A 51,634-nucleotide genomic window follows, 5' to 3' on the forward strand; every position below is an offset into this window, starting at 1 on the left:
AATTTTAAAATATTGGTGTATGTGTTCTTTCCTGTTAATTGTTTACTTCTGTAGTAAAGCCATGTGGATTAATTTCCCAGGGAAGAGTACGGTGTGTGTCAGAACAAAGCATAGGAATAGAGTAGTTACTATATAGGGAAATGTTTACCAGATACAAAGAGGAAATAGAAGGCCTTCCTGTGAACAGTGATGGTATGAAGTTTAGAAAGGAATGAAAAGTAGAAGAAGATAAAGCTCAGTGTTCTCCTCTTCTCTAATCTTCATTCATGGAGTTGGTGAATATGTTAATAAACACCTAAAATACGTTAAGGGAGGCACTGAATGCAAATGGTCCAGTTTCAGATAAGAAATTTGGAATAAAACTGATTTGCAGGCAGCACTGTGCTAACATGGAGCAGCACCTTAGAGTATAAGTGAAGTGTGGCATGTTTAGTTAGAGTATCTGGAACGGCATCTCCTGAATTTCCCTTAACTTCCATATGGTGTCCATGTGAAGCAGGGACCATTATGTGCATTATGCACCTCACTGAAGGCAGCTGAAGAGAGCTGTGAGTGCTGCACTAAACTTGCTAGGTGAGTGCCAAGATGAAAAGGATAACGGTCTTAAAGTCAAGGTCTATTAGCAGGATGGTCAATACTGGACCTTTATTGAAATCATTAGTGAGTTTCAGTAAAGCTACAAAACCTAAGGTAAGGAGCAGGTCAATGACACCAACAGTTTTTTGTTTGTTTGTTTGCTTTATGATATCTTGGACAAAAGACACAACCTGCAGAAAATTCAGCAGTGGTTGCATTTCATGATCCAAGGAAGTATCAAGCAGTAATGACATCGTTTTACATTGATTTTTCCTTTTGGTGTAATGAAATTTTTAGAAGGGAAAGGTTTCAATATAGGAATTCAACCTTGAGTTGATTGAATATATTCATAGCTAGAATGTTTAAGATTAACACAGACTTTCCTTAACTCAAAAGTCATGATTTACCCTTAAACGGGAGATTATTTCATGGTAACCTCTACTTGCTATTACATATACAGATGCTCTCATAACAGTGATCAAGTTGAGAACAGTACTATAATATTTGAACAAAAAAAGGCCCTCTATTTTTAAGATGTAGTTGAATACTTTTAATACTGTTAAAAATAAGAATTTAGTTTATTACAAATTTGCTTTTATATTCACAAATCATTTGTTAAATGTGTTAACCATTTGAAAATGCTTAAATGTATAAATTAATATTTTCATCATGCCATAGCCAAAAATGAGAATTATATGCAGTTATAAGGACCCAACAAACCTAAGAAGCTAGAATGTAATGGCTACAAAAGCTGGTTCTGAAGCCAGACTGTCTGGGCTAATATTCCTATACCATCATTTATTAGTAAGTTACTTAACCTCCCTAGTCCTCAGATTCCTTCTCTATGAAGTAGAAATTATACTAGTACAAATTCCATGAGGATTATTTGAGAAAAAATACAAAAGATTATAACAGTGTTTAACATGTAGAAAGCATCAATTAATTTTCACTATCAATATTAATAAAAGTTCTGAACATAAAAGTTAGCTATAAAATCAGTACACTGTATTGGAATATCATTTTATAAGTATTGGAAATCCCTTTCATTTCATGATATAAATCCAGAAGCTCTAATTTTAAAAATCATAAATTTCATTACTAAAGATATATGAAAACTCATGCTTGACTCAAGGCAACATACAAAAAAAATGTCAACTTGAAGGATGTAATTCATAGACCATATTGACAACATATCCATCACACAATGAATTGATTGTCAAAGTGTATAAAGTTATTCTTCAAATCAAAATCAACCTAACAAAAATGGGTAGTAAAATTAAACATATTGCATTTAATATAAACAAAGTTGGCTCTTCACCTCCTCCTTTTTCTTCTGTTTCCCTGTCCTTCCCTTTTATTTTCTTTCTCATCTTGAATGATTATATCCTACAACTGCTGGTTGAAGCACAGATGCAGACATCTATGCTGGTGTGTATGGGGCCAGGGAGTGGGTATGGCCAATGGGCTAAAACAGAGTGTTTGGTTGTAAGGAGGGTGTTTTTGCAAGGCACAGACCAGCATGGAATGTCAGAATAAGAAAATATGATGATGATGTTCAGATGGGAGAGGAGAGGAGGGTGTCAGCTTGGCAGGAAGTTGGATTCTAAATGTAGTCCTAGTAAAGCTAAGGGCTAATGATGAACGCCAGAGCCTGAGCATAGTGGGGAAGGTGTACACCTGTGGGAGATATCCCAAAATGAGATGTGGAAATGTGTGAGCTGAGGAGGATGTTCCCACATTGGGAGATGGCAGGCTGACATGAAGTGCTGGAACCCAAGTGGGGTGAGGAGTCACCCACTTGGTGGGGGGAGTCCTATACAGATGTCAGAGCCCATCTTGAGTGAGGAGGGAGTCTGCCCTGTAGAAAGGACTTGGCAGTGCTAGACTGGTTATACACAAAGCAATTATCAGACAAAGGATGCTATTGAAGCTAACGGGCACAAGATTTTTCACTGAAAGATAAAGTCACAAATATGAAAGGGGAGAAAATTAGAATGAAGCCTTTGCTGTTGCATTAGACAAGGTTATATTTGTTTGCATTCATGATTTTCAGTACAAGTAGCGAGATATAGAAATTAATGTAGATTTCAATTTGGGTGGCTATCTATATACTGCCTATCTACCTATCTATCATCTATAATCTAACTTATCTCCTTTATTTATCTACCTACTTATCTATATTTCCTAGCTCTGTCCACTGAGATGTTCTGAGAGTGGTTATACTTCAATAGTAATGAGCCACCTAGCACTCAGATTTGGCTTATAAATACTAATCTCACCTAAACACAACCAGAGCTTTTTGAAGAAATGTCTGATTTCAGCTCTAGTCTACAGAAAGTACAAGATGTGCATGGATCATCTTGTGACAAAAAACAAGACTGTGCAAATAATGATGCACACATGACAAACTACAAGGAATCAAAGCTGAGGGCCTTCCACTGGCTAAATCTGGGTCAAGTTGATAATCCAAAAAATAATAGTATTAATTGATTACAAACCACTGAATAAAATAGTAATGGGGAATGGGGTATTTACATGATTATTTTGTTCCAGTTGGAAAAAAACCAAAATATTCTTTACAAAATCAATCTTTCGTTTGTGTTTATCTTTTCATGTCTTACATTTTGAAAAGTTTCTTTAGTTGAACTCTATGCTAGTGTACTCTTCTTTGCCTTCTGACCATCTCTTTCATTCCTTGTATTGGCTAAACTTTTTAAACGTTCATTTCTCTCCACAAATATGTCTTAATCACCAGAGATATTTTGCGATGTTCTTCACAAAATTGCTTTCTTTGTTATAAAATCTGATGTCTTGTGTTATGTATTTATTCTATTTGCCCTCTTAATGGAACTCATCTTGAAAATCTCTTTCAGTGATATTAAATGTTATTGTTCTTGCAACAATCTGGAACCTTTTTCAAAACAATTTCTAAAGCATTTGCTCTTTGCCGTGTTTCTTTGTTCTAACATCAATCTCTTCACTATAGTCTATCTTTGAGTGATCCCCTGTTATCTAGTAATTTCAACCATTTACAAGCTACTATGTTGTGTTAATGGTAGATAAAATTTAATTCCAGAAATGAAATCTCTTATGGAATTAAGTCTTATATGTCTCTGGTTGGATGTTCCACAGCCAGCTCAATTTGGCATGCTACTCTTTCTACTCTGAATCTGTTCCTCCTGTGGTCTCTATTACTATATACACAGAAATGGATGGAGAGAGAGAAAGGGGGAGGGATACACATTCACTCAAGAGCACTTCCTACTTTTTCTTAAACTTTTCTTTGTTTGATATTTTACTCTTATTGTGAATGTGTTTGACATTTGATGACTCCCATATCTATGCCTGCAACCAAAATCTCTTTCCTCAGAGTATTTACAAGCACAGAGTTAGCAAAAATGTATCTCCATCTACGTATGTCTTCATATCTATACTTCAGACCCAATATTAACTTCCATATCACTATTTAATTTTTGACATGCAGAATACAGTTATAACAACTATTTTAAGGTCCATGCCTGCTATTTCTCATAGTATATGTCTTTGCATATGTTTAAATGAGATACATAGTATGTTGTAGGTCAGGATTCTATGTTTATAAGAGAGTCTCACATCTTAGTGTTGTGGAATGTGGTGTGTTGAATGACCATGAGTGTGGGTAGTGTCTGTGGTATGTTTGGATGTCCCAGTCACTTATGAACCATGGCTTTCGTTTCTTTTAAAAAACATGAGAGACTCTGATACTTCATGTACACAACTGAAAAACCTGTGTAAAGCTTCGTATTCCAAGTCCTTAAGAAGTCACTTTCTTTGTTAGAGGCCCTCTTTATGATGGGTTGACTCAGTCCCTATGCTAAATACACATGCTTTGTAGAGCATTCTTTAGGCACACTGCCAAGAAGATGTGAATGGACAATTGTACATGCCTAGATCTCTACATCAATGGATGGAAAGGTACGCATTGTGATTCATCTGGGATCTGCTCTTCAAAGATATACTTACCTCTTTAAAAAGATAATTTTATTTGTTTACATTTACATAGTTTTAAAACAGCACAATAGTTCTAATTTTGCCTGAGGACAAAAATATCAATTAATTTCTGTTTAATTTTGTTTCTGGCATTTATATTTTTGGCCACACAAATAATATGATTTTATTAAAGATGTTGTGTTTTGATTTCATGTTTTCCCAGTAACGTCGGTCATATTACCTCCCTTACCCATTGCCCCCACATCCAAATGTAGTTACTTCACTGCTTGTTTCTGCTTGCAATTTTAAACAAAATATTTAATATAATTATATTCAAACAATCATATATAATCTCTTTCTACTCTTCTTTGTAGGGTAAACACATAAATGCTGATACCATTTCCTCCAATTATGCTATGTTTAAGATATTTACTGAAATGTTGGTATTTATTATTTCCTAATATATTATATGTGTTTTGAAATAGAGATATTTCCAATTTTATTCAAGAAAAATTTTGTTAATGTTTGGTACTATTCTAGCACCAACTGAGAAGTAATGACAATACCCATTTTGTTGACTTTATTACTCTCTCGTATTTTGAAAAATCAACATATCATTTCAAAAGAACACATCAAACGACCTAGAAATTAATTGTGAAAATGAATGGTACCACATGAAGTATTTATTTAAATTACTTGGGGTTTATGTTGGTTATTGAAATATGTTTTATTTCTTCAGGTATAATTAAGAGGAAAAAATGTCCAGGTTTCCAGATGCATGAATATATATATATATATATATATATATATATATATATATATATATTTCCAGATGCCTGAATATATGTGGTTATATATATATATATATATATATATATATATTTCTTTTTGGCCAGGCCACAAGGCATGTGGGATTTTAGTTCCCCTGTGGCCCCTGCAGTGGAAGCACGGAGTCTTAACAACCGGACCTGCAGGGAAGTCCCCAGATAGGTGTGATATTGATGTGGGAAAAGTGCTGAAACTTCTTTCAATCTTAGCCAAAGTAAAAAGACACAACCTAATTAGATAAATAAAGAAATAGAATCTGAGAATGAAATTTTTCTAAATGTTGGGATAAAAAAGAAAATCATGTTCTTTATTTTCATTGTCACTTAATCAATGACTGAAGTCCTTGAAGCCAAAGGAACTCTAGCAGCTCTTACATTCTAATAGCAGTTATCCATTGCCCTAACTCTGAGTAGTTATTCAGATAGATTTGGAAACATTCTAAAGATCAACTCCTTGATGTAAAGATGGCTAGAATTAGTGCTGTCCCTGAAGAGTTAGATACATTATATTCTCCTATCTTAAAATCTGTGTTTTTCTCCCAGTAGAAAATTTAGAAGCTGATCTGATCTGGGTCCCAAGAAATATCTTTATGGAGCTTATAAACGGTAGCTGGTTCCAGCCACCCACTCTCCTTCTAACAGGCATCCCTGGACTGGAAGCTGTACAAATATGGATCTCTGCCCCGCTGTGTGTCATGTACCTAATTGCCCTCCTAGGGAACAGCACCATCCTCTTCATTATCAAAACCACCCCCAGCCTTCATAAGCCTCAGTACATCTTCCTGTCTATGCTGGCAGCCACAGACGTGGGTTTGTCTTTATCAACTCTGCCTACAGTGCTCAATGTCTTCCTCCTGAATCACAAAGAGATTGAGTTCCACTCTTGCCTGACACAGATGTTCTTTATCCATACCTTCTCCTCCATGGAGTCAGCCATCCTGCTGGCCATGGCCTTTGATCAATTTATAGCTATTCGCAATCCACTTCATTACACTGTAGTCTTAACCCCTCCTCGGATTACTGGGATGGGTCTTGCAGCCATGGTTAGGGGTGTGGTGTTGATAGTACCTTTACCAATTCTGCTCGAGCGATTGCCCTTCTGCAAGGATGTCATTCTCTCGCATTGTTACTGCTACCACCCTGATGTTATGAAACTGGCTTGTGGCCCTATCAGAGTCAACATCATCTATGGGTTGTCCCTTGTCCTCTGCTCCTTTGGAGTTGACTCTATGTTCATTGTGATTTCATACATCCTAATTTTGAAAACAGTGCTGGGTATTGCCTCTGAAGATGGTAAGCTCAAGGCACTTAACACTTGTGTTTCCCACATTTTCACTGTCTGTATCTTTTATGTGCCACTCATTGTGCTGGCTCTAATTCATAGGTTTGGTACATTCACATCGCCTCTTCTCCACGTCACCATGGCCAACCTCTTCCTCTTCTTGACCCCTGTCCTTAATCCTTTGGTTTATAGCCTAAAAACCAAACAGATAAGGTCCACAGTGCACAAGGTATTAAAGATCAGGAAAAACTTGCTCAAGTAGTCAAGTATGAGTTATATAAAAAAGCTAAACTGAGGGCTTCCCTGGTGGTGCAGTGGTTAAGAATCTGCCTGCCCATGCAGGGGACACAGGTTCCAACCCTGCTTTGGGAAGATCTCACATGCTGCGGAGCAGCTAAGCCCGTGCACCACAAGCACTAAGCCTGAGCTCTGGAGCCCGTGAGCCACAACTACTGAGCCCATGTGCTGCAACTACTGAAGCCAGAGCACCTAGAGCCCATGCTCTGCAACAGAAGAAGCCACCACAATGAGAAGCCCACGTACCACAACAAAGAGTAGCCCCCCTCCACAACTAGAGAAAGCCAACGCGTAGCAACAAAGACACAACACAACCAAAAATAAAATAAATAATAAAATATATTTTTTTAAATGTTAAAAAAAAAAAAGCTGAACTGATAAAAGCAAAGAGTAGAATGATGGTTGGCAGGGGCTGGGACGTTTAGGAAATAGGGAAATATTGGTCAAAGTGTAGAAACTTCTAGGTATGAATTGAATAAGTTCTGGGGATCTAATGCATGACATGGTGACTATAGTTAACAATACTGTATTATATACTTGAAAATTGCTTAGAGTAGATTTTAAATGTTCCCATCACAAAAAAGAAATGATAATTATGTGACACAATGGAAGTATTAACTAACTCTACTATGATAATAATTTGCAATATATAAGTGTATCAAATAAATACATTGTATAGCTTACACTTACACAATGTTATATGTCATTATAGCTCAGTAAAGCTGGGGGATTTTTTGTTTTGTTTTGTTTTTAAAAAGGAAAAAAAAAAACGAAGCCTCAACAATAGAACGAAAGGCACAATTGGTAGACAGCAGCAGGGTCATAATAAAGAAAGTTGATGTACCTTCTTCAACAAAAAAGGAAGTATTCAAGTAGAAATGCCACATAAAATAAATTATAAAATACACATAAAGTCAATGTCCAAATATGAAGCAAACTAAAATATGTCATGATTTTATATAAAGTGTTGGAGTGCAAGAAAAAAGGATGATCTTACCTGGACTTTGAAAACTTTCTCCCTCAAGTGGCACAGTAATTGTTATATTAGATCCCCATAGAAGAAAATTAATCCCTAGAGAAGATTTAATTCTACTTAAAAGTAATAATGATTTTAAATGTAGACTCAATCTAGAGATGGAGATGGAGCAAAATTCATGGTATAATAGGTTAGGGTTCATAGATACAGTGAGGTAAGGGTCTTGGAGAGAGTCTTGATGGAATGACAATTGTTTGCTAGGCAAGCAAGTATGCCTAGTTAAGTGCTATATTATCCTAAGATAGAAGACTACCTAATTGAGCAATTTATTGTTCTAAGATGGGGAGACCAAAAGGGGGTGCTCTCACTCCCTGCAATGATGGCAGAGCCCAGCTGGGAGAAGAAAGACTTTTCTTTCTTGACAAGGACTTTCTTTCTTGACAATAAAAAGCCATGCACTCCATTTACCATAGCCCTCTTAACTTCCTCTTCCCCTCTGTAAGAGAATTCTCCTCCCCTTGACATTTAGGGACTCTCTCATGTGGCTCACCATAGTTGCAAACCCAAAATTGAAATTCTCTTCTGATGCTTAGTAAACCCATTTTTGCTGGAGAAACAACTGGCTGTCTTTTTGTTTCATATCAAGAATAGTAATCTTTCTACTCCGTTCAGTGATTTAAAGAGGCACATGATAATTAAAATATCAGGCTTTATAAGGATATGTTCAGATTGTTACTATATTCCTTTTATTATGATGAGAGGGTAAGTGCCCCAACACCATGCACACAACCCTGACCAAATACAGAGTTTAAAAGAGTTTGCTTTTTGCTTTTTTCGTATATGCATGTTGTATTAGTCATCTTGGATAAGAGTTTTAATTTTAATTGTGCTTACATATTTCCATTTGAGAACCTGGGAGATCATGTAATATGGGAAAGAGAAGGACTAGGTGCAAAAATTCCTCTTTGGATAAAGTTGGAATTACCTTATGAATCCATTGAACTAGTGTAGATTCTTAGGGGAGGATGGAGCTTTTTAGACATGGCTCCAGTCAAGCACACTCGCCAGCATTTGTCAATCAGCAGAAAATCTAGTTATGATTCTTCATCAAGGGATGCCTTAAGGGAAGCACTGACACACTCTGAATATTTCTGTAAAATGCAAAAAATGAATCAAACTTTCTTATGATTTAGAAACTTGGTTTGTCCTCTAAATTTGAGAAGCAGAAATGTAAAAACTTGTACATGCATATACATGTGTCTCTCTTCCATACATGTATCTCTTCCCTATGAGTAAGACAGGCAAAAACCCAAATTCTAGAGAGGCTTTTGTTTGTTTTTCATTTGTTTGTCTGTTTGTTTTTTGTGAGGTTTTTTGAGAGACAAGCTCTTGATATATGTTTAAGGAAGATGGTTTGTGATGATCCAAATGTTTCCTCTGTATTTTTTTTAATGGAATTTATGACGAAAATGTGATCTCTCCGCATTCTCCAGATTGCTTTAGCACATGAGAATTGGACCTACAATTGGAACTCAAGGAGTTGTAATTAGAGTCAGTGGTTATATACTGTTTTGTTTATAGCACCTTTATGGTGAAAGCAGGATCCTTTGTCCGTTCAAAAGCAGACATAAAAACCTATCAACTCCTATCTTCATTTACTGTTGCAAAAAGAGTCTGTGTTTGTTTAAGTGTTACCTAAAAATGTTTGCTTAACCTTTTGAAAATACAGAAAACCATGAATTGTGCAATTTAAAAATGGTATTATGGCTTTAGAATTACATATTTACTCTGTAATTAATTAATAAATGTTTATAAAATTTTGAAGAATGCTTAAAACTGTATATTTATGATTGAAACTAAAATAAACTAAACTATCTATAAAAAGGTGGATATTGATACCAAGTGTGATAATAATTCTGTTAGAAATGGGACGATTTTGAGAGATTCATATACTTTTAAATGCTCTAGACTTTTAATAAACCTGTTATGTTTTTTCATAATTGCCCATCTAAAATTTTAGTTACATTATTTTTAATAATTTAAATTTTCCATAAATGTACATTAAAAATCTTAGGTTAAAAGTTTGTGAGCCTAATTTATAAAGTTCCAGCTTTTCTGATAATAATATCACATAACTATTATCACACAACAAGTAACACTTTTATAGTGCTTGATATATGCCAAGAAATTCTCAAATACAAAACAAATCTGTACGTATTTTAAAGGATTATTGCAAAGGGAGGAAAGATTGATTGATCAGTGGAGACAAAACAGTTCAGCAAACATTTATGAGATTTTAAAAATGGGAATTTAAATGGTCTGTGTCTGGTCACGTCACAGGTAAGAAAGAGGGCATCCCTGAAGCTTATCTATGTCATGTGGGGAAGGGTCATTCCTTGCAGTAAACAGCTTCCTGGACTATAATAGTTAGGGAATTTTCAACCTTTGTTGTGTGAAAATGAATAATGGGAAACCTCACAAAAATGCAGCTGGAAGGCCAAAAGGAGAAGTTTTCATGCAGACCATTTATGTCAATACAGACCTGACAGGAAGAGACATATCTTGTGTATCTGGCAGGCAGTGACAGTAATGTATTGTTAGCAGGAGGAAGAAAGATTTTCTCCTTGCCTGGCAATAGCTCAGTCAATGAAAGATTGTCACGACTCAGCCAATGAAAAGCCACTCTACTTCAAATTCCCAGTTTCCTCCAATGGACGTTTTTGTTTATAACAGGGCTCCCCTCTCCTGCCCCCAACTTCCCCTTTTCTATAAAAGAATTTCCTCTCTTTCACTTTATGGAAGTTGCATGTTGTTTGTCATAGTTTCCTGTACCGAACTGCAATTCTTTACTGCTTCTGGATAAACTTGTTTTGCTGGTAAATAGCTGGCTGTGTTATTGTTTTAGGTTAACAGCTGTGTTCCATGGTTAGAGAGCTCTGATAACATTCACGTTGCCAAATGTACTGTATTCTTTGCATGCATTAATGCATTACTACTCACAAATACCCATTTTATAGATCAGCAAACAAAGGCACAGTAAGTTTAAATAATTCGTTAAAGGACACCAAAGTGGTCAAGTCCAGTGGAGCTTTGACCACGGGCAGTCTGGCTGCGGAATTTAGGCTTTTAATCATTGCACTCAGTGACTCTCTAAACTCAGTCAAAAAACTTGGATTTACATTTTTAACTTTAAACTACAAACATGTATGAACACGGACAATTCATCTCTCTGCTCAGTGTCTCATATGTATAAAGTAAGAAATCTACAGTGATAATCTATAATCCTGTTTTGTTGTAACATTCTATGTGTGTATGTCTCTAAAGGAAAACTCATCGATAACCGAGTCGGCGTATTTTGTCTGTTTGTTTTAGGGGGATCTTCTTTCTACAATCTTGAATTCTTTAATTTATCCAAAACCAAACTAACTAGCATGCTTTAAATTTTCTGTCAAAGTTGATCTGGCTCAGCTTGCATTGTCTCAAATGTGTGACAGTGTTTTTCACATTGAATATGACTGAGGTTGACATTTTGAAAGCAGGTGCTTGAAAAACATATTTTTACCTAAAAACAATAAATTCTAATGTCTTGTCCTCACACCATTCCATTCACACTTACACACATACACACACTCAGAAACAACACTAAATCTTAACTGTGGATCCAGCTGCTTCCATTATCTGTTCACAGGAATGTTGTTGCTAACAATACCTGTGTACAAAGAAAATGAAAAGACACTCTTCTGGCCTGTTTTTTTCACTTTTAGCTTCTCAATTTTATTCTCTGAGGATTTCTGTGATCTCCTAAGACATCATAAGACCTGGCCAATCCTCAAGGGAGGCAGAACAGCCAAAGGACTGTGTAACTAAGCTTTTCCACCTGGAAAATGCTCCAGCAGTGCCAAAATACTAGAGCACGTGGATAAATGCTCCAACTATTATCCAGAGTCAGGGCGGATGCTAGCTACGCTTTCCTAGGTGTCTTAGCCCCAAATGTGACCTAGGTAGGACTTTTCTGACTAAACTTTAAGTATGAAGACCTGAAAGCAGTAAGGTATTACAACTCAGGGGAGGTTCACGGGATATGGGCATAGGTTGGTCAAAGCTGGAAGGGAAAACACTCTTATGGTGGCTGAATTTAAGGTAAAGGAACCACTGAGATTGCTTGGCCCCTGCTACTGCCCTCCTCTCTTGTTTATCATGTTAGCCTTTACTTTCCACACCCTCCCACACCCTGAAGTACTGCTCTGAAGCTGATAACCTTCCTACTCTGCTTTCTTTTATTTTTATCATCTCCATTTCCACAAGCTCCCCATTATCCATTTTTTTCTTTCTCGAATATTTTTTTCTTTCCCAGTGCTAATTCCTTACCATGGCAGGGACTGAGTTAAACCGTTTTACCAAATTACCTAAACTTTAAATGTAATACAGATTATTTACAATAGTACTATATACCCTCTCTTGTGAAAGGGCGACAAACTCTCACATTCTTTACTTTGTAGGGATATTTGAGGATAACATACTGGATGAAAGTTACTAGGTAGTTTAGTCTTATTGCTCCTTGTGCCTGGTCCATGGAGGTGTTTCACCACTTCCAACAACCAGTAAAGTCCTCCCTGTCTCCCCGACACAGGAATCGTTCAGAGAGATCCACGCTCCCCAGCTCTAAGATGACCTGCAAAAAATAAGATTCTATACTTAAGTGTCTCCCTATTGTCAGGCTCCCCCAGGGCAAATATGTGACACACTGTGTATTTTCTGAAAGTATACTTTAGGAGAGAAAGCAAGCCCTCCTATGTGTGCGTGTCATGCAGCAGGACAAATGACGGAGTTGGGAAATTGAACAATGCAGCTGGTCTCCTGTATTCTGCAATGGAAGGTCTTTACAGAATTAGGGCTTTGAAAGGAAGATGTTCTCGCTTTCCAAATCCCCCTTTCTTCCTAAGCCCGATCCACCTTCCTTCTTTCTCACAGCTCCCTACTTGCAATAGTGCACTCTCTGCTTGTCTGTTTAAAGTCTTGCTTTAATGGCAGTGTGATAGGTTCCAGATGATTCATTTTACAGAGCAGAATACTGAGGAACAGAAACGCTTAGGCTACTGGTGTAAGATCACAGGTCTAATATATTGAACAGGTGGTGGTAGCAGGAGTCTAATTTGGGGATTTCTGATTCCAGAGCTTAAGCTCTTAAACCCCATTTCATTTTTTTTTTTCAATTCCCATTATCTTGCAAAAATCTAGTATTGTTTTTTGCTGTAACTTATATTTTATAGTTTATATTTTTCCACTACCCATTTCTCACTGTCCACTCACTCCGAGAAGTTGCTTCTCGCACTTGATTTCTGGTGTTCTAGTCCAAAACCACTATTACCAACAACCTTTTGAATCATCAGCTACAGCATGGGGGATTTCTCAGCTCTTCAGCTTAAATTATAGAATATTTTCTTCCAATGACAACTGAAACCCTTTCATTTTTTGATTTCTTGGATAGTTGCTATTCAGTTCTCTTTTTTTCTTAACTCAGTACTATTAATTATTACTTAATTACTGTTGCTCTTTTCCATCCTCCAAGTTCCTGAAAAGGACATCTACTAAGCATCATCAGACCCAATTCTCTTGACTAACCTTTCTATTCTAGATATAATCTATTCCGAATTATAGTGTTGGAGCTCAGGAAAGGTCTTCCCAAAATACGCTGTAATGGTATGTTGATTATTTTGAATTAAAGTTGCTTGAGAAACAACCAGTGTAATAAGAACTTCCTCTCTGCGCTCCTGAAAGCAGGAAATAAGTCTCTGATGTGAAAGATGCTCTCCTTGCTCCCAGAGGCAGAGAGATATCCTAGCACCAGAGACAGGGAATTCAGGGCAAGAACAGTATGTAAACAAAACTTGTTTACTTTCTTACTAATTTACTACCTCAGACTGAAACTCTGTTTAGATTCTTCAGAAATTAAGCCCCCAAGGCTAAGTTGCTTTGTCCTGTTAGTTTCTCTCAAATGTATTGTTTCTTTTTAAAAAGTATAAAAGCTGCCTGCAGTGGCTACTTCTTGGGTCCCATATCTATGAGACCTCCATACTTACGAAATTAATTTTTCCCTGTTAATCTGTTATGTGACAATTTAATTATTAGAATAGCCAAAAGAACCCAGGGGGCAAGGGGGAAACTTCCCTCTCCTCGACCATAGCTATGACCTCTATGTGAGTGATGTCCCCTTTTCCATATCTAAATTCTACCTCTATGCCCAATCCAGTCCTTCGAACTCTCAACAAGACATGAGAGATAATGCTAGAAAACAAATTACAATGTTTTCAAAGTGGATTTTTTTATCCCAACTGTCTCTTTCAAAAAGTTTAGTTCTTGCTATGAACTAGCTGAAATGTCGTCTCATGTCATTCTCTAAGCCAAGAAACCAGGCTCAAAATTTTGGTGTAAAATGAGAGGTGGGGGACTTCTTCCCCTTTATCTTGTTAATTGAATCCTGTTTGTTGTTGTTGTTGTTGTTTTGTTTTGTTTTTCCCTCCACTTAAAAACACCCTTGTCTGTGTCTCTCTGGTGGATGAAACACTCTTGTGTAGGTTCTCACCACTTGACCTCTTAGTGGCTGTAAAAGTAGCCAAGAAGTTTGTGCTGAATCCATCTGTCTTTAGTAATAATGAGTCTGTATGCTAATACTCAGTAAAACCCTAATGATACCATGTCCCCTTTACCCCTGACCTTATGGATTCTAACAAGACTCTATACTATCTATTCCATCTTATTTTACTTTCCCTCTCTTTTACAAGTCTTCATTGCATTCAGAAGCATATTCCTAGTGCCTTTCCCTAATAAGTCTTAGTCTGATGTCCACACTTTTGCTGTCTTTTTTTGGTCATTTTTGCTTTTGTCTATACCTTTGCTGTTATGAGTCAGTCACCCTGGAATTAGTCGTGATTTCACTTGTTCCAATGAAAGTTTTTCATCGCCCAGTTATGAGCTCATATTCCATTCTCTCCTTAACTTCTTCTATGACTCTTCAAGTCCACATTTACTACCCTTTCACTGTATGCGTACCTGTATATTAATTCTTTATAATTTAACAAGAGGGCCATTGAAAGAGCAGAGTAATAGGACAGAAAATTTAGGTTCTAATATTGACTGATTCAAAGTCATGTGACCCTGGGTATTTGTTTATAACCCTTCTAAGCCTGCTAAGGCTTAGTGTGTTTTGGTTTTAGTTTTGCTTTTTGTTTTTGTTTTGGCTTTAAACAATGTCTGGCTTCCTCTTTGTTGGAGTGAAATCATAATCAAATGAAATACCGTTTGAAGAAAAAATACAGATTAAAGTTCTGTAAATAACATAGTGAGAGGTCATTACATAGTGTCTTTCCTCGTCCATAGTTTTGAATTGATGCTTCTTCCACCAAATTTATCATACTCTACAAGGAATTTTAGAGAAGGGATCATAAGTTTCATATCATCTGTACCACCTAGAGATCCTATCAAAATTTATGGTACAAATTAAGTGCTCAATAAATATTCAGTAACTCTCTGTGTTACTCAGCCTTCTGTTGTTCTGTCTCTTGTACTTACTTGAAAGAGTTTTGGTCACAAACGGTTGCTAATCCTTATTTCTCCTTTATCAATTTTGTTTATATCAGTCTTCTTATGTTGTTTCTTTTGTTTATACAGTCTGTTTCTGTCTTTTTTAATAAGCAAGAAGCTTTGTGTCCCGAGAAGTAGTCATGGATATTTGTATGATTGGATAATATTCGATTCAAGTACAGAAAAGAAGATAATGGAGTAGATGAAACCCATGAGCTACATTAAACATAGATATTAAATAAAATATTCCTTTTTGAGATTTAGGTAGGATGCATGGTATTTTTTAAGTACTATTATGAAGAACAAACAAATAGCTTATAAGGCATAGACAACAGTAATAAGTTATAGTAAATGTAGATACTGGGTAAGTTGTAGGACATGTTAGGGCATGTTAAATACAGAATACATGAAATAAGTGATAGAACAAACAAAAGTATTATTTATAGATAAAGAGAAATAGAAAAAAAATCATAAGATATGATAATGCCATGTCTAGATTGACAGTTGTGTTATACCTAAATCAATCACCCATTAAAGACACGCATTGTGGCTTTGTTCTGGTCCCCCATGTTCTCAGCACAAGAAATATGGGCAAAATTTGTACATGGTGGGCAGCCTTATTCGTAAAAAATTAGAGCTGTGGCCATGCACACATGATGCTTACTGCATGTCTAATAGAGTAAGCGTGAGTGTTGCCTTCCGGTACCTTCCACCTGCTGGGTCCCTTTGCCCAAACCTCGTCTCTTGTCTTCCTAACACCATCAGCAGAGGGACAAGACATATGAATATTGCATAATCTAGCATTCAGATACTGTGGGCCTTCCTCCCCACTTGTACACTATTTTAAGTGTGTTAATCAAACTCCTCTTTCCTCCTACTTCCCACTGCATGTTTTAAATTGACTAAATTAATCATGTGATTTGTGAATCTTCATTTGTTCTATGAGACCTTTCTGTTTATAATCCTTTGGCATGGTTTATCTGGCAGTGCTTAGAGGCTACCATTGCATCAACGAATATACCTACAAAACAGTTAAAAATCACCAAAAAATACCTATATAGGCTTTTTGAATTAAATTGAATTCAACTCTATTCAATTTTCTCTGCATGCAACAGAATTTAGCTTCCTCTGCCTCTAAATTCTCTCTTCAACCATTGAATGAACCTGAATTAACTTTACTGCTTGACTTTCCTACACATGTTCTCCTTTTCAGGTTTCACCATCATGTCTATGTTCAATGGCAGCCACCACCAGCCACCCTTCTTCCTTCTGTCAGGAATCCCAGGGCTGGAGGCAGCTCATATTTGGATCTCCATCCCATTAAGCATCATGTATGTGATTGCCATCCTGGGGAACAGCACCATCATTCACATAATACACAAGAATCCCAGCCTTCATGAGCCTCAGTATGTATTCTTGTCTGTGTTAGCGGCCACTGACACAGGCATGTCAGTTTCTACACTACCCACTGTTCTCAGTGTCTTTCTTCTCAACCACCGAGAGATTGAGTTCCATGGTTGCCTGGCCCAGATGTTCTTCATCCACACCTTCTCTTCCATGGAGTCAGCCATCCTGCTGGCCATGGCCTTTGACCGCTTTGTGGCCATATGCAATCCACTGCACTACACTGTAGTCCTGACCCCCTCCCACATTACTCAGATGGGATTGGCTGCAGTGGCTCGAGGGGTGGCACTGATGGCCCCCTTGCCCATCCTGCTCCAACAGCTTCACTTCTGTAAGAACATTGTTCTATCCCACTCATTCTGCTTCCACCCTGATGTGATGAAGCTAGCGTGTGGGTCTATTCATGTGAACATTATCTATGGGCTGGCGTTGGTTCTCTGCTCCTTTGGGGTTGACTCTGTCTTTATTGTTCTGTCTTATGCTCTAATCTTGAAGACAGTTCTGGGCATTGCTTCCAGGGAGGGATGCCTTAAAGCACTCAACACTTGTATCTCTCATATTCTCACTGTCCTCATTTTCTATGTCCCACTTATTGCCTTAGCCCTGATCCACAGGATAGGCAGGTACCACTCCCCTCTCCCCCACGTCACCATGTCCAGCATTTCCCTTTTTCTCACACCTGTCCTTAACCCATTGGTTTATAGCATGAAAACAAAACAGATTAGAAGTGCACTATGTAGGCTGTGTAAATTGAAGATAAGATAGAACACAGTAGAAGTGTTTTCAGGAACTGATTGAAAGGTACCAGGGATATTGAAAAAAAGAAAGGAAAAGATGATATTCTTTTCCTGTATATTGAAGTACTTCCTTTGGTACATCTCTATATGGTTTTACTACAATCTTCTGGAAATAGGAGATTCCCTTTCAGTTTTAAATTTTAGATCAGGAAATACATTTCTAAAGGTTCTTGCACCATCACTTTGTGTTTCACATCCCTAGAGTTCACACCACTTACCCAGGAGCCCCATTTCAATTGAAATAGTTTGACAAATACTTTTTGTACTAGAATCCCTCATATATAGTTGTATGGCTCACATTTGGTTAAAAAATAAGATATTTACATTATTATACAGGCAGTTATTATCTTTGGTGAGTTTGAGATATTATAGAGGTAAGTATTCCAAATGAGAGGCAAGAGGTTTTATTTTTATATTTTTTATTAAAATTTGTTTGTATTTTATGATTTTTTTTCATGAAGCCACACTAATCTAATCTTTATCTGACATAAAAATACAGTGAGAGATTAAAGCAAAAAATATAACAAAGCACTGTGCCTAAAATTTGCCATATATGTAACGTATACTTAATTTTCTCAAGTTGTATTAAACTGGATTTCACATTTATTTGAGGGTAAGTATGTAGCAATTAAACTAAAACCAGGACTCTGTAATTTATCTGCTATGTATCCAGGGAACATAGTGACTCTCAATGTGCCTCAATGTTCCCATCTGTGAAAAGGAGTTAATAATGGTATTTACTTTCTAAGGATACTGTAAGAAGAAATGTGTTATGTTACACATAACTTATGTAATATATTTACCACAATGTCTCATATATAGTAAATTCTCAATAAATATTAACCATTATATCCCAAGTCAAAAATATGATAGAGGACAAGGGCCAAGCCAAGATTTAAAGATAAATGTGAAAGGATAAAGTCTTTGTTGCTCAGATGGTGATATCAAAGGTGACCAGAGAATAATATAGCTGTTCTGCAGTTCAAAGACATATTTAGAGGTCCATTTTAATATTTTTAAATATAAAATGTATGTATTTATAAACATTTACAAGGGTTCAGACTAGGTTGCCTATTTTGTAATTGTGTATATCATATGTTTATCTGCTCAATATTGTCACTGCAGATCAGAGACAGACATTATATTATTTATATATGCTAATGATGCCTCAAAATTAACTATCACAGAGTAGAGCCAGACATTATTATTTCATTCATTTTTAATCAATTATGTGGACATTAATTCATGAACCTATTAATTCAATAGTCATGTATAATTGTTCTTATTTATCACCTTTTGTCCTTTGTTTCTTACACTTTCTCATGTTCCTCCTTATTTTACATCTTTACATAGCTATTCTTGGCATCCACTATATGTCACACATTAGGGGACAGATCAATCAGACAAAATGCCATCATTTAGGTAATTACTACCTGCTGAGTGAGACAAGACAGGAATGAATTTGTCATACTTTAAGACAACTAAATAAAGGGTCCAGTTCACCTTATAGTAGACAGAACATGCCATTAAGTTGCTTCATTATTTAATTTAAAACTAAAGCAATTTATAAGTAAACTGAAATGTCAGAATAGAGCACAGATTCAATGAAAGGATCTCACGGACCCAAGTTTTAGCACTCAATGTTGTCATGTCCCTTTTTCTTTCAGAAGCAGTCTCTCATATCTGCTTTTATCTTGTTTTGTACTCATTTTTTTTTCCCTAATGTAGATTGTCATTAGCTTTCACATAACCAGAGAAGATGTTGACCAGAAGTGTTCTGGTGTCCCTCCAGTGTCCAGATAGAAAGGGGAATCTTTCACACTTGCTCTAGTGTAAAATGGAAGGGGGAGGATTTTCTTCTTCAGTTTTTAATCCTTTCATCTGAAAGGTCAGGGGAGGGATTTATTAGAATATTGATGCTATTGGGCTGGCCCAAACTGTACAGAGAGGTAAGAAGTTCCTCAGAGAAAATTTGTCTGCTGTCTTCAAAAAATGGAACAATTGCTGAGAAAAAGTCCCCACTTCTCTACCATCATGCTTAAGAGTGTCCAAGTTAAAAGACTTTTGACTGGAAAGACTTAATAAAGAAAAATATTAAATCAGATTTTAAACAATGTAGAAACATGTTAAGAATCAGAATTTCATTTTATGTTTTGAGGGTACTCACTATATTTCTCAAATGACTTCTCAGCGAGAGCAAAGACCGTACATTTATTTGTTTATTTTTTTACTCCCTCTATTCTGTTAATAGCTAACAGATTTCTTCTAAGTGAATGCTTTTGAAGTTGAGATAGATTTAAAGCTTCCATGGTCTTTCTTTCATGATCTTTGCAGTCTTGCAGGGAGAGGTTCCTAATAAACCCAGCCTTCACTGGCTTACTTTCCTCCAACTTCATATAACAATTCAAACCAAGTCTCCAATTCACTACTTATATTTAGTTACATGGTCTGCTGCTGCTCCATGATGTCCTAATGTAAGCTATATGAATATTGTGGTTATGCCTTCTATATGACTCTGATGCCTACTAAACGTGCCAGACAAACATGAAAGATATTTTGATTGGTTACTTGAGCTATCATTTAGAAATGTATTTAAAATTTCCTTAAAGTAGTTTGAAACTCTTGCCAAAGCTATTACATGTTTATTTGTTGTGATTGGCAATGAACTTTCTTTTTTACTTGTTTCCTATACGAATCCAGCAGGACAAGTCTTCATTTGTTTGATTCTAACTTCAAGAGTTGACCCCAAGAGAACAAACTAATTTATTTTGCATCTTGGGAAGTTAGAGAAAGGAGATGCATCCTTATTTCAGAATCCAAGATGTAACCCTATCTATTCTCAGTATGGAATGGGAAACATGACAAAATCCAAATAAAGTATGAATTCTGAAGGAAGTAAGATGAGTAAGAATAACCATTTCTCAGATTCTTATATAGTACTTCTTTTCAGACAGCTCCTTTATTTTTTGTTAATAAACAGCATATTCAGATATCAACCAGCATTCCAACTATAAGAAACTGTCAGAAATATTAAACATATAGTTATAAATTTATCATCAATTTAAAATTTTATAATGCCTCTACTTAAACAACATGGACAATTAAGAATCAGGTGACATCTTATTTTCTCAATAAAATCATCCCCTCATTGATCTTTTAAAGTCCAGAGTTAGACACTTCAATTTATCAGCTGGGACTATGTGATTTCATCCAACTCATACACCAAACACATGGAGCTTGAGTTTCTATCGTCATTTCTCCTTACCACTACCAAACAATTACCACCCATGATCACAGTTATCACTTATTTAAATCCTTCTGCCTCTCTTTCCCTCCACAGTTAGATTAGGTTCTTCTTGATGGGAAGACCTATGTATTTTCCTTTTTTGAATTCACAGTGCCTAACGTACTATTTGGCGCATAGCAGATCCTGAACAGCATTTTTAAATTGGTTGTCTCTTCTGATATAGAGAAAATCTCATTCTCCAGCAATGACACGTTGCACCCCAAATCGCTTGTGCAGAGCAGCCTGGATCTGCCGGGACTTGAGACTATAGACAAGAGGGTTGAGCAGTGGTGTCACGAGGAGGTAGGCATTACTCATGGTGGTGTATAGAACTGGGGAAGTGTTCTGGGTGTAATGATGCAGCACTGCCAAGCTGACGAGGGGCAGGTAAAACACAAACACTGTGCACAGGTGACAGGCACAGGTATGCAGTGACTTCCAGTTTCTGTCTTGAGGCCCCAGCTTCATAACAGTGCCCAGGATCTTCATGTAGGAAGCGAAGATGAAGACAGCATCCACTACAAATGTGCAGAGTACAGACACCAATCCATAGACACTGCTGAAAGTGACATGCCCACAGGCCAAGTTCAGCATGTCTGGGTAGTAGCAGTACGAGTGTGAGAGGATGTTGGCCACATAGAAAGGAAAGGTCCTGAGCAAAAAAGGCAGAGGGGCCAGCAGAGTGGCACCTCGTATGAGAGCAGCTCCACTCAGGCAAGCAACAGTAGAGTGGGTCAGGATCCTACTGTAGTTTAGTGGAGAACAGATACCTACTAAGCGATCGAAAGCCATGGCCACCAGGACACCTGATTCTACTGACGAGAGGGTGTGAATGAAGAACATTTGGGTTAAGCAGACATCCAGGCCAATGTGGTGGACATCAAACCAGAAGATAGCCAAGACACTAGGCATTGTAGACAATGAAAGGCCGAGGTCAGTAACGGCGAGCATGGCCAAAAAATAGAACTGAGGTTCGTGAAGATTCTGTTCTGCTCTGACTAGGATGAGCAGAAGAGCATTTCCCACTAGGGCTAGGAGGTACAGGAGACAGAAGGGAATGGAGATCCATGTATGGGCAGCCTCCAGACCAGGAATACCAATGAAGGAGAAGGTGGGCCAATTAGAAGCAGTGTGATTAAAAGCCAACATGGTGAGATGTAGGTAGGATTGAAATCCAAGATGCTTCCAGCCCTATAAAAGAGAAATCATGTGTCAGGAAACCTTATTAAAAGCAAACAGACTGTTCCTACACAGAGTTATAAAATTAAGATATGGAGAACTCAAAATGGAGTTTATGACCTAATTATTTTTCTTGATATATATATATACATATATGTGTGTGTTGATATAAATACATATATATATGCTGTTTAACTAGAGGCTATTGTTATTAAATCTTACCATTGTTCTTCATCTTAGTCACTGTTGCTTTAAAACAAACTCTACTAATTTTTTATCTGAAAGCTCTACCTCTAGTGTTTCGCCTTCAATACATTGTTCATACATTTTTCATAGTGACCTTTTAAAACGTCGATATGACTAGATTATACTCCTTTAGGTATTTTCCCATAAGAAACAAAAAAAACTTAATTTCTTTTGCTACCTTATCATGAGGCACAAAACTTGTATGATCTGGACACGCGTATTTCTCTAAGCATATCACTAATACTAAATGACCTCCCTACACTCTGTATTTGCTGCAATAATTCTGAAGATACTTGGAGCTCTAGTCTTACACATTATCATTCTATTTCTATATACCTTTGCTCAAGACAAGCCATGTGACTGGAACATTTGATCCTCCCTTTCTCTTACATACCTAGTGAATTTCTATTTAGTCTTGAAAAATTAATCTCAGGTACTACGTCTTCTAGAAAGTATTTCTGCCCTATCAATTAATCTGCAAGTACTCGAGATCACAACCTCTGTTTCTCTAGTGAGATTTTTTTTCTGAAAAAAATCGTATGTATTATGGTAAGTGATTTTTTGTAAGTCAATGACAACTAAGAATGATTGAGGCAAGTTGTTTGATTTCAATAACTCCCAGCTTTCTTTTCAATAGATTTGTAATAATGATGCTATATTAAATGTTGCTGTGAGGATTAATTGTATAAGACAGAGCAAAATCATACAGCATGCTGCCAAGTTAATCAATCAGCATTTGTTTCTGAGCTTTCAAAGTATTCAGTTCAAAACACATATATGCATAAGTAAACTGTAGACATTATAAAATAAAATCACATATTAATTTCACAAGAAAACACCAATTGGTAATAAGTATGAAGATATTTCTATAAAACAAAAATATTTCATAGTGTTTGTATAGTGTAGATTTTGAATTAAAACTATAAATAAGCTTTATTAAAAATCAAAGTAGGGACTTCCTAGGTGGTGCAGTGGTTGGGAGTTCACCTGTCAATGCAGGGGACACAGGTTCGATTCCTGCTCCAGGAAGATCCCACATGCTGCAGAGCAGCTAAGCCCGTGTGCCACAAATATTGAGCCTGTGCTCTGGAGCCCATGAGCCACAACTATTGAGCCCATGTGCCACAACTACTAAAGCCCATGCACCTAGAGCCTGTGCTCCGTAACAAGAGAAGCCATGGCAATGAGGAACCCACGCACCACAATGCAGGGTGGCTCCCGCTCGCTGCAACCAGAGAAAGCCCGTGTGCAGCAGCGGAGACCCAATGCAGCCAATAAATAAATAAATAAATAAATGTATTAAAAAAATCAAAGTATATGAAATCAATTCTATATATGAATGAGATTATACACACATGTATGTCTATCAAATATCTTTCCTGTATTATTCACGTTTTTGAAAGCATTATAAAAAAGCAACATTATAGTTTATCAAGCCAATGTTCCAGGTCAATAAATGGCTGCTTCATCATGTGTTGGATAAAGGAAAGAAGCAGCAGAGGCAGCAAGAGTGGCAGAAAAAGACAGTGATACAAAGGGAAAGAAACTGGAGAAAAGAATGGAGAGAGGGTGGAAGGAAGGGAGGTTGGAAAGAAGAAAGGATGGAAAATTTTAGAAAAAATAATTAAGGAAAAGTTGATTCTTGTCCCAGTGGTGAAACCAGTACATATTTCCTGGATCCTAGTACTTAAATTGCTGTAAGTAAAAAAACGCAGAACTTCATATTATGTATAAAATAGTATACATCTAAATAATATATGAATATTGAGTGCTTTATATATATGCGTGTGTGTGTATATGTGTGTGTATCTTTTCTCCTCAAAGCCCAACCAGTAGCTATGTTCTTATACAAAATATTAAAAAGGTGTCACCTCGATTTATTAAAGATTCTACCTCATACAAGCGTAAATGAGAAATGTCCCTGGTAGAGGTAGGTTAAAATAATGCATCTTGTTATAAAAACATCCTGCATTTACACATAAGCACATACATAAGCACACTCATTGACATACATATGTTATGCATGCACCTTTGTTATCAGCATAAAATCTTGCTTTACCACAACTTCAACTTCAAACAACAAATAGAATATAATCCCTTTGATTCCAGCTTATTAGCCATGCTTTATTTATTTTATTATTATTTTATTTGTTTGTTTTGGTCAAGTAAAAGACCTAGCTCTAAACCCATCCTTCTGAGAACTTCTGAAAGGAAGATTCTATTTGCCCTGCTTCCCCTTTGAATTTATATTATGTTATATCATGTTGTTAAGTTATGTTTTGCTATACCTCCTTGTACTAACTATGCAATTTTTAACAAGAACCTTGCTTGTGTCAGGTACTATTCTAAGCATTAGAGAGTCAAAAATGTGTGAGAAATAAAGCAGCATTATGGAAGAAACAACTATTATTATTTAAAAATTGGCTTTATCATTTTTTCCTTATACAATCCAGAGGGTAATTTAACCTTTCTGAGAACTAATATTCTTTGCTTTCAAAATACATGTAATCATACCTATCTTAATGGGTATTTAGAAAGATTAAACATAAAACAGAAAAGAGCTTATTATAATACCGACAGAATTGAAAAGCAAAGTTTACATCAAAGTTATTGTAATGTATCAAGGTCTGATTTAGAGGTATATGCCAAATTTACATCTATATCTAGATCACTCTATATATTTTAACTCGGGAATCTACAGGAAGGCTTTTCTGTTAAGTTGGAATTTAAGGAGAAGTCTGAAGAAGCATCGGAGGAAAGACAGATATACTTTCTACGTAAAAGATCAACATCTACAAAATTACAGTGACTTTAAAATTCTTTGTATCAGAAATATTGTGGCTTCTTAGTATTATTAATACAGGGTTGAAGCTGCATATCAATGTCTCAAAATACTAGCAGAAGAGTTCTTCACCCAGGTCAATTCTTTGTTTTTTTTAACCTGGAAACTTAAGTTTGGTTTGGAATGACTATTTTTCTAAAACATAAATTTGAATATCCTGGAACTTGTAAAAAAGATGACAAACATCACTAATAGGCACAAGCTTAATTTAGACGGAAAAAAACTCTTTTGTTTAATGGCGTCAGGTGGAGAGGGTGAGGAAAAACCTCCCAAATTTGCAAAAGCATTTGATGTTCTTCATGGTTCAGCACCTAAAAATGAACATGCTGATTTAGTTAAATCGAATGTATGTTTGCAAATTATTTTTATGAGACATTGGCTTTAGGACTCCGGGGAAAGCTATCAAAATAAGAAACACAGTTCTTGAAATTTGGAAATCTAAAAATCTAGCTTATGTAAATATATATGCACATATAGCATTAACAAATATTCTTTAAATTGGTCATGACCACAATAATTATTACTTAGGAGAAAACAAAAATAAAATTAAAACCAATCTTTTAACTTCAAAATATATTGATTATCAAACAAAGGATTCACCAAACGATTTAATCCCACACATCCTAATTCAAAAACACTAGCTATTTCTGTTGGTCCCTTTACCCTGGAAAGCTGGTTATTATTGTACTAATTTACTTGAAGGAACATTCTCAAGTTTACAATTGTAGCTGATATTACTTATCTCTGAAGTATTTTACTTACTGTGCAATGAATGACTTTTTCACTTTCAGATGTACCTGTTGGCAGGACTCCCTGTAAGGCACAGAACTCCACAGCTCAGTGTGGAGAAGCAGAGGCTTACCTCAAGGACTTGGCTGTTTAGTGGTGCTTTACAAACCAGGATAGGGTCTCCTAGGTACTTAGAAAGCTTTGCTGAAATTTAAAAAGCCCTGGGAATTCCCAACTATCACAGCCAAGCACTTAAATTTATTTTCACCCCAAGGGATCTTTGAGAAACAAGAGAGCATATCTTAAATATTGTACATATTAGAGCATCCTTCTGTACTGGAAAAATCAAAAGCTCTCATTTTATTGGGAACCACTGGGTCTGAACCATTTCTTTCTTCATTGTATGAAAAACAAATTGGAACAAAACCATATAAATAGAACTATATTTAGATGATATTGATGGTTTCGGAAACATTAAGTTATTTAGTAGATAAAATAATTGCCTAAAGAATATACAATGGGGAAAAAAACATTCTCTTCAGCAAGTGGTGTTGGGAAAGTTGGACAGCTGCATGCAAAGCAATGACATTACAACACACCCTCACACCATACACAAAAATAAACTCAAAATGGCTTAAAGACTTAAATATAAGACATGACACTATAAAACTCTTAGAAAAGAACATAGGTAAAGCATTTTCTGACATAAATTGCACCAATCTTCAATTTAGGTCAGTCTCCCAAGGCAATAGAAGTACAAGTAAAAATGAACAAATGGGACCTGATCACACTTATAAGCTTTTGCATAACAAAGGAAACTATAAACAAAATGAAAAGACAACCTACAGAAAGGAAGAAAACCTTTGCAAATGATACGTCTAACATGGGCTTAACTTCCAAAATATAAAAACAGCTCATACAGTACAATAACAACAACAAAAATTCTAACAACCCAATTGAAAAGTGGGCAGAAGACCTAAATAGACATCTCTCCAAAGAAGACATACAGGTGGCCAATAGGCACATGAAAAGATGCTCAACATCACTAATTGTTAGAGAAATACAAATCGAAAATACAATGAGGTACCACCTCATACCATTCAGAATGGCCGTCATTAAAAAGTCTACAAATAATAAATGCTGGAGAAGGTGTGGAGAAAAAGGAACCCTCTTACAGTGCAGCCACTATGGAAAACAGTATGGAGGTTCCTCAAAAAAATAAAAATAGAGTTGCCATATGCTCCAGCAATCCCACTCCTGGGACAAAACTATAATTCAAAAAGATACATGCACCCCTATGTTCATAGTAGCATTATTTACAATATTCAAGACATGGAAACAACCTAAATGTCCATTGACTGATGGGACAAAGAAGATGTGGTGTATATATATATACACAATGAAATACTACTCAGCCATAAAAAAAACCCAAAATAATACCATTTGCAGAAACATGGATGGACCTAGAGATTATCATGCTAAACTAAGTCAAAAAGAGAATGACAAACACCATATGATGTCACTTATATATGGAACCTAAAATATGACACAAATGAATATATCTATGAAACAGAAACAGACTCAGAGTCGTAGAGAACAGATTTGTGGCTGCCAAGGGGAAGAGGGTGTGGGGGAGGGAAGGACTGGGACTTTGGGATTAGGAGATGCAAACTATTATATATAGGATGGATAAACAACAAGGTCCTACTGTATAGCACGGGCAACTATATTCAATATCCTGTGATAAACCATAATGGGAAAGAATATGAAAAAGAATTTATATATATTTCTATCCGAATCACTTGGGTGTACAGCAGAAATTAACACAACTATAAATCAACTATACTTCAATAAAATAAAAAATAAAAACTGCCTAAAAAGCATGTAATAGAAACATGTACAGCACACTGTCAAAACTTAAAATGTACAGAATTGTTTCATGTAAGTTTGGGGCAAAGATGCCAATTCTTCTCCCCAGAGGTTACAAAACTGTCTAAATTTATCTTCCTGAATAGATAATAAAATATATTAAAGTAATTTAGTACAGGACATAAGACTGTATCCTTCTATACCTTGTTTTTTTTTTCTTTCAAGATTTATCATAAATATATGTTCCTGACAGTATACTTAATAGTGCATAATAGGAGTGTAATTCAATGCATTAACTATTTCCCTGAATTTTAGATTGCTTCTACTTCACCAATATGAATAATTATGCCATCTTGTACATATAATTTTGTACACTTCTGTGTGTGTGTTTCTAAAAAAGAAAATGCTTAAGTTAAATTGCTGGAACAAAGTATATCCATTTAATCCCTGTCAAATTTCCTTTCAAAAATGTTAAATAAGTTTACATGCACAGAAGTACATTTATCTGCTTTTTCTTCACATTTGTCAATTATATTTCTTAAATTTTTAACTATAGATTAAAAAACTGTATTATTATTCCCTTAATTCATATTGTTCTATTGATTAGTGAAGGTAAGAATCTTTTTGATGTATTGCTGGACTTTTGTACATTTTCTGTTGTAAATTGCTTAACCAGGCATTTCAAAACATTCAAATGGATACTTTTAGAGTCAGTCTTAGCTCAGGTCTACCTTTATATTATAAAACAGAGGCAAGTCAATCGTTTTACATAAAATGAGTCCATGTACATACTTGATTGGGGAACATTATTAAATCGAAACTTCTAAACCAGTACCCCCTTTACAATAGCCCTTAAAACCATTTTATATCTTGATATCCTTGTCCTGATTCTGCCTCCATTGTGACAAAATATTTGCATTTAAGATTATCTGGGGAATACTGTATGATAAAACTCAGTTATTATCTTTTTTTGAGAGCAGCTTATCAATATATAACAAATATAGTAAATCTCAGCATTTTTAGGTGCATAATTCTGACCCTTAAGAAATACGTACACTTTCACATAATCATCACTAAGCTCAAATATACATATTTTAATCACACCCAAAATGCCTCATGTGCTGCTTTGAGGAATCCATTCCCCCACAGACTCTAGACATTGGAAACCACTTTTATTTCTGTCTCTACAGTGTTGGCATTTTCAGAAGATCATAAAAATGGGATACCGTATAGAGCTATTGTATTTTTATTTCTTTACTTAGCATTATGCTCTTAAAATTCATCCATGTTGTTGCACGTGTAGGAAATTCACTGATTTTTTTTCTGCAAATAATATTACAATATTAGCTGCACCAAGATTTGTTTATTCATTCACCATTGATGGATATTTGTGTTGTTTTGAGTTTGGGGCAATTACAAATATTTGGGTAACAGGTGTATCAATGGACATGATTTTATTTCAGTTGGTTTAATATCTATGAGTAGGGATGCTATGTCTAACATATCATTTTGCATTCTCATCATCAATATATGTGTGAGAGCTATTCCAAGTTATTTTAAGATTTTATTTTAGACACTCTAAAAGCTGAGTAGGGGCATAGAAGTATCAATTTTAATTTGCATCCTCTTAATGACTAATGCTAGTGAATATCTTTTTATATCATATTTTCTCTTGGCATCTTTGCTACTAAGCAAAGGGTTTATTGCCCATATAGAAGCCAACGCTACAGCACCAGCTGTGGAGAAAAGAAAAAAACTTTATTGAGAGGTCAATCCAAGAGGAGAAATGAGACAAGACTCTATCTGGGGTCAAATTCTTAGGAGTTAGAGGAGGAGGCTTGGTGTGCAGAAGTACTGGTTGGGCAGGTTTCCATTGGAGGGCTTTGAAATTTGGCCATTTATAATAAGGTATGGTAAAGAGGTTTCAGCATGGGATCTTTCTGGACAATGGAATCTTTGCTGTTGAAAGGATTCCAGTGTTTCTATTCAGCTATGTCTGGGTTCTTGGGTTCCTTGAGGGGAGAAACCTTGGTTTCAGGAGTTGTTTGAGGTCAAAATTTTCCCTTCTAAAAAAGAATGAAATAATGTCATTTGCAGCAACATGGATGGACCTGGAGATTATCATACAAAGCGAAGTAAATCAGATAGAGAAAGACAAATATATGATATTGTTTATACATGGAATCTAAAAAAATGATACAAATTAACTTATTTACAAAACAGAAATACTCACAGACATAGAAAATAAACATATGGTTACCAAAGGGGAAGGGGGCTAATTAGGAGTGTGGAATTAAAATATTCACACTACTATATATAAAACAGACAACTGACAATGACCTACTGTATAGCACAGGGAACTCTACTCAATATCTCGTAATAACCTATAATGGAAGAGGATTTAAAAAAAGTATATATATTTACATATATGTATGTATGACTGAATCACTTTGCTGTACATCTGAAACTAACACAACATTGTAAATTGACTATATTTCAATACAATTTTTTTAAATTAAAAAATCACCTCTGCTCATCCTTTGGCTGCATGACAAGGTTTTATTCTGTTGTCTCTGAGAAACAATTCAGTATCTTGTTAAAGACAGGAGAGGGCCAGTTTGGGGCCAGTTCTGGAGTTACAACTTTTCTTTGGTAAAGTGTTGAATTTTTTAACCATTTTAATGGTATCTATGTTCTAATTATTGAGTTGTAAGATTGTATTATATATTCTGGCTATGTCTTTTTAGAAATATGTCTTGTGCAAATACTTTGTATAGGTCTATGAATTATTTCATTTTCTTAACTATATCATTTTAAAAAGTACTTATAATTTTGTACAAGTAAAATTTATGATTTTCTTTTTATTTTGTATGTGAGCAATCTGTTATTCTTAATTTTTACTTGCCTAGAGGAGCATATTAAGCATTGGAATAAATTTATTTTCAAGAATTTAATGAAATAATTGGTGGTGTTATTTATTACTTTACATCTTTATCTTCTTGTGCAAGAATTTTCTCGAACAAAAGAAAGTTCACACAAGTATCTTCAGTTAACAATCTGTATGCAATCTATTATGTATGGATCTAGGTGTACTCAAATTTGTTTATCATTTCGCTAATAGGATAAGAGTTTTTACATTTAGTAGGGCTGGAGTTAGATGCTGTATATTGTCTAGTCCAACTCTGAGATTCTATATATTTTTAGTTATTCTCAATGGCCCCTGAGAAATTAACTTTATTGATGAATTCTGTAATGCTATTTCGCACAGTCATTGTTCATTGCTATGTATCAAGTACAGACAGTCATAATACATTAATACACACAGCTGTTCAATAACATTTTGAATAGTGTATTCCTGGATTTGTAAGTATCAATATAACATTTAATGTCCTCGCTGAACTAGGCCTTATTAAACCTAATAAATCAGCAAAAAAATAAAATATAAGAATAAGAAATACTCCTTTCTCTGAAAGTGATCAAACTCTATAAAAATTTGAACACCTCATCTAACAATCTGTCCTCACATATTAGGAATCACTTACATGCAGACATCTTCATTTTGTTCCCAGTTCCTTATTTAACTTATACCTTTTCCAAAGGTCATGGGTCCTCAACAATTTTGAGTAGAAAGGAAATTACCTATTTCTTTTAATCCATGTCACAAAGAAAATTCAATAAGTTAAGATAGTATTAATAGAATGCATATTTCAATATGGCTACCTTCAATTAAGCAAACAAAAAACAACAAAAACACCCTGAGAAACAGCAAGCTACTTCTCATCTTTGGATAATATATTTCTCTGAGGTACTTTATTTTGCCTACATTAGTAGTTTCAATTCCATAGTATTATTATGGCTATAGAAAGCCTGAGCTTGAGAAGAACCAATGGATAAAAAATCAACCTACATTTTCACTGAAGTGATTTCCCTATGATTGTTACTCCTCCACAGAAGAGAAAAATAAATACTTTGCAATCAGGGAGGAGATATTTTACCAATAAAAGTCAGACCTATACAAATTATAACATCGATGTTATTTTAAAGTATATTTTGATAGAGGGAGAAAATGCTCTAGATCACGAATGACCTCTGAATCCTAGACTGCCTATATATTAATTGTCTGACATGGGGTAAATGAATTTATTTTAATTTATGTTTCTTCAAGGATAATAATTTTCTGGGTTGATGTGAGGAGAAAACATGAGTTTATTTGTAAAAAAGTAAACAATAAAAGACACATGAAAGTGCTTTTTACATTCCCAAGCATGATTCATCATAAGGAGAGTCTACTGCTATAGTTACAATATTGCTAGCTGAATTCATGGAAACTTGACCACTCTTGTGAATGTCATTGAATCTGTGGGTTTTGCTAGCCTGAAAGACCATGTCCATATTTTTATTTTAAACAACATAACAACAACAACAAGGATCCCCTGGATATTCAATTACATGTTTGTGTTTGTGTAAAGGGGATGGTGTGTGTATGGGTAGGGTGTGGGATAATGACAGGAAAGCATAAGTCTAAGGTAATTTTTACATGTATTAAATTGGGTTTCATATCTTGAAACATATAGTATAAATTGAACAAACCGATGCCTGTGATGCAATTAACTTTTAAGAAATCTCAAAATACATCACAGAAGATATGAATAACTCCCAAATGTAGGTATTACATTAAAAAATAACTTCAGCGTGAACTGGGGTGACACTGAAACTTAATGATTTTCAATTCAAATTATTCAAAAACCTACCCAGTACTTGGACCACTCATGGAGCATTCATTGGAATCAATGAAAAGCAGACTTTAAATCAAGAAGGGGACTTCCCAGGAGATTACTATCCTCAGGAGATAGCTGCATCAGTAATAAATTCAAACTAGGTCACAGGGATTCTTGCTTTTGAATATGGAAGAGAAAGCTGTCCCTGCAGGACATTAGCAAACATCCTGCCTTGAGATGTCAGGTAAGATAGAAAACACTGTTTACCTGGATTTGGAAAAAAAAAACCCAAAAAACTAAGATTAAAGATATTTTGGATAAATTAGGGAAACTCTAGCCTGGAATTCTACAAGGAATTACAGAGGTCTGAAGGTGTTTCTTTCTGTGAGAATATCCCTATTTTTTTTCCCTCAAGAACCTAAGATATTTGGATAATGCTATTGAACCAAATAAAAGGAAGGAGGTATATTGTGGTCTTGAACGGGAGAAGTACAGAACTATCTAGGCCTGTGCTGACATTGACCATGGTGTTCAGCTTCATCCCTGAGCACAAACACCTTCTGAGACCAGAATATAGACTCTGAAAATACTTAAAAACCCATGGATAAAAAGAGGCATTGAGAAGGTCTCTGGCACCAGATCTTTAACACTGAAAGTTGTGATGAATGGCCTGAGCAGAATATGGTCCTATCCAACAAAGGGTGAGTTTCCTAGATTCTCTCTCATCCTTTCTATTTTTTACAACAAAATTCAGCATTTAAAAAAAAAAGAAGAAAAAGCTAACAAAGATTCTGAGGCTAATTCCAATTTTCTTGTTTTTTTTTTTTTTTCAATTTTCTTATTTTTTAGAGATAATGTATAGAATTGTAGTGGATGACTCATTACTTCTGAAAGTCTCATATAAATTGACTCAGGCTGAGATTTTTGAAAAATTGACTAGCCTGCCAGGTAAAGCAAGGACAAATGGACAGGATTCTTATTTTCTCATCCTCGATACCAAGGCAAGGCAGTGAGACTTAAAAAAAAAGATTTTGTTTTGTTTTTTTCTAAGGATCTTACATTCACCAAAGATTAGACTTCTGGGGAAATTTTAGTAGGAGCAGCTGGGAAATACTCAGGCCACCACAGCGAAGGTCTGTACACTCCATGCAGGGAATAGAGATTTTGAAATGTTTATCCCTACAAAGTCTCAGGAACAATATGAAGAATGATATTAGTGAGCGAGAATAGTTGAGAATTGGGACAATTCATATATGCAAATATTTGTAAGGCTTATCATTTGCAGGGAACAAGAGTATGTATGCAACATCTATTTAATTTCATAAATACAGAATATGGTGAGGGATGGACTCAGAAAAAATGTGGACTTTGCTGTCTGTGGGAAGGAGACTCAGTGTGGCCACAACTGATTTTACCTGGATAAATAAGTTTGTGTAACATAGACCATGAAAATGGTCTCATCTCTGACATATGGTATATTATGTTTAAGTATTAAACAGACTTCTGACCTCATCAATAAATATCGCTAATTGTGCTTTATTATATCTTTGCTATAATCTTAAATAAAGTTTAAAGCCAGGCATATAGAAAAAAAAATAATTATTATTGCATTTTTGGATAAATAAGCATACTCATGTTGAATTAGATCAACAAAATAGGCATTGTATAATGTTTTTGTTATTGTTACTAAAAATGGACTATTTGCTAACACAAATATACAGTAACTGTGTAAAATGTCCCTAGATCTTATTAATTAAAATGGAAAAATTTTAGACCTCTAATAAAAAAAAAGATGAATGTGATTTAAAAAATATAATCTGTTAAAGATTTTAGCTTTTTTAAACAAATAATTGTTACTTAATATATTAGATTATCATTTTTTATGTTCAGTTGACAAAAATATGTTTATATTTAACAATAAATTATCATGTAACAGTGATTCATAATTTATGTAATGAAATAATTTTTAAAACTTTCAATTAATTGCAAAATAATTTTTGTAATATATGACAAATATTTAAGAAAAATGAAATGAAAATACAATAATCTCATTATTGTACCTTAATAACAATAATTATTATTAAATTCAAGAAGCAAATTATTGGGACTTCCTAGGCGCTGCAGTGGTTAAGAATCCGCTTGCCAATGCAGGGTACATGGGTCCAATCCCTGCTCGAGGAAGATCCCACATTCTGTGGAGCAACTAAGCCCGTACACCACACCCATTGAGCCTGCGCTTTAGAGACCGTGAGCCACAACTATTGAGCTCATGTGCTGCAACTACTGAAGCCCACGTTCCTAGAGCCCGTGCTCCATAACAAGAGAAGCCACTGAAATGAGGAGTCCGCATGCCACAACTAGACAAAGCCCGTGTGCAGCAATGAAGACTCAACACAGCCAATATATAAATAAATAATTTTTTTTAAAAAAGAAGCAAATTATTATGTCAAATTAATGCAAAACTTTGCAAAGGTTTGCTTTAAATTTCTACACTGATCTCATTGAAGAAAAAATGGGAAATAAAATGTGTCCATGAACTTCAGTTTGATTAGCACTGTCTAATATGTATCATGGTTGACCAAGGCAGTGAGAAATACCCTAGAATGATATACTACTAAATATGTTATAATCACAATACAGGTATGATTTTGCATGAATTTTTAAAATAAATTTATTTAAATGATATTTTTGGCTTATCATTTTAAAATATTATACCAATTAAATGACAGGTAAATTAAATATCAAGTGTATTTTTTTCTTATCTTTTCTTCAATAAATTACAATATCTGTGGAAACTGATCAAAAAAAGAAGATCCTGTTTTCTAGTCCAAAGGCTCAAATGCTCTAGATTGGAAAACGGCATTTACTTTCATATTAGACACATACCAGGATCAGCTTAAAATAAGAAGTATTGTGCACAGTCAATTAAATGTTCAAGCCAACTTTTAACGTCAATGTCTGAGAAAATGCATTTCATTCTAGGAAAGGTATGCAGCTCTGGCCTCATGTTTCCTGTCAATAGCACCAACTCCATATTCTCCACCTTCCTGGTGACAGGCATACCTGGGCTGGAAGCTGTGCACATCTGGATCTCCATACCTTTCTGTGACATGTTCTTTATAACCTTGGTGGGCAATGTGACCATCATGACAGTTATCTGGAAGGAACATGCCCTCCATGTGCCTATGTACCTCTTCCTGGCCAGGCTAGCTGCTTCCGATCTGGGTCTGTCTCTCTTCACCTTCCCCTCAATGCTGAGGATCTTCTGGGTGGATGCTCGAGAACTCACCTTTTCTGCTTGCTTCACCCAAATGTTTTTTATTCACACTTTCCAGGATTTTGAGTCTGCTATTATACTGGCGATGGCCTTTGACCGCTATGTGGCCATTTCTCGTCCATTGCACTACTCTTCCATTCTCACCAGCAGTGTGATTGCCAGGATAGGGCTGGCCATTGTAGTGTGAGCCATGATTGCACAAGTGCCCCTTCCGATCCTTTTGAGGAGGCTGTGCTTCTGTCACTCCAATGTACTTTCTCATTCCTACTGCTTGCATCCTGATATCTTAAAGCTCTCCTGCTCCAACACTAAGATTAATAGCATTTTTGGACTCTTTATGGTGCTTTCCAACATGGGCGTGGATTTTCTCCTTATTATCCTTTCTTACATGTTGATTCTGAAAACTGTGCTGAACATTTCATCCCAGGGTGGCTGCCTCAAAACGCTCAACACCTGTATGTCCCACCTCTGTGCTGTGGTCCTCTTCTTCACACCCATGATCTGCCTCTCTATACTTTACCAATTTGGCCCCAGACTTCCTCAAAACATCTATGTACTCATGGCCAACATGCATTTTCTCATTCCTCCTGTGATGAACCCCATTGTCTATGTGGTGAAAACTAAGCAGATATGAGATAAAATCTTAAAACTCTTCATCAAAAAGGACGTGAAGAATCCTGAGCAACATTTATAACAAATTATGGGAAATAAATATAAGTAAATGGTCACTATTCTAACTCTTTCAACTGAAATGGCTTTTCTTCATCACTATATACATAAGTAAAAGACCTGAATATGTTTTATTTTCTCATCTTACACAGGCCATGATTTTCCATTTCAGCTCTAGCCTTTGATTAAATTCATCATGAAAATTTTCTGTGTCCAATTACTTTCTGGATTGATAACTACTTTCACTTCAAATTTTGGAAGTTGTTTACAGTTTGTTGTGTTATTCTTCAGTAATCTAAAAAATCTAAAATTTTTTCATTATTTGTTGTCCCCTGCTTAATCATCACTATAATAACAGTTCCATTAAATAAATCAGGATTTAAGTCAAGATTTTCTACACATATGAAATTCTCTCTTCCTTGAGTTTTCACTATTGAGCATGCTAAATAAGTTTGAGTCATCTTATAAAGCAACATTAATTAATTAGAGCAGGTAAGTAGAAGCTTAGTACATTCCTAGTGTAGTTAGGTGAGGTGAAGTTGTGATGATTAATTCTGGTGGGGACACATCAAAATGGCAAGGTAAAATTTATAACACAAGAACTCAAAGAATAGAAAATTGTTTCTAAAATACTAATAAAGTCAATTAATTGTTTTACAGTCTGCATCTTCAGATGTAATAGTGACAGCCTTGACCTGATCTTATGGGGAGCCAGTATATTTTGCAAATGTTAAGTTAAACAATAAAAATAAATGAAGATTATTAAATTATTTCTGCCCAAATTGACTTCTGTTAACCTCAAGGCAGAAATCATCCTTTTCCATACTAGATAGCTCCTGTAACACTTTAAAAGCAACGATGTCTCTGGCTAAACTAAATATAACAGCATGCTTCTTTGCTTAAAATGTTCTTATCATTGAAACAGTGGTCTCCATTTTCATCGACATGCAACTATCATCATAGAATATAATAAACACTCTGTATCTTCCAATGTTTTGATTTCCCTAGATGACATAAAAAAACAATTGTGTTCATTATTATTTGCTTGTATTTATCATAACCATTCTGTTTCCTATTTATCAATAATCCCCTTTGCAAGCTACTTTGAGACTCTTTTCTTCAAAAAAGCTCATTCTGCACCATTTATTAGCACCAAATATTATGCATCCACTCTATATATTTAACCACAAATAGTCAAAGCTCTTTAGCTGAACTGAAAAAAAAAATCTTCCTGGCTCACGTTACATTAGATCACAAACAAAAGGAAATTGCTGGTGAAAATCTGGGCAGCATTTTTGTGTTTCCATTGGATGACCTTCAATGTTACTATCTGTATGATTACCATCAGCACTGCTTTTTTGTTCAGTATTATCCCCATCAGCATTGCATCTGCAATGGCCTACTTTATCCCCAATGATATCGTGAACGACTTATTTACTATGTTGAATGTCACACACAATATTTGGAACCACAAACAGGAATTATTAAAAGATTACTTGTAGAAAAAGGTAAAATCATGATCTCATGCAGATATAAAACAGACATGTGTTAAATGGTTTTAGTTTATATGAGGCAACTAGACAGATGTTCAAAAGAGAATCTGTTCAAAAGAAAGCTGTTTAAAGGGAATGTTAAAATGCTACTTATATATATAGAATAAAGGAATGCTGAAAGGAACTGCAAATAGAGACATAATCTGTCTGCCCCCCCGCCCCCGCCCCACAGGTTTTTAAGGAAGACAATTTGAAACTATGCAAGACAAGATAAATTTCACATAATTTACTCACACTTTATAAAGAGTCATAACTTGAAGCTATGAACCAAGCTAGATATGATGATGTGGAGGGGTATAATATAAACAATGCCTACTTTTCCAATGAAACACACACACACACACACACACACAAATTTATAGTCTCTTTCTTTTTGATCAAAAGCAATCTAAAAAAATTATTCTTGGTTGTATAAGACTGGTCACATTAGATGTGGCCTGATTACTTCCATAATTGCAGCAAGAGTATTTATTATATTTATCTTTCAAGTCTGCTTTAATGGAAGTTATCATCAGTAATTTCAGGTTGGACTTTTAAAAGCTTCTCTTCATATCTGATTAAATGAGAATCATTTCAAATATGACATTTTAGGCAAGGGATTGATTCCATAACCAATATTTCCAATTATCTCAAGGTACAAAAGAGGACAGACACCTATTTGAACCTATACAAATAATTATTGCCATGAAAATAAGAATACTCACTGGACCTCTGGTCAATATTTGACAGTACTGACTGCTTGTTTATTCCTAGATGTCTGTGCTTGTCTGCTCCTCCAACACCTCTCTATTCTGGTTATTATCTGGTCTCTATGGATAATTCTACTCACTGCATTTTCTGACCAGCCTCTGAATACAAAGGTTGCCCTCCTCATCCCCAAGCTCATCTCTATCCTGGGTTCCAGACAGGTTCACACCTCACTCCTGGATAATTCCTTGTGTATGCCACATGGAAGTCTTAAACTCAACAAGTGCAAAGTAGAACTTACTGTCTCCTGCTCCATCCTCAACTGCTACTTCCTCCTGCTCCCACTTTGCAGTTCTCCATTTATGTGAATGGCATCTCATTCACTTCCTCACTCCAGCCAAAAAATATGAACCATGCCCCACATGGTCCTCACTCTCCCATAATTTCCAATCACTTACTACTATTGTAGATTTTACTTTCTTAGTATTTTGCCAGGAATCCCCACTTTTACATTTCCCTTGTTCCTGCTTCAGTTTAGATATTGAACTAGTTGGCTTCCCTTCCCTCATTCTCAAGCAACTCCAAACAGGACTGAAAACAGCTTTCAAAATCTCAGCATGAAGATGTCGCGCACGTATTTAAGCTTTTCCATTGCTCCTGTCCATGTGCAGGTTACTCTTTGCTCACAACTACCACTATTATTCATTGATAATTTTCTAGCTCAAAAAGTTCCCTTCTGATTATATATTCTGTGCCCCTAAATATAAACTTCCTATTTAACCTTCTGAGTATCTCTAGCAAGTTATTACAATTGTTCCTGCTATAGTCTCTTCTTTAAATATTCTCCTTATTATTTAAGGGCCCACAATAGTGCCCATTTAGTTTTGAATTGGTAATTGCAGTCCTGGATTGTCACCTAAGATTAGAATTATTTGATGTCATATTAGAAGCTAGTCATAGTTCACACATGCTGAATGAAAACATTTCTATCTCATGATCAGTGGAGTCACGTCCTACTCCTGAAAATGGACAGAAGATCCCTACAAGAAAAGAGGTAATGCAACAATCTGTTTTACTCAGTTCTTGCTTACTCTGTACCCATGTTAATGGATTGTGCTTGACCAAACTCTGAGAACTAATCTTCTGGAATGTTCATAGAGTTACTGAGCAATGACATCATTATCTATGCCCAAAGCAGTAGCTCAGGATGAACCAGATCGGTAGTATGTGTAAGAGAAACATAGAATTTGTTATGTACACCTGTTGCCTGGCTGGGGTCTACATATTCTGGTTATGTGGCAACCTATGTAACCAGCTCCCTGTAAGAACTCTGTACTCCACAACCCAAGCAGACATCCATGGATAGACACGTCTCTCATATGTTTTTGAGGCTTGCTGCTAGACTGACCCCTGAAGAAAGAGGAAATACTTAGATGCTTGTATTTGACCTCTATAGCCTTCACCTATGTATATCTTTCTCCTGCTGTCCTGCACAGTGCCCCTCACTACATTAAATCTTAGTCACAAGAATAAACTTATGATGAGTCGTACGCATGCTTCTAGTGAATCACTGAACTAGCTAGTGGGTGTGGTACACTGAGATGAGTCCTCTATCTCATGCCCAATTTGGTCCCTACATCAATTTCCCAGGCCACTCCTGTCTAGCTCCACACCTGCTGTGACCAGGATCTGTATGTTATATCACTCTCTCCTCCAGAACAGAATCCAGGCCCATTTCATATGCTCCTGGTGAATCCTTTTTAATCTCTTCCACCCTCACAATCATTCCTCAGTAAATTTAAAGAGCTCACTTTGAGGACGAAGGGAGGAGAATAAGAGAAAACACAAGGGAAAAGTAAATTGTATATTATTGTAACAAAGACTGATCGGTGCAGAATGAATTTATCTTGGAGGAAATCTAATAATATTATCACTCATGGAAATAATGTTCTCAATATTCCCTTCCAAGATATTTACAATTTAAGGAAACAATCTTCTGGATTTGGAAGAAGAGGGTTGGAGGATAGCAAGGATTATATATCCTGGATCTCTAAACACAATGCAAGATGTTTTGGGGGCCAGAATAGAAATGATCTGTGTGATGACTCTGATCTCTATGGTGTTAAGAAGGTCTTAGGCTGGAAACAGAAGAAAGGAAGCCTGAAGCAGACCTGGCTGTGTGTCCCAGACTTGTATCATACATCCTCTGGAGAGCTGGCAGAGACCCACAGAGATTAGCAACAGACAGCTCTGTCTGGCACATGCACATCTGATGCTTCTCTGAGGCCCTATACCACAGGGACTCTCATCCAAGGAGAGCCAGAACCAGTGCTTTATAAACCTACTCGCTTGGCACTATGCTCAAAGCAGGACCCTCCCGAGGCCCCAGCTGCACCATGATCCACGGAGGTTGTGTCCCTGCCTTGGTGTCTGGTGAGTGATAGAAACACCTTGGGCTAGTTTAGCTCTAGTCACGTTGTATGTATACTGGGGATGGAAGCCAAGAGAAGTCATGGGCTATCCTAGATATGGTTGTTAACTTGATGTGAGGATTTCTGAGGCAGGGTGGACATTTGTTGGAGGTATACAGCATCTCTTTTCCTCTTATATACCATAATCTAGAGTTTTGGGAAACCGTCCCTGGCCCTTTTTCCTCACCCAATAATCACTTGATTCTTGCCCTTAGAATTTAAGATCAACTGCAAATCAAACTTCATTTATATAAGACAAATATTAGATACTTGATACATAATTAATGTAAGGAAAAAATAATACAGGAAAGAAAAGAAAATGAAGGCAGGAACACAGGGAAGGAGGGAGGAAAGAAAAGGAGGGAAGGAAGAAGGAAGGAGGCAAAGAAGGAAAACTGGAAATATGATTTCTAATTCTCACAATACATTGTATAGAGGCAACACCAAATATTTACCAATGAAGCTCTCACGATGAAGAGCTATGTAGAGGTCTTATTTTAAAATAAATAGTTTAAAGGACGGATAATATTGAATCTATGCTATAAGATTTTTAAAAAGCACAATCGCTCTGTGTTTATGCTTTGAAGAACTGATATGACTTAGTTTATGCAGTGTTTCTCAGGGCAGTACAAGAAACTCCAGGACTCCGTTTGTGGAGTTTTAGTGCTTTGAAGCAGCACTAACACCTTTAGAGGTCTGTGTGGTCAGAAAGCCACCCAGAGTATGGGCAATGTAGTAGTGTTTCTCAGAAAGTTGTACATTTTTTAAAAAATGACCTTTGGAATTCAACTTACACTATCTCCTACAAATATTAGACACAGATCAACAAAATGTCATAACCATTCAGTTTATAATGATGAGGAATTTAGAGAAGAAACTATGGAGGGAAATGTTAGCCAGAGAGAAGCATGCATTGGCTTATACTGCAAGCTCTGTCCTTTGTCCACAGGTCAGTCTTCCATTCTTTGGTAACTCCTGTTATTTTAGCTTTTCATTGTAAGCAAATCCAAACATTTTAGTCTCTATTCTCCATATGTAGATGAATTCTGAAACTGTTAAGCTGCTCCTTACTAACCATTAAGAGTATGGGAGTAAAGCTAACATACAGGTGGCTTATTTTATCAGACAAGAATGCAGACTGGAATGCTTCAGTACAGGTAAAATCTAGATAATCAATTACTAGGTGAGGGCTTAGAACACTTTAACATTCACAAAAGGCAATTCAGGAAGGTAGCTTTCCACATGACTTAAATATCACAATAGAATGAATTATTTTCTGAGACAAGGTGTCTCACATTCTTCTGCAGGATGTTGCAGAGTCAATTAAGTAGAAGTTGGACAAGACCTTGAAAAATACTAGTTTTGTTTCTTTCTTTCTTTTTTTTTTTTCTGGCAAAGCTCAAATAAAGAAGATAGCAGTTTTGCTCCTTAGTTTGTGACCGAAAACATTTGGCAAATATTCATGTGGGAGGGATAATACTCCCATCTACTCACATTCAGCAGTGGACAAAAAAGGAAATTAGGTGGAGAAATGCTTCTAAACTCTACTTGATTGTATCTAGTGAATCCTTGAACACTTAGCACATGCCTGGGCCTTCTAGGAATATCTCTTTCTTCTCATCACTGATGTCCATAGCTAACTCAGATGAACTGCTGTTCTTTGGATAACTATACTTATCAGAATTTGGCTTCATGTATACTATGACCTCTCTGTGGCAAACCCACAATAATCACTGAATTATACTGGGAGAATTAATTCATACCATTCACAAAATGCAGGGCCCACTGCTGTTTTTCCTTCTTGCTGTCCTCTGCTAGGTAATTCCCTACAGTCCTAGTGTCTCTGTGATTTTAAACATGCTGTGATTAAAAGCCTATAAGTAAAATTTGTCAAAAGCAGGTTGATGGGTGCAAAGCCTATTCACTGCCCATCTCTCCCTCTGTAACCACAATTCAGAGAGAGTTTGTATTAGAACAATGTAGACGATTCCTAGTACCCACCCACACTCAAATCTCAATAGGTTTACCCATAAAAAACCAACCAACCAAACAAAAAAACACTAGTCTTCCTTTTTCTATTACAGATGGTTCTCAAATATAATATCACTGCTTCCGCTCTTTCTTTTTTACAGGTGTTTCTCCTTTTTCGCCTCCTTCTTCTCTTCTTCTTCTTCTTTTCCTTCTCCTTCTTCTTCGTCAGTTACTTTCCTACAACTACTGCCAATATTTGTTTACGATTCAATTACCATGTGTGTTTTGCTTCTGACACCATTGTTCACCCTTCACAGAATTATTTCTCTGGGTTTTCCTTAGACTAAAATTAACATGTGGTATAGGGATTGCAGGTGTTCTTCATGACGTTATAGGACAGCATTATAGTTAGTTTATGAAAAAGAATTAGAATATAATGAAGATTGTTTCACTGGTCATAGCTGCACATGCGTGACTGCCCAGGAAGATGCTGACAAAGAGAGTCATCACTCACTGTGAACAAAGTTTCTTTTGCACTCCATGTACTCAGATTTCACACTTCATTCCTTTCTTTAATAATTGTCCTTGAAGCACCCAGAATCATTACAGAGGTGAGTCATGGAGAGCAGGATGAAGATTCACAGTTGGAATCTTTTATATGTCCCATGGTCAGTGCCCACATGAACTAGTTTATGGATGTGTTCTTTGTTGACCAGTGGGTTACTGGACATTCAAAAACATAAACTATACATAGTCTGTCATTATACTATTTAAATTGAGTACACTGCAGGAGCTCAGTAAATGTGTGATGGTATTGAGAGTGTATTGTATTTCTAACTATGAGTATGAGTCAAAAATTATCCACCCTCTGGCTGTAGAATTTACAGAAGTTTTAACATAACTGGAGTGCAGATAATTTTTGACTCACCGTCAAAAAAATACTATCTAGGCTTCACCTTCTTTCTCTGGCATATCTGTACTAGCTACTCCAATATTTTTCAGAGAGCTCTAACTAGGATTGAGAAGGGACTTAAATACAGTAAACATATATATCAAGCTCAAACACTTCCTGGTGTCTTCTTGCCACAGATAATACTTTTGATGTCCTGACGGCCAGAGTAAAAGATACATCTGGTAATATCAGGAGTTCAGAGTTCATATTATCATTCTCATCAATGTTATTTTCTAACCCCCAAAGAGTCATTTAGTACAATTATCTGTCCTCAGTCTCTTTAAAACCCTGTTATTATGGCACAAAAACTGATTTTGATTAGGCACATGGATCCTGTGCTCTCAATACAGAGCTTCCCTTGGCAATTTTTGTACCTTGAAATACGTTCATATAGGGAAGGGATTCTCTCCTTATAAAAGGCCAAAGTTGCTTCTGAAAACTAGGACAAACCACCAAGAAGAGAGGCAGCATTATACCCTAGGAGAGTGGCTACAGGAGTAGGAGTCAGTACTGTGAGAAGCAAAGAAGAACAATGTTACACTGCAGGCATGGGCCACGGGTGCATGTGGGATGAGATGATAGGAAAATGCTGTGAAAGAATAACACTTTCTATCTTTATCATTTTCAAAGGGCAACCGCGTCTCAGAGTTATGGCAATTCCGAACAACAGCAATGCCAGCCCGTTTCTTCTTCATACTGATGGATTTCCCAGGACTGGAGACTGCTCATTGCTGGACAGTGATTCCTGTCTGCTTCATCTACATTCTCTCTTTGCTGGGCAACATCACCATACTGTACATTGTCAAGACTGTGCCCAGCCTCCACACCCCCATGTACCTCTTCCTCTCCATGCTCTCAATGGCTGACCTGGGCCTCGCAGCTTCTACACTGCCTTCCATGGCAGCCGTCTTTCTCCTGAGCCAAAGGAAGGTGGGAGCTGCAGTCTGTTTTACACAACTCTTCTTCATCCACACATTCTCAGTAACTGAATCAGCTGTGCTGTTGGCCATGGCTTTTGACCGCTGTGTGGCTATCCGAGAGCCCTTACGCTATGCCACCATCTTCACCACCAAGTGCATCAGGGCCATTGGGCTGGCCAGTGTGATCCGTAGTGCTGCCCTTCATCTGCCGCTGCCCGTCCTCCTTGGAAGACTGCGGTTCCAGCCTGTGAATGCTCTGTCTCACTCTTATTGTGTTTACCCTGATGTTCTAAGGCTGGCCAGTTCCAGCACTCTTGTCAACAGTGGCCTTGGGCTCTTTGTCATGCTCTCCACATTGGGGGTGGATGCTGTCCTCATTCTCCTCTCCTATATGCTAATTTTGAAGGCAGTATTGAGCATTGTTTCCAATGCTGGGAGGCTGAAAGCCTTCAATACTTGCATTTCTCATATTTGTGCTGTACTATTATTTTATACCCCAGTGGTCAGCCTGTCTATGATCCATCGCTTTGGGGAAAAGAAGCTTCCAGCTCAGATATACATGCTTCTCTCCTATCTGCACTTTCTTCTACCTCCAATGCTCAACCCAATTGTCTACAGTGTCAAAACCAAAGAGATTCGAGTATGCATTCTGAAGATGCTCCACCCCAGAAAGCGCTGAGCCGCAGGGATAAAATTTTGGTTATGATAGTCAGCCTATTGTCTGAAGACGTCTCCGAGAGGAGGCAGAGATTACCTTCCATCTGATCTATCAATTGATTCTTCAAAAACACTGACCTAAATACATTATGGTATTTTTCAAGCTATCAATACAGTGCCTGCTTAATGAAAAAAAACAATAAAATAAAACATTTCATATTTGAAAAATTCATTATCCGTCTCTAAAAATCTCAGACTATTACAGGGGAAACTGACAGCTTCCTGAGAGTATCATTTTCATGTAAAAGCAAGCAAATTAGAAGAGTAGGATTCAAACATGACATCTAAGATCACTTCCAACTGAAAATCTAGCATCATACAAAATTAAACTCAAGACAGCCTCACTTGGTTGTACTTTCTGAAAATTTGGAAAACATGTGAAATTAAAATATCTTTTTCTTAAAATTTGCATACTATCTAGAGATATGGGTTACACTGGAAAATATAAACCAAGTAGAATACTTAAAAATTGAAGTGCATTTAAAGAAAGAAATACATTAATCATCATAATAAACCGAAGTGTGTCACTAGGTGAATCTTATGCTGCCCAGCATTTCTTTAAGCTCCATGACATATGAAGGGTGGACACAGCCTCCAATATTCTTCAGCCTTCTGAATGTAGTTAAAGCAGTGCTCCTCACTCCCTAATTGATACATGGGATATTCTGTGCCCTCATAAACTACCGTGTTATAGTCTTTGAATGATGGATACCATGTACAACTGAATTTTATCTGAATTTTAAGAAAGATTTGAAAAATATGCAAAGTTGTCATCCTGCAAGGCCATTTTTTTGAGAGTTGACCAGGCTTTCATAAACAAGTCAAAGCTAGAGAAACTGATTTGCTCACTTTGTCATGGTCTCTTTCTTTCTGGACTAAACCTGTAGCTAACTTCTATGATAGAACTGCTCTATTACAAACATAATCATTACCAGGTCAAGTAAGTCTGTCACTCACGTGCTAATACTTCATGTCAACTTGTACTCTAGTTATTTATGCTGTTGGGATGGAAAGAAGGGACATGTATTACCAATATTTGATTTCTCCCTTACAGAGTCATTCATTTAAATCATATTTATTCATCTATGCTGAGCCACTTCCTATTCAAAGTATAAAGAAACTAAATTGGAATATCACTTTCACATGCTCAGTGTGAATGTTTAAATCATGAGGGGAAATGGGATTGTAAACATATAATTCTCCAGTAAATGAAGGTATTATGGTGGCAGACAGCACAGATTAGAATGAAGACACAAAGAAGATGCGTGCATTTCATTGGTGGGATATCAAGAGACATAACTTTGAAGTGATGAGTTTTAAGTGGAGATTAGAAAAATGAAATATTCAACATGGCAAATAAAGCCTTTCTTGACCTGACTTCATCTCATCCTGCATTCCAGAAACACAAAAACAGTTGAAGTGCCCATGAACACATGTAGTTTCTAGCACCTGACCATTATTAGTTCATCCTATAACTTTGCTTGAAACGTCCAATGCCCTTTTCCCTTTGACATCCCTGTACTGCTCCCCACCCCACACATGCAGGCCTATTAGCAAGGCACTGAAGATACCTTTTGTTACCTTTCTACCACACACTCTGTTAGGTTAGCTAACCCTCCTCATGACCTATGATACCCCATTCATGTCTTTTTCAGGAACATTTTATTTTAATTTTAAGAGCTTTGAGATATAATCGACACATAAAAACTGCACATATTTACAGTGTACAGTTTGGTAAATTTGATACGTAAACACCTAAGAAATCATCACCACAATCAAGATAATGAACATATCCATTACCTCCAAAAGTCCCCTGTTGCTTTTTTGGATTCCTTCCCTGGTAGCTTTCTCCACCCAAACTGTCTGAAACACTGAGATGGTTTAGTTACCACAGATTAGTTTGCACCATTCTAAAATATCACATAACTGTATTCCTAAACTATATGCTTTTTTTGTTATTGGTTTGGCTTTTTCCTCTCAGCAGGATTATGTTGAGATCTGTCCATGTAGTTTATTTAGGATTATTTTTTATTGCTGAGTAATATTTCACATTACAGATACACCCTGATTTGCATTATATAATAAATTACTATGAAAATAAGTTATTAAATGAGAAGAATTATATTTAGTTTTACACTTACTCATGTTAATACACTGTATTCCTTAACATATGTTCAAATTTATACCTGATATCACTTTCTTTCAGCCTGAATAACTAATACGTTTTCTAAATTTTTACTAGGTTGTGATTATAAATTGCAGGGATATTTTTCTTAAACCACTTTAAACATATTACTTCCTATTTGTTAATTTCTTTCTCAGGGAAAAATTTGGCTATCATTACCTGCAGTTTATTTTCTCATCATTTCACCCCTTGTAACATAAAAATAGCTTCAGAATCACTAAGCCATACTACTGCTAGGAATAAATTGAGGAATTCATACACAAAGTTTGTATGCATTTCTTTTCATCTTTAAACTTACAGTGCCCAGAAAGTTACTTTTACCTTTTTCCCCTCATGTCCTCCAGTGAGATTATTTCACATATTGTTAATACAAGTGAAATATTTTTTTCAAAGCTGGCCATCCATCATGGGATTCCTCCAACATTTTTTTTTTCCTTTTTTATATTTGCATACAGCAAAGTTCACAATTTCTGGCTTACAAGTCTATGAGGTTTCACAAAGCATATAGACATATCCAAACAAGCAAGTGGGGGAAAAGTGGAATGAACCCCATAGTGCTGAATTACGTGTATATACCTTGTAAAAATATATATACGTGACTGTTTATGTCCATATTTTTCCTTGTGTTTGAACATATTTATCAAAACTGTTTTAGAGCTCTTTTCTTCTAATTCCAGAATCTCTGCAAATCTTGAAACTTTCTATCGCCTGTTTTGCTTTCTTCTGATTATTTTTCTAAGTTTTGATTTGTCTATGTTTTATGTGCCCACGGGCACTGTAGGTACCACATTATTGAGAATCTGGGTCATTCAGTCTTTCATAAAGAGAGTCTGATTTGACATGGCAGGCTGTTAATTTATTGGTGGATCATGCTGATGGTTTTGCATCTTGGTTTTAGGCTTTTTTAGGGAAGATGATTATTAGTCTTTACTCTTGGGTTACTGTAGTCTCTTGTGGTTGTCTGCTATTCACTCCATGGCTGAGAGAGAGAGAGATTTCCACCCTAAGGTTATGGGGATGGGTGAAAGCATGGCACTTGACATTGGAAATATAAGACTGACAACAGTATATGAGCCACAGGTACTCCCATCCTGGGGAAGGAGGACACTGCCTGCCAGGCAAGGGGCCCACAGGGGTTGTACCTGGAAACAGAGTGAACAAGCAGGCCTTATGGAAGGCAACCTCTACAGTAACAAGAAGGTGGGGTTTCTCCTCTTGTTCCCATAGGAGGATTTGAGTGGCTTGTCTGAATAATTTCTTGGGCTGGCAGGGAAGAGAAATCCATTAGTTGGAGTGCAGCTGGTTTGATTGTTTGGGGAATTAGCTGGGAGGGGAGCCTTTTCTGCTGAATGTGGGGCATACCTGGTAACAGCAGGGAAACTCATGGTTAGGCTTTTTGATGCACGCACTTTCAGATGCCCAAGTAGCACATGATACTGAATCTTAATTTTATGAACCAAAAACCACACCACATGCTCCTATTCTTGTGGTGTGGTCCTTCTAGGGTTTCTTTTCTGGTTTTGTTTTTGTTTTGGGGAGTATAATTGATTTACAATGTTGTGTTACTTTCAAGTGTACAAAACAGTGAGTTATTTATATATATTTTTTTTTTCTTTCTTTTTCAGATTCTTTTTCCATATAGGTTATTACAGAATATTGAGTTGAGTTTCCTATGCTCTACAGAAGGTCCTTATTAGTTATCTATTTTATATATAGTAATGTGTATATGTTAATCCCAATCACCTAATTTATCCCTTCCTCTTGTGTTTCCACTTTGATAACCATAAGTGTGATTTCGAGGTCTGCGAGTCTGTTTCTGTTTTGAAAATAAGTTCATTTGTGTAATTTTTTAAATTATATTCCACATATAAGTGATGTCATATAATATCTGTCTTTCTCTGTCTGACTGACTTTATTTATTCTGAAAATCTTTATGTCCATCCATGTTGCCCCAAATGGCATTATTTCATTCTTTTTTATGGCTGAGTAATATTCCATTGTATATATGTACCACCTCTTCTTCATCCATTTATCTGTCAATAGACATTTAGGTTGATTCCATGTCTTGGCTATTTGTAAACAGTGCTGCAATGAACAATTGGAATGCACATATACTTTTGGATTATGGTTTTCTCCAGATGTGCGCAGGAGTAGGATTGCTGGATCTTATGGTGGTTTTATGTTTAGTTTTTTAAGGAACATCCATACTGTTCTCCATAGTGGCTGTACCCATTTACATTCCAACCACCAGTGTAGGAGGGTTCCCTTTCCCCCACACCCTCTCCAGCATTTTTTATTTGTAGACTTTTTAATGATGGCCATTCTGACCAGTATGAGCTGATACCTCATTGTAGTTTTGATTTACATTCCTCTGATAATTAGTGATGCTGAGCATCTTTTCATGTGCTTTTTGGCCATCTGTATGTTTTCTTTGGAGAAACATGTATTTATTTCTTCTGCCCATTTTGTGATTGGTTTTTTTGTTTTGTTTTGTTTTAATATTGAGCTGCTTGAGCTGTTTGTATATTTTGCAGAATAATCCCTTATAGGTCACTTGTTTGCAAATATTTTCTCCCATTCTGTGGGTTGTCTTTTAGTTTTGTTTATGGTTTCCTTTGCCATGCAGAAGCTTTTACGTATAATTAGATCCTGTTTTCGTATTTCTGTTTTTATTTTCATTACTCTAGGAGGTAGATCAAAAATGATATTGCTGTGATTTATGTCAAAGAGTATTCTGCCTATGCTTTCCTATAAGATTTTTATAGTGTCTGACATTACAGTTAGCTCTTTGATCCATTTTCAGATTACTTTTATGCATGGGGTAAGGGAATGTTCTAATTTTATTCTTTACATGTAGCTGTCCAGTATTCCCAGCACGGCTTATTGAAGAGACTGTCTTTTCTCCACTGTATATTCTTGCTTCCTTTGTCATAGATTAATTGACCATAGGTGTGTGAGTTTATTTCTGGCCTCCTATCCTGCTCCATTGATTTATATTTCTGTTTTTGTGCCAGTACCATACTTTTTTGATTACTGTTGCTTTGTAGTATAGCCTGAAGTCAGGGAGTCTGATTCCTCCAACTCCATTTTTCTTTCTCAGGATTGTGTTGGCTATTTGGGGTCTTTTGTGTTTCCATATCAATTTCAAAATTCTTTGCTCTAGTTTTATGAAAAAATGCCATTGGTACGTTGTGTTATTCCTTAGTTCTCTAAAAGACATATGTTTTTTTCATTATTCCTGTCCCATGCTTGTTCCTCACTATAATTTATTAACAATTCCATTAAATACATCGGTATTTAAGTCCAGATTTTCTACATGCATAAAATTCTCTCTTCCTTGACTTTTCACTCTTCTGCATGCTAAATAAGTGTGAGACACCCTATAAAGCAACAGTGGCCTACTTCATTCCCAATGACATCATGAATGACTTCTTTTTTTTAAGAACTTTTATTGAGATAGACATACAATGTACTGCAGATATTTAAAGTGTGCAATTTGATATTTTTTTCTTATTCGTAATGTACATATGGCAATCCCAATCTCCCAATTCATCCCCCCCATCTCCCCCTCCCCCCACTTTCCACCTTGGCATCCATATGTTTGTTCTCTCCATTTGTGTCTCTATTTCTGTCTTGCAAACCGGTTGGTCTATA

At 36.1% G+C, this 51,634-nt stretch overlaps 3 protein-coding genes and 2 pseudogenes across 3 annotated transcripts; 4 read left to right on the forward strand and 1 right to left on the reverse strand.

Annotated features, from left to right (window-relative positions):
• Positions 1-5,962: 5,962 nt before the first annotated feature.
• LOC130859978 (olfactory receptor 51A4-like) lies at positions 5,963-6,916 on the forward strand. Its single transcript, XM_057747643.1, has one exon. It carries the CDS (start codon positions 5,963-5,965, stop codon positions 6,914-6,916), a length of 954 nt encoding a protein of 317 aa, XP_057603626.1.
• A 9,816-nt stretch (positions 6,917-16,732) lies between these two features.
• LOC130860829 (olfactory receptor 51I2-like) lies at positions 16,733-26,145 on the forward strand. The gene is made up of 3 exons (XM_057749383.1): positions 16,733-17,655; positions 22,198-22,250; positions 26,054-26,145. Exons 1-3 carry the CDS (start codon positions 16,733-16,735, stop codon positions 26,143-26,145), a joined length of 1,068 nt encoding a protein of 355 aa, XP_057605366.1.
• On the reverse strand, positions 21,188-22,144 carry LOC130829302 (olfactory receptor 51I1-like). Its single transcript, XM_057695666.1, has one exon. The coding sequence runs from the start codon at positions 22,142-22,144 to the stop codon at positions 21,188-21,190; it is 957 nt and encodes a 318-aa protein (XP_057551649.1).
• Positions 26,146-35,583: 9,438 nt separating the features above from the next.
• LOC130860830 (olfactory receptor 51G2-like) lies at positions 35,584-36,549 on the forward strand (annotated as a pseudogene).
• Positions 36,550-44,808: 8,259 nt separating this feature from the next.
• On the forward strand, positions 44,809-45,757 carry LOC130860831 (olfactory receptor 51G1-like; annotated as a pseudogene).
• Positions 45,758-51,634: the final 5,877 nt, after the last annotated feature.

Source organism: Hippopotamus amphibius, chromosome 9 (assembly GCF_030028045.1).
Source record: "Hippopotamus amphibius kiboko isolate mHipAmp2 chromosome 9, mHipAmp2.hap2, whole genome shotgun sequence".
Classification (NCBI taxonomy): Eukaryota; Metazoa; Chordata; class Mammalia; order Artiodactyla; family Hippopotamidae; genus Hippopotamus; species Hippopotamus amphibius.

Excerpts from the sequence above, each read along its gene's own strand:
- LOC130859978 (XM_057747643.1), top strand. The coding sequence starts at position 5,963 with ATGGAGCTTATAAACGGTAGCTGGTTCCAGCCACCCACTCTCCTTCTA.
- LOC130860829 (XM_057749383.1), top strand. The coding sequence starts at position 16,733 with ATGTCTATGTTCAATGGCAGCCACCACCAGCCACCCTTCTTCCTTCTG. Across the intron at positions 17,656-22,197 it reads AGAAGTGCACTATGTAGGCT|AAATCATGTGTCAGGAAACC; the intron begins GTGTAAATTGAA and ends CCTATAAAAGAG. Across the intron at positions 22,251-26,053 it reads ACAGACTGTTCCTACACAGA|ATGTACCTGTTGGCAGGACT; the intron begins GTTATAAAATTA and ends TTTCACTTTCAG.
- LOC130829302 (XM_057695666.1), bottom strand. The coding sequence starts at position 22,144 with ATGTTGGCTTTTAATCACACTGCTTCTAATTGGCCCACCTTCTCCTTC.